Source organism: Lissotriton vulgaris, chromosome 4_1, assembly GCF_964263255.1.
Source record: "Lissotriton vulgaris chromosome 4_1, aLisVul1.2, whole genome shotgun sequence".
NCBI lineage: Eukaryota > Metazoa > Chordata > Amphibia > Caudata > Salamandridae > Lissotriton > Lissotriton vulgaris.
Window position 1 is genome coordinate 515,229,073 of NC_141691.1, and position 72,089 is coordinate 515,301,161.

Below are 72,089 nucleotides of genomic sequence, written 5' to 3' on the forward strand. Positions count from 1 at the left end.
GTCCGTCCATCACTTTATTGTATACGTCAGTGCAATGCCCTTAGTGGAACTGGTAGGCCCAGCATGGGTCACGTGCATACTGTGCCACTGGAAATAAGCTATACTTGACTGATGACTGAAACAAGTCTTGGTGTGCTTGTGTTCCGGATCAGGGAGGATCTGCACTGGCAGTTCAGGCTCAACTGTTCCTACTGGAGCAGGGTCAAGGCTGATTTATATATGGCTGGATCTAAACTGAGGTGGTAATGTGTGCAAAATAAGAGTGGAATGATATGTGGCCGTGAACAATTATCAGTAGCTGAAATTAATTCAAGTAATCCATCCATCACTTTTTTGTTTACTTCAGTGTCTTTTTGTGGCATTAGTTGACCTCAACTTCCTCAACTTCCACCTGGAGAACAACAACGACCGCAACACCACCACCCTGCTCGACAACCTCGCCAACCTCGGACTCAAGCAACTGGTGACCACCCCCACCCACCTCGCCGGACACACACTCGACGCCATCTTTTCATCCAGCAAAGACATCGCCTTCAGCCACGCCACAAGACTCCACTGGACGGACCACAGCTGCGTCCACTTCACCTTCAGAAGAACGACGACCCACCACCACCAGCAACAGGTCGCCCGCAGAAGCTGGAGCAAGATCACAGCCGACCAGCTCGCCGCTTCCCTGAGCCAGCACCCTCCCGCCAGCTCAGCGAACCCCAGCCAGGCCACCGACAACCTCACGAGTTGGATCAGCAACTGCGCGGACCAACTCGCCCCACTGAGGACCCCGCCCAGCAGATCCGGCAGCAAGAAGGCCCCGTGGTTCACCGACGAACTCAAGAGCTCCAAGAAGAACTGCCGAGCCCTCGAGAAAGCCTGGAGAAGGGAGCCAACACCGGACAACATGACCACCCTCAAGCTTGCCACCCGGAAGCATCACCAACTGATCTGCGACACCAAGAAAACTGCATTCAAGGACCGGCTGGATAACAACGCACACAACAGCAAGGAACTCTTCAACATCGTGAAAGAGCTCTCCAACCCCAACGCCGGAAACAACGACATCACCCCATCGCAAGAACTCTGCAACTCCCTCGCCTCCTACTTCCACAACAAGATCGCGGACATACACAACAGCTTCAACACCCAACCGACGAACGCCACGTCCAACTCGACCGAACCACCGCCCCCCACCACCACCCTCCGCGCCTGGACTCCGATCTGCACCGAAGAAACCGTCCGCATGATGAACTCCATCCACTCCGGATCTCCGACCGACCCCTGCCCTCACCACGTCTTCAACAAGGCCGACGCCGTCATCGCACCCCACCTGCGGGACATCATCAACACCTCCTTCACCACCGCCACCTTCCCTGAGAGCTGGAAGCATGCCGAACTCAGCGCTCTACTCAAGAAACCAACAGCGGACCCCACCGAACTCAAGAATTACCGCCCCATCTCGCTGCTCCCGTTCCCAGCCAAAGTCATCGAGAAGACCGTCAACAAGCAGCTGGCCGCCTTCCTCGAGACGAACGGATCCCTCGACCCCTCACAGTCTGGCTTCCGAGCCAACCACAGCACCGAGACCGCCCTCATCGCTGCCACCGATGACATCCGAACCCTGATGGACAACGGAGAAACAGCGGCCCTCATCCTACTAGACCTCTCCGCGGCCTTCGACACCGTCTGCCACCGCACCCTAGTGCAGCGCCTCAGCAACGTCGGAATCTAGGAGAAGGCGCTGGAATGGATCATCTCCTTCCTCGACGGAAGAACACAGAGAGTCTGTCTACCACCGTACAAGTCAGAGCCCCCTCGCGGCCATCGCACGCCAACACAACCTCAACATCATCTCCTACGCCGACGATACCCAGCTCATCCTCTCCCTGACCAACAACCCCGCCGCCGCCAGAGCCAACCTTCACGAAGGAATGAAAGAGGTAGCCGAGTGGATGTCGACCAGCCGCCTGAAGCTGAACTCGGACAAGACGGAAGTCCTCATCCTGGGATCCTCGCCCTCTGCCTGGGACGACTCCTGGTGGCCCCCCGCCCTGGGCACCGCACCCAAACCGACAGACCACGCACGCAACCTGGGCTTCATCCTGGACTCCTCCCTCTCCATGACCAAGCAAGTCAACGCCGTCTCCTCGTCATGCTTCAACACCCTGCGCATGCTACGGAAGATCTTCCGGTGGATCCCCACCGAGACCAGGAAGACTGTCACCCAGGCACTCGTCACCAGCCGACTGGACTACGGCAACGCCCTCTACGCCGGAACCACCGCCAAGCTCCAGAAGAGACTCCAACGGATCCAGAACGCCTCAGCCAGACTCATCCTCGACATCCCACGACACAGCCACATCTCCGGACACCTAAAAGACCTGCACTGGCTCCCGGTCAACAAGAGAATCACCTTCCGTCTCCTTACCCACGCACACAAAGCTCTTCACGACCAAGGCCCGAGCTACCTCAACAACCGCATCAACTTCTACGCTCCCAAACGACACCTCCGATCAGCCAGTCACGCCCTCGCCGCCGTCCCCCGCATCCGAAGAACGACAACAGGAGGAAGGTCCTTCTCCTACCTGGCCGCCAAGACCTGGAACTCCCTCCCTCCCGACCTGCGCCTGACCCAAGACCACCTCGCCTTCAGGAAGAAGCTCAAGACCTGGCTGTTCGGGTAGCAGCAGCACCCCCCCCCCCAGCGCCTTGAGACCCTCCGGGTAAGTAGAGCGCTCTATAAATGCCTATGATTGATTGATGATTGATAGTTAAGGTGGATCACAGACCTCCAGTGTCATCCTATCTTCTTGTTTGATTATACTGGGGGGGGTTTACATCTTTTCTCACAGGCTGTATCCAATATGTCTAAATGACCATTGACAGTTTTTCCCTCCAGCAGTACTATGTGTAACAGGCCGGAGTGTTTTTTCCTCTTAAACCCGTTGTGCCCCCAGGGCACTTTCTGTAATACGGTCCATGGTTGACCAATATGGTGTGTCCATTGTTGAGTATGCTGATGACTCACCACTCTATCTTACTGTGTCATCTCCGAATGATGCAACCTAACAGCAGAACTCAATGTCTACAGTTGAGGCCTAGAAGGCTAAAGTCTGTTTTAAATGTAATCCTGGTAAGAGCTATGCTCTATGATTTCTCTAATGCTGGGGATAACTCCAAATTCAATCCGGTCCCTTCCTGCTCACCAAAAACATCACCCCTTCAATCTTTGATTCTGCCAATTCCTTGTGGACAGACAACACAAAAGCAAACCAAGACTTCCGAAAATCAGATCTTTACTCTGGTGTATTGAACCATATATCACAGTGCTTGCTTCCACACAGAAGTTCAATTGCTGCTGCTAGCCAATATCAATAATGGATGTGATCTGCAGGTCAGACTTCCAAAATGGTATCTCCATCTGCTGGGAATTGTGCTGGATTTAGATGGTAAATCATTCAAATACATCAGTATGGACAGCAATATTATGTCTGGGCTCAGATAATTTCTATGCTTGCACATTAGTTAGGTATCCAATTTAATCTTTCCAGATTAAGTCTAAGGTGCAAAGTTTAAATCTTACAGGAGCCCTATTACCTTGCAAAAAATCTGTAAACTTCAGTGGGACTTTGCAATGTTGCAGGAAATTTAGATAAACTATGGATATCACTTTAATACAGTCTTTAATTAGGAAGGCAGGCATCTCCAATAAGGCTTTCTTTACTGTGGCCCATGGTCCCAGAATCCCATGCAAACCTAAACTTTTAGCTAAAAAATCAGGTTTTCCTCCGATTTCTGTTTTGGATCACTGTGCTGGCACAAATGCCCTACCACGTAGCATTCCCCTCATTCTCACAATAAAAATGATACCTCACTTTGTTTGGGTGTCCAATGCAGAATCACTTAAAAACGTATTTTTAAACAAATGTAGCGCTAAGAGTGCGCTGTGCTAGCCACTCAATCCCTATGTTTTTGGCCCTTCTTAGTCACAGGCCCTTGGCCCACCCACACAAGTGAGGTATAATTTTACTGGGGAGACTGAGGGGAATGCTGACTGGTAGGACATCTGTTCCAGCAATGTGATGCCAGCCAGAAATATGAGGAACATTTTATTTTTTTCAGCTAAATTTGAGATTTGCCAGGCACTCTGGGTAAGAAATTATTGGGGATCCACACAAGCCATACCACCCTGGACTCCCCTATGTGTCTAGTTTTCAGAAATGTCGTGGTTTGGTAGCTTTCCCTAGATGGCCGCCGACCTCGGGGTCAAAAACCCGGGTGACCCCCCTTGCAAAACCTGGTCTTTATGTGATAGATAATTTTGATGTCTCCACAATATGTTTTGGGTCCGTCCCTGCCAGGGGCACGTAGTCCACCCACACAAGTGAGGTACCCTTTATATTGGGAGACTTTGAGGAATGCTGGGTGGGTAGAAGTTTGCGCATCCATGCAGATTCCAGCATTTTCTATCACTTTCCATCACAGAAATGTGAGCTTTGCAGGGGATTCTGGGTAGGAAAATGTTCGGATATTCACACAAGCCATGCCTTCCTGGACTCCCCTGGATGTTTAGTTTTCAGAAATGTCTGGTTGTGGTAGGTTTGCCTAGATGGCCTCTGAGCCCTGGGCCAAAAACGCAGGCGACCACCTGGAAAAACCAGGTTGAAAACATCAACCCTGGTAGACCAAAATATGTCTAAAATGTTGATGATCCCTGTAGCTAAAATCCCATGCATCACTGTTTTTCCACAAATAGTAAGTGAAACGTTGGTTTAAGAAAAAAAAAGGTAAGAATTTAGTAGTTTGAAAGGCAGTTTTGGTTTGAATATAAGGTTGATGTCATTGCATAATGTCCATCCAGTTTCACTCTTTATAGTGCATAGTATACATTGTCATTCATGAAAGATGATGGCAATAGTAGTATATGTTTTTCCAGAAATAGATATTTGACCTGCTTTTAAGTTTGTTATTTCAGTTTCCAATTTATTGCCATCTGCTCTCCATCATTGAAGCATTCATCTAAAGCATTTTCCACTTTCTTTGTATATGCAATGTAGACATAACATTCGATCTACATTTTGGGCAGGTCATATTTTGGTTAGTCATTTTAATTAATCTGTTAAAAGGTATCGGTTTGGAATCTGGTAATGTTGAGTACAGAACTCTCTCAGAATTTATTTCAGTGGTAGATGTAAAAGAGCAAGCTTCATAATAATGGTTCCATGTGTATCTCAATCCAAATAAGTCATAATTGAACATAACCTGTGCTGCTGTGTTCTAGAGGAGAAACATTTGTTGATAATTCTACTTTCTAAGGTACTTTTGCCCTCTTTTGTCGGAACTCCTACTCTAATGTCCTTGAGAATATTTTCATATTCCATGTCAGATGCTTGACTCAGATTCCTCAGGAGTTCCTTGTATGCAAAGTTTAGCCAAATGTTTACATTGCCAATAGTTCCTAAAGAAGTCTTAATTTCATCATAAAGAAGAGTCTTGAAAACAGATGGGGGTAAGATGCAGTAGGTCATTGAAAACAGTGAAATGCTTTCCTCCAAGCAGCATGTCATACAACATTTTTTATATCTGTCACATTCTTAAGTGTATGAAGGCAAGCATTACGTTTGAGACCATGCTTTCCTCATCAATGATTAAAAGCTTCAGTTTCTTCAATACTCTTGACACCTCATGACAAGCTTCATCGGATGGCTTCTTGTATTCCAGTTTATTGTTATGTTCAACCGTTAGCATTAGTAGTCAATGCAGAGTCATTTCTTTAATGTTGTGTGCACCTAATCCAGTTGGTGTTGTTCCCACTCTCAGAATTTTATTCTGTAGGTAAGCGATGAGAACGTTAATAAAAAGCTTAAAGAGTTGTAGTAGTGCCAAATAGAAATACTCTTTTCTGTCTGGAGTTTGACCACTAGGCTTTCTGTGGTTAATTAGGTTTCCTTTTCTGTGTCTCACCAAACAACTGTCACATCTAACTACTGCATGCTTCCCATCTTCTATGTTTTCAGTTACATTGTTTTTGTATCTGTAATATTGAAGTACTTCATGAAGGCACATATTTTCCATTTGTGGACTCCGTATTGAATAGTACTTCTCCAACATATTTGATTTCACAATATCTATGCTTTCCAGATAAATCTCTGCTAGATACTGAATTTACGAAAAAGACTAAGGGTGTGTGATAAACTCCACTCTGCTGGTGGAGTTTGTAGAGCTTTTGCCACTCTGCGCTCTGCTTGTAGCGTGAAAATTGACAAAAGTGAAAGAATAGAGTTTACCAGAGCGCTCACCATCACCATCAAATCCACTGATTTCACAACCAGTACACCTACGTTTTTTAATGCCCTAAAGCATTATTTGACCTTCTGCGAGATCGATAACAGTCCTTGGCTGCATGCATGGTTGTGCAGTTTCTCTTTCAGTCATCACAGTGGCCTGCAAATAGCTGCCCATGCTTGACAGGAACTAACAGCTTCGTTCAAGCAGCCATGGAGATAAATACGTCTCTGCTGGCAGTGGAGAGCTTCTCTCGGGATACTGACTACATTGATCATGGTTAGACAACATAGAAGGGGCACAACACACCCTAATGCTGGCCAGATCACAGTAACCAGATTCCTTTTAATAGTGGAGGGGCTGGGTTGGCTGATCACCTCTGCATATTATTGATTAACAGAGCCTCACCTGGCTCAGGCTGTGGAGCAGAGGAGGAGGCAGTGGGCACCAGGACACAAAGTGACCCGGGGGCTGCTGTCCTCACCTTTGCACCTGGAGGCTCAAGAGTCCTCATTGCCTCAGCATTGGTGCCCTAGGAGTACCGAGCACCAACGTGGTACTGACTGATGCAGTACTTAACAACAGCAACTGCTTCTTGAGGCGGAGCCCTGCTCATCAACTTGGCACTGGATTTCTGCTTCCCCCCTCCCGGTACTGGACCAGTAGTGTACACTTGCGAGTGAAGCAGATTACCCCAGTACTGGTTCTCTGGTGAACCCTGGCGCCCTCAGGTCCAGTATATCTCTGTGGTACTAAAGTACCACTAAACACCTGGTGTTGGAGCCCTCTGAGTGCTGATGACTCCCCCTGCAGATGCAGCTCCAGGCAGCAGAATGCCAGGTCCAGACCCTAAGTGTCCACACTGAAGAACCCGCCATGCCCATGAAGCCGGGGCAACTAGTCTGGGCCCAACCGCACCTGCTCAGCCTGACCACTCCAGCCTTGGGTGTGTCAAGGATCTCTGCCTCCTGAGGGGCGAGTTCAAGCAGCTCCATTGGGGCCAGGTGTCCAGGATCACCAAGAAAATTTACTCCTTCAACTACTCCACCTGAGCAGGCCTGGTATAGCGCCCCCTACAGAGCAGTGGAGCTGCAGATAAAGGAAGTTGATTACATCACATTTATTGAATGGCATGCAGGACATGTCTCTTTGCTTTGAGATATTTTTTTGCTTGAAGAACCTAATAGAATGGGTTGCTGTGAGTAGTGTCAGGTTTCCATAGCAATGCAGCACTCAAAATGATTAGAGGTCCTGGATGTCTGTGTGGAGAATGGAGTGCTATATGGAAGAAATTCTGCACTTGTTGGCATTATTAAAACTAGGGTAGAGGGGAACTTTGCGGAGTTCAATTGAGTTGTTATGCTCCTCTCACCCCTAGTTAAGACTTCAGTACTCTAGTTCATGTGCTTGCAAGGCCTAGACTTATCCAAACAAATTTCCTTGAATTTGAGACAAACTAGACTAGCTCCACCAATCCAAGCATTTACAGGATCATATCTCACTGTGGGAAAGCATTTTAAAGCTGAAGCTATACAATTTCTTGGTAAGATTTGTTTCTGCAGAAATATCCTCCCACAACCTCTTCATCTCTGTCTTTTCTGATTTTATAATATATGAAATGAAAGAATGAGCAATGAAGTTGTCTGAAACAAACTGTTATGGGCCGGGATGCCCACCACCCCTTCCACCACCAATCCCAATGGGAGGAGACAGACACAGTTTGACCTTTTTGGAAGGCAGGGGGGAATCACGACCCCCAGGGCCGTATTTATTAAAATATGAAACAAAATTTAAAACTTTAAATTAAAAACGTTTCATGTATCATGTACAAATTCAACTTCCATTACATTTGATGAAGACAGGTATTCAGGCAAACCTTAACAAATCTCTAATACAAAGATTTCCTAACCGAGTCTAACATCATGACATAATGCATTGCATACAAATTTGTACATCCTAACGTTAGGGGCCAACGGCAAGGTCTTAACCGGTGTCAGGTCCCTATCACCAAATTCCCGTCCTCACGTGTGAGTGGCGCATGCACAGAGGACTTTACCCTCGTAGCCAACTGTACCTTCCCTTGTCGTGGGGGCCCCCTTTCACTCGACGCCATCTTAAGGTCGTCCGAGTTCCCGTGCGGGGTATCCGTAAGAAGGACAGCATGGACTCCCCCCCTTTCCCCGCACTCTCTTCCGTCGGAGCGGATATCCGGCCCCCGGGAAATTCTGGGGAGGGGCATATAGCCGTCTCCCCCTGGGAGGGGCCTATGGCCGTCTCCCCCTGGGCGACCCATCCGTAATGGGTGATGCCCCCCAGTGGGAGGGGCCAATGGCCGCCTCCCCCGGGCGCTCCCATCCATAATGGGTGGCGCCCCCCCTAGAGACCTTGAAATCACTGCTCACCGATCATGACCTTACCGCCCGACCGAAGACTAAATAAATACGACAGTTAGTTACCTACTAGGGAGAAAAACCTATGATTACTCTTAAATTACAGCTCGATATATCCAATGACTTTAACATTGCTACAAAGGAAAAAAGTTCCTATAGCACAGAACGTTCTTTATTGCATACATTCCTTAACATTTCTACAAAGGAAAAAAGGCCTATAAGCAAGTATTCAGTTACATGCATACTCTTGGCATCGACTTAAGATGAAGGCAACGATTTCCACAAGACATGTTTTATTACAATCAAATTGCAACTTCGAACTTTGTTTACTCCCTAGAATTAGGAATAGGGAAAAAAAAGAATATGAAATAAAAATAGCTGCTTTAGCTAAGGCCGAGGAAGAACACATCTTTAAAATTAGGCAAAGACAAGATACGAGTCATGTGATGATGCAGGTAGCAATACTGAAATCAGAATTGAACTCCAAATTAAGCCAGAAAGCTGCCGAGACATATCAGTCGCATAGAAAACAAGTATATGAAAGCGGAGAGAAAGTGGGCAGACAACTGGCACTTAGTACACGCCAAAAAACTACAAGGAGAGACATCGTTACTATAGTAGAAAATGGGCAGACTTTTACTCATGCAACTGAAATCAATTCTCAGTTTCAGAGGTATTATCAGAAGCTATATACAGAGGATACTATAAGGTCTGAGGCGGATACAAGAATTTACTTAAATAACTTTCTCAGTAACCCCGAGGCCACGAAATTAATAGACGATGATACAAGGGAGGATCTTGAAAAAGAAATCACACTTACAGAAGTTAGTGCCGCATTATCATTATTAGCATCTGGCAAAGCAGCAGGTCCCGATAAGATACCGATTGAGTTATTTAAGCTACTTAGTCATCAACTATTACCGATCTTACATGATTTGTTTCTTGGAATAAAATTTAATGGTATACCTCCAATTTCTTGGGAGGAAGCTAATATAATCGTCTTTCCGAAAAAGGGAAAATCTCCTGAACATCTTACTTCATATCGCCCCATATCTCTTATCAATTCGGACTCTAAATTATATGCAAAAATTCTAGCGCTCAGACTCATGGGGTCATTGAACAGCTCGCTTCCCCATTGCAGCATGGCTTCATTCCTGGGAAGGGAACTACAGATCATATCCGCAGGGCAATTGCCTTATTTGATGCCATGACTGCCAGAGGGGTGCGAATGTCGATGATCCTACTTGATGCTGAGAAAGCTTTTGATCGTGTTACCTGGAAATTTCTTTGGGAAGTTATGACGTGTAATAATTTTGGCCCCAAATTTATTAACTCAATTAAATCAATGTATCACCGCCCCAAAGCCAAAGTTTTAGCGGCCGGACTTTTCTCTGAATATATCAACATAACAAGAGGTACTAGGCAAGGCTGCCCATGCTCGCCTCTTTTATTTGCATTATATATCAATCCTCTTATTTTGAAACTATTGGAAAGCACTGATATTAAACCTGTTGTTAGCCATCATCTCGAAACAAAAATATTGGCCTACGCTGACGACATTGCGATCGTCACATCTGAACCGACAGAGGCTATTCGCGAAATAGAGGCAATTACTTCTGAATTTGGGCCTTACTCCGGATACTCTCTCAATAAAGGAAAGACGATTATAATAAGCACAGCAAACACAGTATGTATGGATCCACGAAGAACCGAAAAAGCTACATACTTGGGCATTGAACTTTGTGCAAATACTAAGCTAATCCCACAAATCAATTTTGATCCATTAATGAAAAAAATTAAGAATGATTTTGAAAGGGTTAATAGTCTTCATCTATCCATTATAGGAAGAGTCAACTATGTTAAAATGAATACGCTACCTAGATGCCTCTATTTATTTCAAGCAATACCATTGGCTATTAAACAAGAAACATTAATGTTGATCAATTCATTTATATCTAAGTTTGTGTGGCAGAATGGGAAGATTAGGAGATCTATTGAGTTATTGTCTCTTCCTGTTGATAAAGGTGGCCTTGCCATACCCAATATGGTATTATATTACTGGGCAGCACAGTTAAAACAGCTTACACCTATGATTAAAGGATATAGCGAAGAGAATTTAGAGGACCCTGTTGAAATGCCTTCAATATACGAACTTTTGGTTGGTCTGGAGGCAAAAGGCTTACTACTGCGAAAAACCGAGACAAGGAACTACAAAGACTTTAAAGGAGAAATTATGATCAATGCTTGGAAAACTTGGAATAAAATTGTTAAATATACTCAAATTGAGAAAATTAATCGATATACACCACTCTTACATTCTAATGCTATTCAGGGACAGGATCTAGTTGGTTTTCTAAAACAATGGGCCAAGCTGGGAATTAGGACAATAGGCGACTTTTTAATAAATGGCTATGATACAACTTTCCTAGCTTTAAAAGTGAAATATAAATTACCAAACGGAGATTTTCTGAAGTTTGCACAGATATTTGCTACACTAAAAGCCAAAGAATCGCTAACTTGTTTACATAAATATGAAATTATTGATGCAATATTTAGATCAAACACCAGAATTGGAACCTTATATAATATTCTTTTAAGCACGAAGAATGATGATCTTGACAAAACAGAAAGAAAGTGGTCACTAAAATTGAATAATCCGAATGTAGACCTAAACCAGGTATTAAACATGAGTCAAAAGTTACTGATGGCGAGTAATCTTAAGGCACAACTATATAAAACTGTTTTTGACCTATATTTTACCCCTGCTAAATTATTTACATGGGGTAAACGGGAGAATGATTTATGTCCAAGATGCACTCAAGGGCCGGCAACCCTCATCCATATGTTCTATACTTGTCCTGATCTGACCTTAGTTAAAAGCATGATAAACTCCTTTTGGGAAGAAATTTTCAGACACAAAATACCTGAATCGGAAACTCTATTCTTACTTGGCCATGACCATACCTTAAATTTGAAAAAATCTGAAGAAAGATTAGTTTTTATTGGCATGGCTGTATTCAGGATACTTCTATCTGCAAGATGGAAAGACGTAGATCCTCCAAGCTTTCAGATGTGGTTAGCACGCTTTTTGGCAGTCTATAGATATGAAATCGCAATATTTAAAACAAGAGGGATGCAATCTAAGTTACGAGGAGATATACTTTGGCGACCAATAACTGAATGGAAAAATTGTATTATCCCTGGTGGTATTGGCTGATTGTTGAAAATACCTATAATCGATCTTTGAGTTTATTTACATTGCATTATAACTTTATTTCCCGATGGTATCTATGTTGCTTTCTGTAACCATTCTTTGAATTTCAAAACCTGCGATTTTATTAGTACTGCTGTATTATTTGAGTTGATCTGTTTTTTTATATTTTTGTAACATTATTGTATTATTGTAATGGTATCCTACTTATTATGCCTGAATACATTTTTTTTTTTTTTTTAAAAAGAACTTTGTTTACTCCCAAATTTTTGCAACAGGGGCTGGTGGGTGGGTCAAAAAACTGCAGCTTGTTCCCTTGAGGGCTCACGAGCGATGAGTGGTGCAGCCTTCAGAGCGCAGGAACAAGAGGACGCTTCCCTGGATTCCCGCGCCTTTTATCCAGCAGCGGGAAGGCGGGGCCGCGACCCCATCCCGCCCATAGGTGCACGGACTTCCGGGCGGGTGTTTAAGACAACCCTTTTAGGCGGCGGGGGCGTGCTCCGACCACGCCGCTATGGGCATACCGGCCGGGACGCACCCCCCGCCCGCAACGGTTTCCCGGGGGATCGGGCACCCAACCATACGTTCGGGGTGACCGAGTGGTCTCCCCTTCCCATATGGTCCGGGATGCCCGCCACCCCTTCCACCACCAATCCCAGTGGGAGGAGACAGACACAGTTTGAACATTTTGGAAGGCAGGGGGGCCTCACTACCCCCCCGGCCGTATTTATTAAAATATGAAACAAAAATTAAAACTTTAAATTAAAAACGTTTCATGTATCATGTACAAATTCAACTTCCATTACATTTGATGAAGACAGGTATTCAGGCTAACCTTAACAAATCTCTAATACAAAGATTTCCTAACCGAGTCTAACATCATGACATAATGCATTGCATACGAATTTGTACATCCTAACGTTAGGGGCCAACAGCAAGGTCTTAACCGGTGTCAGGTCCCTATCACCAAATTCCCGCCCTCACGTGTGAGTGGCGCATGCGCAGAGGACTTTACCCTCGTAGCCAACTGTAACTTCCCTTGTCGTGGGGGCCCCCTTTCACTCGACACCATCTTAAGGTCATCCGAGTTCCCGTGCGGGGTATCCGTAAGAAGGACAGCGTGGACTCCCCCCCTTTACCCGCACTCTCTTCCGCCGGAGCGGATATCCGGCCCCCGGGAAATTCTGGGGAGGGGCATATAGCCGTCTCCCCCTGGGAGGGGCCTATGGCCATCTCCCCCTGGGCGACCCATCCGTAATGGGTGCCGCCCCCCCGTGGGAGGGGCCAATGGCCGCCTCCCCCCCGGGCGCTCCCATCCATAATGGGTGGCGCCCCCCCTAGGGACCTTGAAATCACTGCTCACCGATCATGACCTTACCGCCACAGGCCAGATAGTTGACCGACTATCTGCCCCCCCCCACACCTCCTATAGGTAGGAACCTCAGGAGCTCCAGCACTCTACTACTCATCCCAATGAAAACACACAAACAAAAAACAGCTGCACGGTCCTTCGCCGGAAACGCGCCCAAAATTTGTAACGCTAGCTCAGTCGAGATCAGGACTATCTCATCCTTCACAAAATTCAAAAAACACCTAAAACTCCTTTTCCTTAACCGCTCTCTCCAGAATGGATAGCCGCCACCCAAAAACGCAAATCCCTGCTTGTCGTCTCTCCCAGACATTGCTGCTATAAGACTTACCTCCTCCCTGCTATTGGACCCCTTTCTACGCACCTCCCCACCTGAAGGGTTCAACCACAAGTTAACGTGCTCTCTATGAGTTTATCTCAGTACTCACGGTTACCTCAATGCTGCTCAGCACACTTGGACTTCTGACCCTATATGCAGAATACTCCTTTACTGTATCCACCCCAATACAACGTGCACTCTATGAGGCTATCTCAGGACTCACGTACTACCTCAATACTGCTCAGCTCACGAGGATTTTCCAAACCTAGAATAGGGCCTTATTGTATGAATCTTACTCAAATACTGCTATAAAGCGCTCCGATACCCTCGGGCCAGGCTAGCGCTATATAAAAATCCTTAAATAAATAAATATATATACATGCACACACACACATATATATATATATATATTTTAGGTGAATAAACACCCTTGGAGTTGCAGTGGAGTCGCGTTTGTTTTGTGATCTGAGAGCACTACTACTTTGGGACTTTTGGAATTGTGATTACCGGCGTGCTCGGCCGGCATTGGTGCCACCTCTCTCGGGGCCGCAGGCAGCACGTCAGAGCGGACTTTGTAAAACATATATATATATATATACCTACCTACATACACATATATGAATATATATATTGGTAAAAACGATAGTATATAAAAAACAATATACTTTCCTTCTATGTTCTCTTCCACAACTCCACAACTATTTTGTAGTGACAATATTTTTGGCAAGGAATTAGTGTCACCCGATATTTTTTAATCAATGTAATTTACCAACGTCACTGCCCGGAGTACCAAAAGCTGGGGTAGCTACTGACACACCTCTTCATCTAAAAAAAAAAAAAATACTTTATCTCATATTTCAGCTGACTTGTATGAATGTGAACCTTGAAAATCGAGCCATAGCGAATCCAAACAACCGATAATCTCATTATCCTTACCTAATATTCTAGCTATTAAATCCGTACATTTTCACTGGCATAAATTGACTTTGGTGCCACCAGCACGGTACAGGGAACAAAATCAGGAACTGGAAGCAATGCAGCATTTTCACTTTTCTTTCCATTTTGAGTACAAATGTAGATGTGTATTAAATCCACATACAGTAAAAGAAAATGCTGCTAGAAGCATTTTTAAAAGCTACCATTATGCAAGCATTATGCAAACAGCTTTTCAGAAAATCTTTTGAAAGAAATCCATCGGTAGGAAATGGTGTGAGAAAGGTTTGCAGATAAACGGTGTGCGATAATTTCCTCAAGTTCGTTTCTTCTACTCAGACGAGCATTTCTGCTCGCCCTCTTGTGCTCCTCCCAAAGACATCCAGTCCCCGGGAAAAGAAAGTATAAGCTCAGGGACAATGCGCGGCTGGCTCTGCCGCGCTCAGATAAGGGGCGGTTGCTACATTGCATTTAGAGATGATCAGAAAATTAGCCTGTGTCATCTCGGCAGAAGTTCTGGTTTGTTGAAAAAGAGAACATTTTTCACGAAAACAACTTAAATGCAACTTGAAAAGGAACTACAATCGAAGCAAAGGTATTTGGGATGATGTAAGTCCTTACACACATGGTCTGCTGAAGTAGCGGAACAACATAGCACAGGGGACTTATGCGACTGAGGCACCCCCATTACATTCAGTACCGAATTTACAGCCTGATTCATCAAGCCGAAATGGGCTCGCAAAGGGCCAGATTCTGAGAATCTGGCCCTTTGCGAGCTCTATTTTTGCATTTGGGATTCATCATCCCAAATGCAAAAATCGGTAATAGCGATTTCGCTATTTTGCGATGGATTACATTTAAGGAATCTCAATTTGAGATTCCTTAAATGCAATTCATCATCCATTTTAAAATTGCGAATTCGCAATTTCGGCCCGCTATTTACCGCAAGGTCAAACCTCGTGGTAAATAGCGAAACTTAGAAAAATGCTGTTAAAAGCATTTTTCTAAGATGCATGTTGCACACACACATGTCCTTTGGACATGTGTGTGCGCAACACCTGTTCGTATTTACTTTTAAGGGGTGCCACAGGGTGTCCTTTGGACACCCCTAGCACCCTTTAAATCGCTATCTTATTTGCGATTAGCAAATTGCTAATCGCAAATAAGGAATACTCCCCATTCATTCCTATGGGCCTTTTGGCCCATAGGAATGAATGGGGAGTTATTCCTTATTTGCGATTAGCAATTTGCTAATCGCAAATAAGGAATATGTAGGAATCGCTTTTGTTTTTGTGATTCCTACATGAATGCCGTTTTGCGAGTCTGGAATAGCGATTCCTTATGATTCGCTATTTCAAACTCGCAAAACGGCACTATGATGAATCAGGCTGATAGAAGTTGGCATTTGAGTGACTGGACGCCATTTGCTCTAACGGCATCGTATGCAAAGGTTCTTGAACTTTCCGTTAGATTAACAATTTCAAATTAGTTCGCTGATCCAACCTTTGAACGTTCATTGATTCTTCAGGACATTTTCTTTATTCCAAAGACGCATAATTTAAATATTCATGCTTCCTTATACTAACGGAGACCAATGACCATACATTAACACATTCCTAAATGAACCGAGAAAATAAACACAGGACATTGTGAAAAATGAATTGATATGTAAAAAGAGAAATGAACGCTCCGGGCTACTTCTGATTTCAAGGGAGCAGTTGTTCACCATGCATTGGATTCGTACTCATATGCAATTGCTTTTATGCATGAAAAAAGAAGGTAATTAAAAATATAGTTAGGTGTGTTTGCCTGGGAAAAGAGCCGCAAATCGGGTAATGGACAAAGAGGATCGATACTCCTAACGAGACATTAGTATTAGGTTTATTAGTAATTGAAAAAGTTTCGGAATTTATAACTGCACCAAATATCTACAAGCAATAATTGTGGTATTTGTACTCTGCCACCTAGAAAGTGAAAAGAGATTTGAGAACAAACTTTCAGCAGAGTAATAGCACTAAGAAAATCCAAGTTAAAGTTAAAGTTCAGTTCAGTTCAAAAGCTTTATTCGATCATTTAAAAAACAATCATAAAAGCACACAGAAAATTACATCAAAATTACATAACAACTATAAAAGAAATTATTTTTAAAAGGGAATTCAGTGTAATCACAAGGAAGGGAGAGGTAACAAGTCGACAATAGCAGCTAAATTTAGGGGAAACAGTACATTCACAGTTGGGCTATAAATTCCATACTTTTCCTGGCGGACACGGATTTCAGAATAAAAGTCGCTGTAAAAAAACACACGTCCGGTACATCAAGTGCAAATAAAAACCTCATGGCAGTTTTAACAGTAGACACAGAATATTTTTTAAAAAGGGGTTTAAGGTAAGCAATACGGAGATACAAATACAAAGGGCAAATAAGCATAAAGTGCACAGTGCTCTGCTTAGAAGTTGAGTCGCATGGACAGGGGGTTGACGTATGCTTTTTTATCAGGGGGAAGGCCACCAGATTATGAACAATGCCTAATCTTAATCTTGTAAGGACATACTGGTGAGATTGCTTAGTGACCACTTTTAAATACTTCGAAAAGCCATAGCCTGCCAAGTTATTAGAATGGTAAAATTCATGTGTTACAAACTGGCGGCTCACTTCACTACGCAATTTTGCTTTAACCCCCAGATAGACATGTTTGAGCTCCTGTTTGGAAATATTAACGGCGCTAGCTGGATCGACTCTGTATGATGTTAAAACGTATTTAAGCCATGGGATCAGACTATATTTATCCAAACGGAGGCAGTCATTAATGATTCTCTTAGTGAAACCAGTTTCATCCTTGGCCCAGATAGATCTCCAGGCCATTAAAGGTCTCAATCCTATTAGATCAGTCAAGAATTCCAACCCAACTTCTTGATGGACCAGCTCGTTAGAAGCTGAGGTTGGGAGGCAAAGAAGCCTCTTTAAAAAGTCATTTTCCGCCACTTGCAGATCTCCATGAAGACAGTGTCCCCAAACACCCGAACCATAGAGTGCCACCGGAGAACATCTATGTCGGTATACATTTAACATGTCATATATACGACGACTTCCTATTTTAGAAGCAAATTTAAAAACCCCAAAAGCACCCCTACCCATCTTAGCCTTAATATTAAGTATCTCCGGTGCCCATGTGCCAGTACTACTAAAAGTAATCCCTAGGTAGCAGAATTTATCTACCACTTCAATTTTTTGATCCTTGAACTGGAATGATCTTAACTTCTTTACCTTCTTCCCACAAGCCATAATAAAAGTTTTCGAGTTATTAATTTTAAGTTTCCTCCCCTTTATAAAATCAAAAAAACTGTCCATTAATCTCTGCAGGCCGACAGGTGTTCTGGATAATAGAACTGTGTCGTCTGCGTAGAGCAGTACGGGGATCGCTTGGCCCTCAACAAGCGGTGCATCAGCATTAAACAGTTTCAGCTCGGAGTCCATGGCGTTAATAAAAAGGGAGAAAAGGAGTGGGGCAAGGACACAGCCTTGCCTAATACCTGATTTGACCTTAATATTATTGGTACATTCCCCCGCTTGGCCAAATCGAATCTGGGCCGACAACTTATTGTATAATCTGGCCAAAAAATAGCAGGGGCGCCCAGATCAAGTAGCGTGGACCACAATAAAGAATGATCCACCAGGTCAAATGCGCTAGTAAGGTCCGCGAAACAGAGGAATAACGAGCCCTGCTTGGCTCGGGTGTATTTACCAATAATTAAATCTAAGTTAATACACTGCTCGATGGTACCAAGGCCCTTGCGGAACCCAAATTGGGAATCCTCAAGGATACCATTAGCCTCTGCCTACTCTTCCAATCGCAGCAAGAGCACCCTGCTCATAATTTTCAGGGATGAACCTAGAAGGGAGATAGGGCGATAGTTCTTAGCCTCGCCTCAATCTCCCTTCTTATAGATTGGTATGATTATGGACTCACCCCATGTAGATGGAGTGCTTTCCTTAACTGTCGCATTAAAAACCTGGGTCAAAAGAGGGCCCCATAACAATAAATCCGCTTTATACAGGTCGACCGGCACCCCGTCGGGTCCTGGGGCCTTCCCTCCCTTACTATTCCGAATGGCGTTATCAACCTCTAGCGTTGTAATATTGAGGGGTAAATTTGGGCCGAGGACTGCAGCCCTAGAGCATGTAGGATCTTCCCCGACCGGGTCAAAGACACCAGTGAAGTACAAAACCCAGCTTTCCTCACTGACCTGGGCAGATAATACAGAGAATTCCTCTTTCTGGAGGAAAGGACTATTTACAGTATTCCAAAAAAGCTTACTGTCCCGGAGCTCTGCCACTTTTGAAAGATTGTCCCAAGCCTCCTCCCTTAACTCCTGCTTCCTACGGTTCAGATGGTGTTTGTAGGTTGCCCTAAGAGATTTAACAACTTCCCTATCCCTCGGAAAGTTTGAGAGAGCTTTCTTTAATTCTTTTAGGGACTTCGTACAAGCCCTATCAAACTATCCTACGGTCACCCTCTTACTATTGGCATTGGTGATAGTTAAAGTCCTTTTAATAATGTCATTTCATTTCTCAAATTCGGCAACTATACATAATGCACCTGTATTAACGTCTAGACAGCATTGCATCTCTTGGAAGCTAGCTACCACAATTTTGCTCAGTAACTTTTCTGAGTTATCCCCGCACCATTTTATTCTGATGCCATTCTGTCTACAGGGAATTATTTCAGCAACGGTCTCTCGGGTGGCTAGAACCTTCCTCCCCCAAATTGACGTCAACATAGTAATGCCATTATGGTCACTAAAGCCCAAATCGACTATTTCCGGCATGGTACAGAGAGCACTAATATTAGCTGAGATCAATAGATAGTCAATGACAGAAGCTGAGTTCCTCCCTACAAAGGTAGGAACAATATTGCCCTCACTATCATCTCCTGGCTGGTAGATTAACAGATCTAATTTGAGCATAAGTGTATTGAGAGACTATCCATATGGGGTGTGGGCAAAGGGAGCCCGGTCCTCTCCACTTACCCCATCAAAACCGCAGGCATTCGTAAACGAGAAGGGACATGTACGGATATTAAAATCCCCCCCCCAAATAATATCAAAGGGGGCATGAATAGCCCTACCGATTTTCTCAACTGCAGTCTCCAGATCGTTAACTAGAGTGGAGCAAGAGGAGTCAAACACATTATTATAATGGTTAATTTACAGAGTATTTCGACCCCCACTTTGGTGCAACCAGAGCACTTGTGAATGGAATCCAATGGTGGTGTGGGATCTTACTCGAACCGGGAAATTTACAGACAATAAAATCACCAGCCCGCCTTTGGCCCTGCCCATAGTTGATTCTTGAGCTCAACAATTATAGGACACATATCTGTCAAAATGTATCTCTACCGTGGACCATGTCTCTTGGAGGCAGAGTATGTCATAATTAATAACAGACTCCCTCCAACCAAGAGCCTCTTCCTTTTTTCGCCAACCGGCGATATTCCAGCTCATTAGTTTATACCCAGTATCACAAAGGACATCCTCCGTACCTAGAGCCTCTCCTAAGTGCACTGGAGGGGGTGCCCTTTGTGATACTATGGTCGTTGGCGAGTGCTCCACAAGGTTATCACCAAGGAGGTGGTGGGGACCAACTGGTAATTTATCCCCGGTTGGACTATAGTCACTGGCAAATGCTCCATAGGGTCATACTCTGAAAGGTCGACACTTCCCACCAATGGTTCTTTACTCAAATCTCGGATTCCCCCCTTTAGTGACAACTGGGCAGCAGGAGGAAGTCAGTCTACTGCATCAAGACAGCTAAAGCGATTATAATCGCAAAAGGAAGTGAGGGGTGGCATAGGGGCTGCTCTACCATCAAATCTTCTATTTCTTCCCCTCCGCTCAACCCTTCTCCAATCATCCCTTCCTCTTCCATAAGCCATACAGTTAGGTGGAAAAAAAGAGGGACACTGGCAATGTCTGGATGGTGGAGTCAAATGATCTATTAAAACCAGCACAAATATGGGAGACAGTTCTGGGGTCTCTAAAATTAACTGTTAAACAGTCCCCATTTACAGTCTTAGCTGTCTTACCCAACCAGGGCAATCTTCTTACCATGATAATTTCATTATGTAAATGGACCGGCAAGGGTCTATTCCAATTTAGCCATCTGACTACCTTATTTTTTAGCGAGCTAAAAGATTCTTCTTCCCCCTCTTCTAGAACAGGGGCTCCCGCCAAAACCACCATAAAGTGGTTTGCTTTGGGTGGGAAGTCTGGTAAGCGTGGTCTATTAACTCTACACTCTTTAACTGATGCCGGCGGTGCAAGATAACAGTCGTCAGCATTCCCCTGGTTATCACTACCACTAGGCAGAGGGACAGGAGTCTGCTTAGGGGGTGCCTGGTATACAGAGTTAGAGCCTGGTGGACCAGGCGGTCTACTATTAAGGATAGGTGCTCCACCATCTACTGAAGAGGGTATCCCCCAGTCTGGCATGCAGGGGTTAGTGCTACATTCGGCTTGTTGGTCTTACTTGAGTTTGCTAATAGGGCAGATGTGACTTTCTCAATATTTGCCAATCTAAGTCAATTTGCTCCATCTTGGGTTCTAGGGGGAATAAAATAGATTTAAATAGCGCTCCCAAACTTTCAATGGACAAGTCTTTGCCGGGCTGGATAGCAGGGGGGGGTATAGTTAAAACAACTGACCCTTTTGTGGAAACTTTTTGCCCCACCGTTGGCCTAGCTGGCGAATTGCTATCATGCTGTAACTTTGCTAATTTAGCTTTGCTCCCATCTTTCTTGTTATAAGCCCGTTTCCTTTTAGGGATAGCCCCTTCTTTGGTCCCTTGAGACATCATACTATTAATGGTGACCCCAGAGTCAGAGGGTGTAATTACATGATTATCAAGAATTACATTTATTTCTGGCAAAATTTCATTAACTAAAATGTCCAAGTCCTGCAAAACATGCTCCTCCCCTTCATAAATAGTGTCTTGCTCAGTTATATTAGGCACTGCAGTGATGATATCCAGATTCCTATCTGGCGTTTTAGCGTTAGCAATAGTTCCCAAGGAGGATCTTTTATTTACTGCGATTTCCAGTGACAAACGTTTTTACAAAACGGATATTTCAGTGTCCATTAGGGTGTTAGCTCTGATTACGAATTTTTCCATACCTCCCACAATTGACCCTCCAGCTGTCGAAGACTTACTCCTCAAATTGAGTCCAGACATAGTTCATGGAGTTAATAATGAGAATCCAAAGACTAAATCAAGAGGGGGGGCCCGGTCCGGTCTTGACCGGTCAGGAACGGGCAGAAACGGGGCCCGCCCTTGGCCCGGGCTTAGCCCCGGGCTGAGTCCCGCGCGCGTCCAGCGATGCACGATGGGAACTCGATGAAATACACAAAAGAAGGCGGGGCACGCCCGGGAAGAGGCACCAGCTGTGGATGGTAGGTGGAATTCTGATCCTCGCAGCCCCGGGCTCCCGCTCAGGATCCTCGTAGTCAGGGAACTCCTCGTAGTCATGGAACTCCACAGTCTCACAGCCTCCCAGCGACCATAATACGGGAAACAGCAGCGGATTTTAAACTGCACCAAGCAAGGAAGGAAACGCCAATGTTCACGGTTCTGCTGCAAGTTAAAAGACTTATAAAGCGCTCGTAGACCAATCGGTTTCTTGGAGCTGAGGACGGAAGTAAGTGGAGAGTAGAGAGCAACCTACTCTGCAAAAGCTTGCAAGAAAAGCAAGGTTTTCAGAGCCCTGCGGAAGTCTATGTAAGAAGCTGTGATCCTGATACTGAGGGGTAGAGAATTCCAAAAAGAGGGGGCCAAGAAGGAGAAACTCATGCCACCATGTTTCTTCCTTCTGCAAAGGGGGATACAAAAAAGGTGTTTGGAGGAAGACCGAAGGTCACGGGTGGGCACGTAAGGCTTGAGTTTAGCGGCTGTAAATGCAGGGGCTGTGCCAGCTAAAGCCATAAAGATCAAAAGGTCGAGTTTAAAAAAGGAACGTTCAGTTAGTGGTAACCAATGTAAAGCTTTTAGGAGCGGGGTGACTTGGTAGTGTTTGGGAAATTTATAAACCAGCCTGGTTCTGGATTAGCTGGAGACGGCGAAGCTCGTCCGCCGGAATTCCAACGTACAGAGCATTACCGTAATCCAGACGAGATATAACCATGGCTAGCAAGATTAGTTTGAGTGCCTCATTAGAAAAAAAACAGGAAATTTTACGTATGATGCGTAGGTTAAGAAAACAAGATGAGACCACCGCACAGACTTGGGAGTGCATGGAGAGGTCGCTGCTAACTCTAATACCAAGACTTTTGACAGAAGCTGAGGGAGAGGGAGGGGGACCAAGAGAAAGGGGCCAGAATGAGGGGGACCAGGGACTGGAGGCACCACCAGTAAGTACAAGCTCAGTCTTGTCAAGATTGATCTTAAGCTGGTTGGAATTCATCCAGTCGCTGATGAAGGTCATAACTGATTGAAAGTTAGAGACAGAAGAAGGAGAAGAGGAGATCTTGAAAATAAGTTGGAGGTCATCAGCGTAATTAAACACTGTTACGTCCAATTTTTGAAGAGCAGAGATCAGAGGGAAAATATTCAAATTGAAAAGAAGGGGAGAAAGAGAAGAGCCTTTGGGGACACCACAGGTGATGTGGCAGGCAGCAGCAGAAAAGCCGGCCAACTGGACGGCCTGCTGGCGGTTCTCCAAGAATGAGGAGATCCAAGCCAGGGAGGATCCCGGGAGACCAGCGCCTTTGACACGGTCGATCAAGATGCTATGGCTCCACATCTGAGTTCATCCAGCACAGAGAGAATGACAGACTCTGTGGAATGTGCGGTACGAAAGCCCGCCTGATGGGGGTCTAGGAATTGCGTGTTCTCGATAAAGGAACTAAGGCAAGCTGTAACATGGCTCTCCAAGATTTTCCCCAGAAAGGGAAGCAAAGAAATAGGGCAAAAATTACAAGGAAAGGACGGGTCGGCCTCTACCTTCTTCAAGATGGGAATAATTTTTGCAGATTTGAAAAGGTCAAGAACCGTCCCCAATGAAAGGGAATTGTTAAAGAGTAATAGAGGGGGATCAGAACAGACGGAGAAGACCTCTTTTGATAGGTGAACAGGACAACTGTCGGAGGGAGAACCAGATTTGACTTTGGTAAGTAGAGAGATGAAGTTTTCCCTAGATATGTGAGGGGACTGTTCAAGAAAGTAAGAGTTAGGAGAAGGGTCAGGGCAGGAGAAATTAGGTGGGGAAAGAGGGATATTTGCTTTAATTGTGCTAATGTTATCAATGAAATAATCATTGAGAGAGTTGCAGAGGGCTTGTGAAGGGGAAGGCTTAAGGGTGGCTCTAGCAGAAGTGGACAGGTCATGGACAATGGAAAAAATGGCCAGAAGTTAAAATCGCCCAGCACCAGTAAGCGAGAGTTGTTTACAACAAGCCTAGCCAACAATTCCTCGACTGCCTGTGAAAAAAGGAACATGGACTGCGGTGGACGATAAAAAAAAAACGCAAGTTAAAGGGCCAGTAGCGGAGGTGGAACGAACAACGAGGAAATCAACCACTGCAATAGTGGGGAAGGGCATAGGCAGAAGCTGAAAATTAGAATGAATAATTATCGCGACTCCAGCTCCGGCTTTCCCAACTGGACGGTCTGAGCGTAGAATATAGTAAGGGTTGGCGATTGCAGCTAATATGTCTGGTGAAGAATCAGAGGAAAGCCATGTTTCAGTGAGAAACAGCATGTCAGGCTTTACATTATCCAAAAATTTAAAAAGTTCAAGCTGATGCTTGAATAAAGAGCGAGTATTATGGAGATAGGCTCACAATATTGTGGGGGCGGGCTGAGCCAGGGGTGGCTGGGAAGGCACGGATGCCATAGCATAGGACAGGGGATGTGCCGACTGACCTATCAGAAGTGGGAGGGATGCAGTGGGGCTGGGGTTTAGGATACCAGTATCTTTAATGCGTGAAAGAGTATGGCCAGGAATAACCCATATGCCCTGAATTGCAACTAGTTTTTAGGAGGAATAGGCATAAAAATAGGCATAGTGCCTGGCCCCTAGCCCCGGCCGCGGACGGGCGCAGACGGGCTTGCCTTTGGCGCGCTGCCGGCGCGTCCGCTGCGAGCCTCCGCTGCGCGTGCGCATGAGCAAGGAATTAAATAGATCTGGGTGCGCAGAGGCTAGAGCGCCGACCCAACAGGAAGTGAGGCTGAGCTCCTCGGAAGCCCTCCGAACATTCGGCACTCAGCCGCGTCGGACCGGGGTTAGGGGAAAGAGAAGGTAAGCACAAATAAAAGAATGTACATTAAAATAACAATTCCTCAAAAGTAAAATCGTAAAACAAACATAATCAGCCGCACGAGCAGCTTGCGTGAGCCCTCTGCCACTGGAAACTGATCGCGTCCGCTGCGCGTGCGCATGAGCAAGGAATTAAATAGATCTGGGTGCGCAGAGGCTAGAGTGCCGACCCTACAGGAAGTGAGTCTGAGCTCCCGGAAGCCATCCGTACAATCAGCACTCAGCCGCGTCGGACCAGGGCTACAGGATAGAGAAGTTAAGCACAAATAAAACAATGTGAATTAAAGTAACAATTCCGCACAAGTAAAATCGTAAAACAAACATAAGCAGCCGCACGAGCAGCTTGCGTCAGCCCTCTGCCACTGGAAACTGATTGCGTCCCGATAAACGCAGAGCACTCTCATGAAACTAAGAACTTGTGAGTATAAACGAGTCCAGACACGGCCATAAAATTGAAAAGGCTCCAATTCACATTAACATTTTCCATGTAATAGACATCCAGGGCTTTGAGTGGGATGAAAAAATTGGGGGAGGGTCTCTTAAAGGGGCGTGGCCAATGTAATTAAGGGCGTGGCTTAAAACACGTTACCTAAAAATCTATGCTTAGCATAGTGTGCCCCTGACTGGTATTTGCTGTTTTCTGTCATTGCATCCAGATATATGATCCAACAAGTAACCTCATACTACAAGTCAGGACTGTTGACTTTGTCAATCGTTTTTAGTTACATAAGAGAAATAAGCAACAACCATGGCTTGTATATAATATTATAAAAGCTTCGACTTAAAGCACTGGTGACACCACAACCATGTTGCTGCTCCCGAGTTTTAAAAAGTGAAGGGAAACCCGGAGAGAAAATGACTCTCTTTAAAGGATTTCCCTTCCCGTACAACGATCACCTGCCATGACGTCATGCACTAACTTCTCCACTAGTGAGAAGAGAGCAGTGTGAGCACACACACATCAATGTGCCTGCTGTCACTTCGGTCCGGAAAAAAATTCACTTCCTGTGCCAGGGCACAAAAAAGAACCTGATAGAGACCAGTTTCGAGGCCCTCTTTAAAAAATTACTTGTGCTCATTACCGGTGAGACCCAGCCCACTTAAAGCCCTGTAGATATCACAAATATAAATGGGCAGTCTTGAGGCCTACTGATTTGCTGAAACTTTTGCAGCCTTAAATTATTGCTCACTGATTGAGTAGATAAATGAGGATTTGGATGATGGGGAGATCCTCTTGTGACTTCACTAATTCTACAACATCATATTCCAGTAAGTCAAATATTCGCATGTGTTTCCACTTTTCTCCTGAGTGGATATGTCACAATTGGCCAGTACTCTTTAATATTGTTGGACCTGACGTCCTTGACGTGGTTTTACTACAACCTTTTGCCTTCAATCCTCCTGTGCACTTTGCCACTGCTAACCAGTGCTAAAGAGTTTGTGCTTTCTCCCTAAAACATGGTAATACTGGATTACACCAAACTGGTACATTTAATTCAATTGTAAGTCCCTAAAAAAGTGATACTGCATGTGCCCGGGCCTGTAAGTTAAATAATACTAGTGGACCTGCAGTACTTATTGTGTCACCCATTTAAGTAGTCTTCCATTTTGACCTTCCAAAATCAACCTTTTGCTAGGCCCAACTTTTCTTTTTTAATCAATATACATCAGCCCTATGGTAGGCCCTAAACCGCCCATAGGGCAGGATGCCTTGTATTTAAAAAGTTGGACATGTACCTTTAACTTTAGAATGTCTGAGTAGTGAAAAACTCTAAAAATTCATTTATCACTACTGCAAGACTTACCTCAGTGAGACAAAGGGAGAATAGGTGTTGGCAAGATGGGACATCTCTAATTGCTATGGGGGCCTAGCTGTCACCTACCACAATTGCACATCTCAAAGGATCTGCCTAAGCACAGTCACAAAAGGTTTGACTATACTTATGTGTGCCCCCATACAAGCTGGGGTCAGGGCAGGAATGCAGAAAATCTCAAACAGCTCTTGGGGCCAAACCTCCAGAAGCTTCTCCTACTTCAAAAATGGCACCAGGTATATATATATGGGGCCCTCAGATTCAACTAAGCAGCACACCTCTGGACCTGTGAAAGACTCAAACGGCATGCTGTGCTGCTCTGCTGTAAGAAGGACTGATGCCCTGTTGCCTTGCTGTATGAGTAAAAAGGACTGAACCTGCATCTTTAACTCAGGACCACCAGAATGACTCCAAAGGCCAGATGGCTGACATCCTGATCAGAGCCTCAGGAACAGAAAACTCTCCAACCATCTTGTACTCCCTTGGAGGTGGGCTTGAAGATGCTCTGCCAGCCCAGCTGTGGGTCAAGCAGAACTGATGCAGAGCGAATCATTGCCTCACAGCTCCACATCAGAACCACCTCTGAGCAATGCATCCATGGACCAGGACCCGGCAGCTCTTCGGAACCGCCACTGAGCCACAGCTCCTTGACGCATTACCTTGCACTACAGTTCAACAACTCCTTGGAACTGCCTCTTTCTGATGAATCCTAGACACAGATCTTGCATTGCAGCCCGCAGCTCTCCAAAAATGCTGCTGTGCAGCACATCCTCAATGAAGGACCTCGCATAGCAGCCCGAAGCCAATCAGAACTACCGCTGTGCAACGCAGAATCTTGCAACATTCCGCAAACCGGAATTAAGGCACTTTGTTCTGCCGGCCTTAGTCCCGGTATTCAGTCCACACTCCGTCCCAGTCAGCCTGAAGTTGCAACTTTGTGTCAGTCTGGCACGACTAGATAACCACAGGTGGCTATTTATGCTTTCCTGCACTATGGTTAACTAAATGTTTAAAACTGTATATCTCCGGTTCTACTAATGAGATTTTTGTCATTTTGGTGGCAAAGAATGTACTAAAACATGCTCTATTTTTCTAAGTTGGTGGGGCAATTTTAATGTGTTGTGTTTTCACTGAATTACTGTTGGAAGTGCTGCATAAATACTTAACACATTGCCGTCTGAATTAGGCCCGACTGGTTTGTGATAAGCTATAAGAGGGCTAAGCACAGGTTAATTCAGATTGGTTTGTGATTCGCTCTGACTAGAATTGAGGTTGCTGCTTGAATAGGGCTTCTCACAACCCTCAAACAGTAACTGAATTTCCTACAAATATTTTTTTACCACTCAGCATATCGATCAGACAAAATGTTTGCTACTTCCACTTGCACCTAATCGATACCTAACAGATCTTAATACTAGAAAAGAAGTCACACATTCCCTCCAAAGATAAATAGAATGTATTTCCACTCCCTCAACAATTCAAAAAGCAAAATCCTTGTTTTCAGGACGTTGATACCACACCAACCCATTCTCCTCACTTTGTGGTGTAGGCCCTCCTTCTGGTCCTGCTCCAAAAGTATTCACTGTATCACATAATGTTCTACAACAATAGTACTTTAGAACCTCTAATGAGCTATGTTTTCAAACAAGTCAACTAAGATCTGCCATATTCATCATCCTATCATGAACTCCAGGTGCAATTGGACATCAATAAGGATGTTTGCTTCCGCCCAGGTTAACCACAGCACCTGGGGCTATAGTCAACTCTCATACAAAAAAAGGAAAATAACTTTATCAATCTCAAAATAATGCTATATGTCCATCGTAAGATTACATTCAAAGTATTCCATTTATAAGGGCTTCAAGGAGCTAGCTACGTGTTTGCTGGCCAAAGAACACTTTACAAATTATCTCCACTAATAGGACCATAATTGGCAACAATCTGAATATTTACACCCCATGTGATTGCTCAGATCCCTGAACCTCATTACGTTTGCTGTTCCTCCAATTTCTGTCACAGTGGAAGATTGTTCAATGCACAAGGTCCTCTGTTGTGGAACACACTGCTGTGGAACATAACTCAGAGCAGAAAAGGAGTTGAAGGCAAAAGTCCAAGCATTTTAACTTGAATCTCCTCTTTCGCCTGTCTGGACCTCACGTTGACAGCTTGTCGTGCTCTTCTGCAGTGTGGGTGCACAGCCTCCACAATCCATCTACAGGGCTTGCAGCGCTGTACAAATACCCAAGTGTCAGACAATAATGCAGGATAGCACCAACTATTTGAATACTCCATCAAGGTTCAAAGAACGGAGGAATGTGCCCTGTCAAGAAGTTTCACTGGATAATTTTAGCATCAAAGTAGAATTGGTAATAGCAATTAGAGGAACCATTATAATATAATTTTTAAATAGCAGCTGAAAGATTAAACATCTCATGTACAACAGCAAAATAAAGTTATATTAGAAATAGAGTAACAAATTTGAATAAAACACAGCTGTCAGGGGGCATGGCCAACCATCATGGCGACGCGTGAAACCACTCGGCTCCGCTCTGAGACATGAGAACCTGAACCCCTTAGCGCACAAAATGCAGTAAAATCCACATGCACAGATGTGATAAGGTACCCTGCATCCAGAGGATGCTGTGACAATCTGCAGGCCACCAAGAAACCATCTTTCGATGCCTACATCGGGCAAGCCCACACAGCAGACAGAGTACCAAGATGGCGCTGAGTGAAAAGCCAATGCTGTCTCCCCCAGCACGCAGGTGCAGCCAAACTCACACTGCAGGGCCCCATATAGGGCTCCCCACAACCCTGGGCCGGGAGCAGCTGATGCAACAGCGGAAAGGAGGTGAGGTCCAGACCAGGCGGAGAGTGTAGGTGCAGTCCTGCCCACAAGACAGCGAGTACAGGGAGCCCCGCCGCACCACCCAAACCCCAGGTGGGAGCACTCTGAGTTAATGATGGAAGGAAGGATGCTCCCTGTGTCTTCAGTACAGCGCGAAGCCACATTTTGAAGCTGACTATGTGGGGGAAGAAACTTGGGCAGTGTACGAAGAGCCATATGGAGGTGCAATGGATACTGGTGCTTCGTATACACAATGGGGTGAATCGGCGGTTGGCTGAGGGCTTCTGACCCTTCAGTGCCTACGTGAATTGGGACCTCGGGAGCCCTTGGTTGTCGCGTGGAGGCCCGCTGCGCCCCACAGGGTTTTGCCTTGGAAGCAGGCCTGATCGGGTGGAGGGCGTGTCATGCAATGTAAGGGGTCTTAACTCCATTAATAAGTGGTAACGCTTGTAGAACTATTTGGGGATCATCATGTTAAGATAGTGACATTAAAGGAGACCCACTCAAAGAAGAGTGAAGACCTTAGCCTAAAACAGAAAGCCTATCCCTTAATATTCCATTCTTCGTCCCCCACTAAACCGAATAGGGTTGCCCTCCTGTTCCACTCCTCTATTCACTTCCACCCCTATGACACTAAAACCGACATAGCAGGGAGGTTTCTTATGGTCAAATAGGTCTTACAGGGACGACCATGCACCATAGTCATGGTATACGTGCCCAACGCGGAGCAATCAGATTTTCTCCTCACATTCTTACTGGCACTGGAGGGCTTTGCCATGGGAAACATATTCTTATTGAGCGATTTCAATCTTATCTGGGACCCAACTGTAGTAATGACCCACACATAGGTCAGTAGGAGGAGTCTTTAGCAAGACTCTTGAAGCCTCTTTGTGCCGCTTGGGTCTGAAAGACACATGGTGGGCTCTTGATTCCTCAACACAAGACTACTCGTTCTTCCCCCACACTCATAGATCATACTCTAGGGTTGATCATATTTTTACTAGTCAAACACTCCTCCAGATGCACTCCAGGGTTCATTTGCATCTGATTTGCCTTTCAGATCATGCCCCACTGGAAATAGTGATTGACTGGCAGGCCCCACACTCTAAACTCGCTAGATTGTACTTTCCCAATTTTCTTAGCAGAGATAGGCTACTTCGTGATGACCTGAGGAAGTTGATTAAAGACTTCCTTACCACTAATGTCGCCGCCCATGTGAACAATTGGGACGGCTTCAAGGCAGTCATAAGGGGTAATTATATTGCTTGGCTACTACCTTAAAAAAACAACAGACAGGGGAAGGGCTTTTGCTAGAAAGTGAGCTCCGAGTGGTAGAAATGGCACACAAAGATGCCTTGTCTGTACAGACCCTAAGGAAGGTAACAGCAGTAAAAGGGAAACTTCAGGCCATATATACCAACAGAACAAAAAAGAATATTTTAAGCCTTCAAGCCCGAGGATATGATCGGGGCGATAAAATAGGCCCACTGCTGGCTCAACAGCTCAGAGCAAAACAGGAAAAGGAGTAGGTTAAACACACAGTCGATGACACAGGGTTTGCAACACTCCAGCGAGGTGGGGAAAGGGAACGCTTTCCGGGATTTCTATTGCTCACTTTATACAGCAGAACCCTTAACAGAGCAGGACCAGTCTCACTTCTTAGATTCACTAGAGCTACCACATGTTTCCCCAACACACTAATACTGAACTTAGCAAACCTGTCACAACAGAGGAGGTCCAGAAGGCAATAGACGCCCTTAAACTTCAGAAAGCCACTTGTCCCGAGAAGCTGAATACCCAGTTTTACAGAACATTTGCTCGGAGTTAACCCACCACCTGACAAGCCTCTTCAATGAAATAGCGGCCACACAACAGGTATTTCCGACAATGGGAGAAGTTTTAATCACCATAATCCCCAAGACAGAGAAGGATCCACAACAGCCGCGACCGGTAGTGGGAGTACCGGCCGGACGGTGACGTGGGGAGGGGGAGGGGCAGGGTGGGGGTAGTAAGGTTTGGATTATGGAGTTTAACAGGTAAGTAGACATAAAAATAAATAAAACAAATTTTTTTGCGTCCAGTGCATCATCAAATGCGATGCAGTGCACGCAACGAAATTTGTTTTATTTATTTTTATGTTTACTTACCTGTTAAACTCCGTAATCCATACATTACTACCCCCCACCCTGCCCCTCCCACTCCCCAAGTCACAGCCAGGCCGGTACTCCCACTACCGGCCGCGGCTGATCCACAATTGTGTGCTTCCTATCGGCCAATTGCCCTCCTAAACTTTGATGCTAAACTCTACTCTTAAATAGTGGCCAGCCATTTGGAAAATATACTACCTACGCAAATACACCCCGATCAATCGGGCTTTATTAAGGGTCAGCAGACCCACGATGATTAAAGCAGGATAATACACTTGATTGATAAAGTGCAGAACAAACATATCCAGGCATCCCTTCTCTCACTAGATACAGAGAAGGCCTTTGACCGCTTCGATTGGGCCTTCTTACATGACACCCTACGCTGCTTCGGGTTGAGTGAGTTTTTTATTGGAATGGTGCAGGCTAACTACCACTCCCCCAAAGCCCGAGGTCAAGTAAATGGAGAAGCATCAGATTCCTTTCAGCTTTCACGAGGTACAAGGCAGGGCTGCCCCCTTTCTCCCATGCTTTTCGCCCTCTGCATCTAGCCATTTGCAGCGCGGATAAGGGCTAACCCAGATATTTGAGGGGACTAATTCTGTGCAGATGAGCACAAAATCTCGCATTTTGTGGGAAATATCCTACTACCCATCACCGACCTTTTGACATTGCTGCCAGCAATACAAACCAAACTCAATCAATTCGAAAGGGCAGCAGGATTCAAAGTCATTCTATCTGAATCTTTTCTACTGAACCTAACACTGCCTCAAGCAATTATGCAAATGATCGAGGGGATGTCCCCGTTTTGTCGCGTATGCAAAGAAATCACCTACCTGGGCATCAAAATCACCCCCAAACTAACAGACCTCTATAAGGCTAACTTCCCCCTTACTGCAGCAGCTGAAATCTGACTCCAAAAAAAGTGGGTCTAGAATCAACTCTTGGATATGCAGAATAAATATGATGAATGTCCTACTCTGCCTCCTCTACTTTTTTCAGGGTCTCCCGATCACAGTAGACAAAGAATTGTTCCCAGAACTGAAGAAAATTACCACCAAATGTATCTGGCAGAGGCAGAGGGCTCGCCTATCCCAACAGCTATTGACCAGACCACAACGGGAGGGTGGGTTTACTCTTACTGTTTTCTGCTTGTACTTTCAAACCAATCAGCTCTGGGTAATGGCTGAGTGGTCCCATCAAGCCTCCAATAAACACTGGCTCCATATGGATAGGCAGATAGCGGGTAGAACAATATGGGACCTTCCATGGAAACAGAAGCGCAAAAGGCCACCTAATGTATACCTCAGCATCCCCACAGCCACTACACTCCAAAAATGGACAACGTTACAAAGACACAGCCTTTAGTGACCTTTCCTTCTCCCTACACCCCCATTCACTTCAATCCAGCCTTTTCCCTGCGCTACTAGATGGCCCCTTTGATAAATGACGGGAGGGTGGATGCCTCATGCTTTCCGACCTCTGTAAGCGAGGTGAACTGCTTTTCTTTGCGTAATGCGCAGCCCTCTTTAAGCTGCAAACCACAGAAGAATATCATTACTTCCAGTTAAAACATTGGGTGCAACAACCCCAGGTGTGTCTGGCTGTGAACAGGGATTTGCTCCCAATTGAGAGATTTGTGCAATCTGGCACTACTACTAAAGGCTGCATATTATTTCTATATTCTTTTCTTTTAAGAGTGAGGCCCCAGTCGGTTCCACAACACAGAAGGCTTTGGGATGCCTTGTTACCCGCCCCCATAGGGGAGAAACAGTGGGGCTCCCTATACAAAGATATTCTCAAATAAAATCGCTCTATATTTTTAAGAGAAGCCCTCTACAAAATTATGTACGAATGGTATTTACATCGTTAGAAATTACACATGATAATCCTAAATATCTGGCAAATGTTGGTGGGGCTGTGGGCTTCTGGGAAACTTCTGTCATATTTGGTGGGACTGCCCCTTCATCCAACCTTTCTGGACAGAAATCCTCTATTAAATGAAAGAGATTCTGGGATACCCCATCCCAAACACCGTAAAACATACCCTCCTGGGAGTGCGGACACTAGTCTGAAATATCAGACCCAAGGTGACCGCTCCATTATGTGGTTATGTTTAGGAGCAGCCAAGATGGCAATAGCCACAGCATGGAAGAATCAGAAGGCCTCCTCCATTACCCAATGGCATGCCCAGCTGTGGCAGGCTCTGGCCCTTGAATGGATGACAGACATAGTGATGACACACGTAAGGATTTTGACTACTTTTGGAGTCTTTTGGTGGCTTACCTGTCGGAGGGGTTGCCTCTATTCACCTGCGTACCCAGATTGTGGGCCCTACATCTCTTTCAGATCTAACGGGCCTGGCATCGCCCTGTGCCACCCCCGTCCCTCTTGGATCATTAACATGAAACACCACGTAAATGTGTTTACTGTGTTTTTCTCTTTATTTATTTTTTCTGCAAAGTTATGTTTTCTTTGTTGGCTCTCGAGCACAGACTGTGATGGAACCTGCAACCTTTAAGTTACATTTTTGAGGTGCTGGAACAATGGGCCCACCATATCTGGGAATTGTTCAAAAGCAAGCTATGCTGAGACCTTGTAGAAAAGCTGTGTTTTACTCTCAGATATCTGTAACTCTTGCCATATGAACTGTGCTCAGTTGAGATACATATGTTCTATATCTTTGTAAAAACCAATAAAAAAGATTTTGACAAAACACAGCTGTCAATACTAACAAGCATTGGGAGCGACAATCGTTTTGCCTTTTGTATGGTTTTCGGAAAGCATCACTAACACTCAATATACAGCTAAAGCATGCGAAGATGTAGTTTTAGATGATTGGGCCTACATTCCTGAGCTTTGCTCCTCTGAAAGAAGTGCCTCGCAGTCACTATGCAAGAGCAGGAACTAGTGATTCTCCGAAAATATGTCTCAGAGCTGTTCTGCCAAGTCAAGTGTTCATGAGCTACAATCGAAGCAAAGGTATTTGGAATGATGTAAGTCCTTGCACACATGGTCTGCTGAAGTAGCGGAACAACATAGCACAGGGGACGTTTGCGACTGAAACAACCCCATTACATTCAGTACCGAATATAGAAGTTGGCATTTGAGTGACTGGACGCCATTTGCTCTAACGGCATCGTATGCAAAGGTTCTTGAACTTTCCGTTAGATTAAGAATTTCCAATTAGTTCGCTGCTCCAACCTCTGAGCGTTCATTGATTCTTCAGGACATTTTCTTTATTCCAAAGACGCATAATTTAAAATATTCATGCTTCCTTATACTAACGGAGACCAATGACCATACATTAACACATTCCTAAATGCACCGAGAAAATAAACACAGGACATTGTGAAAAATGAATTGATATGTAAAGAGAGAAATGAACGCTCCGGGCTACTTCTGATTTCAAGGGAGCAGTTGTTCACCATGCATTGGATTCGTACTCATATGCAATTGCTTTTATGCATGAAAAAAGAAGGTAATTAAAAATATAGCTAGGTGTGTTTGCCTGGGAAGAGAGCCATAAATCGGGTAATGGACAAAAAGGATCGATACTCCTAACGAGACATTAGTATTAGGTTTATTAGTAATTGAAAACGTTTCGGAATTTATAACTGCACCAAATATCTACAAGCAATAATTGTGGTATTTGTACTATCTAGAAAGAGAAAAGAGATTTGAGAACAAACTTTCAGCAGACTAGCTTGCACTAAGCAAATCCAAGTTAAAGTTAAAGTTAAAGTTAAAGTTAAAAGACTTATATAGCGCTCGTAGACCAATCGGTTTCTTGGAGCTGAGGACGGAAGTAAGTGGAGAGTAGAGAGCAACCTACTCTGCAAAAGCTTGCAAGAAAAGCCAGGTCTTTAGAGCCCTGCGGAAGTCCATGTAAGAAGCTGTGATCCTGATACTGAGGGGTAGAGAATTCCAAAAAGAGGGGGCCAAGAAGGAGAAACTCATGCCACCATGTTTCTTCCTTCTGCAACGGGGGATACACAAAAGGTGTTTGGAGGAAGACCGAAGGTCACGGGTGGGCACGTAAGGCTTGAGTTTAGCGGCTGTAAAGGCAGGGGCTGTGCCGGCTAAAGCCTTAAAGATCAAAAGGTCTAGTTTAAAAAAGGAACGTTCAGTTAGTGGTAACCAATGTACAGCTTTTAGGAGCGGGGTGACTTGGTAGTGTTTGGGAAATTTATAAACCAGCCTTGCAGCCTGGTTCTGGATTAGCTGCAGACGGCGAAGCTCGTCCGCCGGATTTCCAACGTACAGAGCATTACCGTTATCCAGACGAGATATAACCATGGCTAGCAAGATTAGTTTGAGTGCCTCATTAGAAAAAAAAACGGGAAATGTTATGTATGATGCGTAGGTTAAGAAAATAAGATGAGACCACTGCACAGACTTGGGAGAGCATGGAGAGATTGCTGCTAACTCTAATACCAAGACTTTTGACAGAAGCTGAGGGAGAGGGGGGGGACCAAGAGAAAGGGGCCAGAATGAGGGGCACCAGGGACTGGAGGCACCACCAGTAAGTACAAGCTCAGTCTTGTCAAGATTGAGCTTAAGGTGGTTGGAATTCATCCAGTCGCTGATGAAAGTCATAACTGATTGAAAGTTAGAGACAGAAGAAGGAGAAGAGGAGATCTTGAAAATAAGTTGGAGGTCATCAGCGTAATTAAACACTGTGACGTCCTATTTCTGAAGAGCAGAGATGAGAGGGAAAATATACAAATTGAAAAGAAGGGGAGAAAGAGAAGAGCCTTGGGGGACACCACAGGTGATGTGGCAGGCAGCAGCAGAAAAGCCGGCTAACTGGACGGCCTGCTGGCGGTTCTCCAAGAATGAGGAGATCCAAGCCAAGGAGGATCCCCGGAAACCAGCGCCTTTGACACGGTCGATCAAGATGGTATGATCGCCCGTGTCAAAGACTGCCGTCAGATCCAGGAGGACCAAGGCCTGAGAAGAGCTGGCGTCGGATCCACATCTGAGTTCTTCCAGCACAGAGAGAATGACAGACTCTGTGGAATGCGCGGGTCGAAAGCCCGCCTAATGGAGGTCTAGGAATTGCGTGTTCTGGATAAAGGAACTAAGGCAATCTGTAACATGGCTCTCCAAGATTTTCCCCAGACAGGGAAGCAAAGAAATAGGGCAAAAGTTACAAGGAAAGGACGGGTCGGCCTCTACCTTCTTCAAGATGGGAATACTTTTAGCAGATTTGAAAAGGTCAAGGGCCGTCCCCAATGAAAGGGAATTGTTAAAGAGTAATAGAGGGGGATCAGAACAGACAGAGAAGACCTCTTTTGATAGGTGAACAGGACAACTGTCGGAGGGAGAACCAGATTTGACTTTGGTAAGTAGAGAGATGAAGTTTTCCCTAGATATGTGAGGGGACTGTTCAAGAAAGTAAGAGTTAGGAGAAGGGTCAGGGCAGGAGAAAGTAGGTAGGGGAAGAGGGATATTTGCTTAAATTGTGCTAATGTTATCAATGAAATATTTATTGAGAGAGTTGCAGAGGGCTTGTGAAGGGGAAAGCTTAAGGGTGGCTCTAGTAGAAGTGGACAGGTCATTGACAATGGATAAAATGTCTTTGGGCTTGTTAGCTGAGAGAAGATTTTTGAGGTAAAATAATCTGATTTAGCCTGAAGAATAGATTTTTTATAATCATATAACAAAGTGAGGTAAAACGATTTTAGAGTAGGGCAGTACCTGAGCCTCCAATGGCGTTCAGCGTGCCTGAGGGCCAACTTTTTAGATTTTAACTCAGGAGTAAACCATCTATTGGAGTCATGGAGGCGGCGAGTCTTGAGGCTATTTTAGAGGGGCAGCTGATCGCAGGCTAAAGAGAGCCAGTTGTTGATTGAGATGGTCTGGGAGTGAGGGGAAGTTCAAGTAGGTTAGGGCCTGAGGATGAAAGGGAGGAGCAAAGGAGGGATGTGTCCACTCGTCCTCAATTTCGGGCCCAGGTGTTAGAAAGGAGCAGGGGTTTACTAACCTCCACAAGGTCGAAGGAGAATGAGATGAAAGAGTGGTCGGACCAAGGGCATGGGCTGATGGTCGGAGTAGGTATATTCAAATTAATTTACCAAACCTGGTCGAGGATGTGACCATGAATATGAGTCAGGGAATGTAAGTGCTGGGAAAAATTCAAGTTGCAGAGCAGATCAGTGATTTCTTTAGAGTGGGGGTCCTCCCGTGGGTCAGAGGCCAGAAGTTAAAATCGCCCAGCACCAGTAAGCGAGAGTTGTTTACAACAAGCGTAGCCAACAATTCCTCAACTGCCTGTGAAAAAAGGGGCATGGACGACGGTGGACGATAAAAAAGAACGTAAGTTAAAGGGGCAGTGGCGGAGGTGGAATGAACAAAGAGGATATCAACCACTGCAATAGTGGGGAAGGGCATAGGCAAAAGCTGAAAATTAGAATGAATAATTATCGCGACTCCAGCTCCGGCTTTCCCAACCGGACTGTCTGAGCGTAGAATATAGTAAGGGTTGGGGATTGCAGCTAATATGTCTGGTGAAGAATCAGAGGAAAGCCATGTTTCAGTGAGAAACAGCATGTTGGGCTTTACAGTATCCAAAAATGTAAAAAGTTCAAGCTGATGCTTGAATAAAGAGCGAGTATTAAGGAGATAGGCTCACACTATCGTGGGGGCGGGCTGAGCCAGGGGTGGCTGGGAAGGCACAGATGCCGTAGCATAGGACAGGGGATGTGCCGACTGACCTATCAGAAGTGGGAGGGATGCAGTGGGGCTGGGGTTTAGGATACCAGTATCTTTAATGCGTAAAAGAGTATGGCCAGGAATAACCCAGACGCCCTGAATTGCAACTAGTTTTTGGGAGGAATAGGCATAAAAATAGGCATAGTGCCTGGCCCCTAGGCTCGGCCGTGGACGGGCGCAGATGGGCTTGCCTTTGGTGCGCTGCTGGCGCGCCCGCTGCGAGCCTCCGCTGCATGTGCGCATGAGCAAGGAATTAAATAGATCTGGGTGAGCAGAGGCTAGAGCGCTGACCCAACAGGAAGTGAGGCTGAGCTCCCCGGAAGCCCTCCGAACAATCGGCATTCAGCCGCGTCGGACCGGGGCTAGGGGATATAGAAGGTAAGCACAAATAAAAGAATGTGAATTAAAATAACAATTCCTCACAAGTAAAATCGTAAAACAAACATAAGCAGCTGCACGAACAGCTTGCGTGAGCCCTCTGCCACTGGAAAATGATCGCGTCCGCTGCGCGTGCGCATGAGAAAGGAATTAAATAGATCTGGGTGCGCAGAGGCTAGAGCACCAACCCTACAGGAAGTGAGGCTGAGCTCCCGGAAGCCATCCGTACAATCGGCACTCAGCCCCGTCGGACCAGGGCTACAGGATAGAGAAGGTAAGCAGGAATAAAATAATGTGAATTAAGGTAACAATTCCGCACAAGTAAAATCGTAAAATAAACATAAGCAGCCGCACGAGCAGCATGCGTCAGCCCTCTGCCACTGGAAACTGATTGCGTCCCGATAAACGCAGAGCACTCTCATGAAACTAAGAACTTGTGAGTATAAACGAGTCCAGACACAGCCATAAAGTTGAAAAGGCTCCAATTCACATTAACATTTTTCATGTAATAGACATCCAGGGCTTTGAGTGGGATGAAAAAAATGGGGGAGGGTCTCTTAAAGGGGCGTGGCCAATGTAATTAAGGGCGTGGCTTAAAACACGTTAGCTAAAAATCTATGCTTAACATAGTGTGCCCCTGACTGGTATTTGCTGTTTCTGTCATTGCATCCAGATATATGATCCAACAAGTAGCCACATACTACAAGTCAGGACTGTTGACTTTCTCAATCGTTTTTAGTTACATAAGAGAAATAAGCAACAACTATGGCTTGTATATAATATTATAAAAGCTTCGACTTAAAGCACTGGTGACACCACAACAATGTTGCTGCTCCTGAGTTACAAAAAGTGAAGGGAAACCCGGAGAGAAAATTACTCTCTTTAAAAGATTTCCCTTCCCGTACAACGATCACCTGCCATGACGTCATGCACTAACTTCTCCACTAGTGAGAAGAGAGCAGTGTGAGCACACACACATCAATGTGCCTGCTGTCACTGCAGTCCGGAAAAAAACTTCCTGTGCCAGGGCACAAAAAAGAACCTGATAGAGACCCGTTTCGAGGCCCTCTTTAAAAAAGTGCTTGTGCTCATTACTGGTGAGACCCATCCCACTTAAAGCCCTGTAGATATCACAAATATAAATGGGGAGTCTTGAGGCCTATTGATTTGCTGAAACTTTTGCTGCCTTAAATTATTGCTCACTGATGGAGTAGATAAATGAAGATTTGGATGATGGGGAGATCCTCTTGTGACTTCACTAATTCTACAACATCATATTCTGTTAAGTCAAATATTCGCTTGTGTTTCCACTTTTCTCCTGAGTGGATATGTCACAATTGGCCAGTACTCTTTAATATTGTTGGACCTGATGTCCTCGACGTGGTTTTACTACAACCTTTTGCCTTCAATCCTCCTGTTTTTGCTGACTTCGTTTTTGCTGGCGTCAGGACTCTGTGCACTTTGCCACTGCTAACCAGTGCTAAAGAGTTTGTGCTTTCTCCCTAAAACATGGTAATACTGGATTACACCAAACTGGTACATTTAATTCACTTGTAAGACCCTAAAAAAGTGGTAATGCATGTGGCCGGGGCCTGTAAGTTAAATAATACTAGTAGACCTGCAGTACTTATTGTGTCACCCATTTAAGTAGTCTTCCATTTTGACCTTCCAAAATTAACCTTTTGCTAGGCCCAACTTTTCTTTTTTAAACAATATACATCAGCCCTATGGTAGGCCCTAAACCGCCCATAGGGCAGGATGCCTTGTATTTAAAAAGTTGGACATGTACCTTTAACTTTAGAATGTCTGAGTGGTGAAAAACTCTTTAATTCATTTATTACTACTGCAAGACTTACCTCAGTGAGACAAAGGGAGAATAGGTGTTGGCAAGGTGGGACATCTCTGACTGGTTATGGGGGCCGAGCTGTCTCCTACCACACTTGCACATCTCAAAGGATCTGCCTAAGCACAGTCACAAAAGGTTTGACTCTACTTATGTGTGCCCCCATACAAGCTGGGGTCAGGGCAGGGATGCAGAAAATCTCAAACAGCTCTTGGGACCAAAACCTCCAGAAGCTTCTCCTACTTCAAAAATGGCACCAGGTATATATATATGGGGCCCTCAGATTCAACTCAGCAGCACACCTCTGGACCAGTGAAAGACTCAAAAGGCATGCTGTGCTGCTCTGCTGTAAGAAGGACTGATCCCCTGTTGCCTTGCTGTATGAGTAAAAAGGACTGAACCTGCATCTTGAACTCAGGACCACCAGAATGACTCCAAAGGCCAGATGTCTGACATCCTGATCAGAGCCTCAGGAACAGAAAACTCTCCAACCATCGTGTACTCACTTGGAGGTGGGCTTGAAGATGCTCTGCCAGCCCAGCTGTGGGTCAAGCAGAACTGATGCAGAGCGAATCATTGCCTTACAGCTCCACATCAGAACCACCTCTGAGCAATGCATCCATGGACCAAGACCCAGCAGCTCTTCGGAACCGCCACTGAGCCACAGCTCCTTGACGCATTACCTTGCACTACAGTTCAACAACTCCTTGGAACTGCCTATTTGTGATGAATCCTAGACACAGGGTCTTGCATTGCAGCCCGCAGCTCTCCAAAAATGCTGCTGTGCAGCACATCCTCAATGCAGGACCTCGCATAGCAGCCCGCATCCCATCAGAACTAACGCTGTTCAACGCAGGATCTTGCAACATTCCGCAAACCGGAATTAAGGCACTTTGTTCTGCCGGCCTTACTCCCGGTATTCAGTCCACACTCCGTCCCAGTCAGCCTGAAGTTGCAACTTTGTGTCAGTCTGGCACGACTAGATAACCACAGCTGGCTCTTTATGCTTTCCTGCATTATGGTTAACTAAATGTTTAAAACTGTATATCTCCGGTTCTACTAATGAGATTTTTGTCATTTAGGTGGCAAAGAATGTACTAAAACATGCTCTATTTTTCTAAGTTGGTGGGGCAATTTTAATGTGTTGTGTTTTCACTGAATTACTGTTGGAAGTGCTGCATAAATACTTAACACATTGCCTTCAGAATTAGGCCCGACTGGTTTGTGATAAGCTATAAGAGGGCTAAGCACAGGTTAATTCAGATTGGTTTGTGATTCGCTCTGACTAGAATTGAGGTTGCTGCTTGAATAGGGCTTCTCAATACCCTCAAACAGTAACTCAATTTCCTACAAATATTTTTTTACCACTCAGCATATCGATCAGACAAAATGTTTGCTACTTCCACTTGCACCTAATCGATACCTAACAGATCTTAATACTAGAAAATAAGTCACACATTCCCTCCAAAGATAAATAGAATGTATTTCCACTCCCTCAACAGTTCAAAAAGCAAAATCCTTGTTTTCAGGACGTTGATACCACACCAATCCCATTCTCCTCACCTTGTGGTGTAGGCCCTCTTTCTGGTCCTGCTCCAAAATTATTCACTGTATCACATAATGTTCTACAACAATAGTACTTTAGAACCTCTAATGAGCTATGTTTTCAAACAAGGCAACTAAGATCTGCCATAATCATCATCCTATCATGAACTCCAGGTGCAATTGGACATCAATAAGGATGTTTGCTTCCGCCCAGGTTAACCACAGCACCTGGGGCTATAGTCAACTCTCATACAAAAAAGGAAAATAACTTTATCAATCTCAAAATAATGCTATATGTTCCATCGTAAGATTACATTCAAATTATTTCATTTATAAGGGCTTCAAGTAGCTAGCTACGTGTTTGCTGGCCAAAGAACACTTTACAAATTATCTCCACTAATAGGGCCATAATTGGCAACCATCTGAAAATTTACACCCCATGTGATTGCTCAGATCCCTGAACCTCATTACGTTTGCTGTTCCTCCAATTTCTGTCACAGTGGAAGATTGTTCAATGCACAAGGCTCTCTGTTGTGGAACACACTGCTGTGGAACATAACTCAGAGCAGAAAAGGAGTTGAAGGCAAAAGTCCAAGCATTTTAACTTGAATCTCCTCTTTCGCCTGTCTGGACCTCACGTTGACAGCTTGTCGTGCTCTTCTGCAGTGTAGGTGCACAGCCTCCACAATCCATCTACAGGGCTTGCAGCGCTCTGCAAATACCCAAGTGTCAGACAATAATGCAGGATAGCACCAACTATTTGAATACTCCATCTAGGTTCAAAGAACGGAGGAATGTGCCCTGTCAAGAAGTTTCACTGGATAATTTTAGCATCAAAGTAGAATTGGTAATAGCAATTAGAGGAACCATTATAATATAATTTTTAAATAGCAGCTGCAAGATTAAACATCTCATGTACAACAGCCAAATAAAGTTATAATAGAAATAGAGTAACAAATTTGAATAAAAGACAACTGTCAGGGGGCATGGCCAACCATCATGGCGAAGCGTGAAACCACTCGGCTCCGCTCTGAGACATGAGAACCTGAACCCCTTAGTGTACGAAACGCAGTAAAATGCACATGCACAGATGTGATAAGGTACGCTGCATCCAGAGGATGCTGTGTCAATCTGCAGGCCACCAAGAAACCATCTTTTGATGCCTACATCGGGCAAGCCCACACAGCAGACAGAGTACCAAGATGGCGCTGAGTGAAAAGCCAATGCTGTCTCCCCCAGCACGCAGGTGCAGCCGAACTCACACTGCAGGGCCCCATATAGGGCTCCCCACAACCCTGGGCCGGGAGCAGCTGATGCAACAGCGGAAAGGAGGTGAGGTCCAGACCAGGCGGAGAGTGTAGGTGCCGTCCTGCCCGCCAGACAGCGAGTACAGGGAGCCCCGCCGCACCACCCAACCCCCAGGTGGGAGCACTCTGAGTTTATGATGGAGGGAAGGATGCTCCCTGTGTCTTCAGGACAGCGCAAAGCCACATTTTGAAGCTGACTATGTGTGGGAAGAAACTTGGGCAGTACGAAGAGCCATATGGAGGTGCAATGGATACTGGTGCTGCGTATGCACAATGGGGTGAATCGGCGGTTGGCTGAGGGCTTCTGCCCCTCGGTGCCTACGTGAATTGGGACCTCGGGAGCCCTTGGCTGTCTCGTGGAGGCCCGCTGTGCCCCACAGGGTTTTGCCTTGGAAGCAGGCCTGATAGGGTGGAGGGTGACTCTCCGCTGTCCGAGACCCCCAGCACTATGCCACCAAAAAAGGCTCAATCCAACGGAGTCTCCAACTAGTTCACCTCCACTGAGGCCAGGGTGAACAAGGAGGGGGACATGCAAGCAGGGGGCACAATGGCACTCACCAGAGAAGATCTGCTGACATCCCTGAGCGACTTTAAGAAAGAGCTGGGCGAAGATATTAAGGCTGGCATCAGCGCTTCATTTGACGTGTTCCGAGAAGAGATTGTAACAAAGCTGGTGGCGCTTCAAGCAGTCTTGGACTCAGTGGGTACCTGCACCTTAGACCTAGAAACAAAATGTCAAGAGTTATGAGGTCAAATGATGCCCTTGGAATATGGATCAACCAATTTGTACACTTAACTACGAGCCACCATGCCCAAATGCGAAGACATTGAAAACCGTTGCAAAGTACCAGACCTGGAATCATTTATGGTAGGTCTTATCTCCACTGTCCTGAGGGAGCGTTGCCTAGAGGTCCAGCTGGAATGAGTACACAGGGTGGGCCCACGGTTACAAGGAGAAAACAGGCTACCAAGGAACATTCTGGCCAAGTTCAGCTCATTTATAACTAAAGAACTGGTCCTCCAGAAAGATAGAAGCAGCGACAATATCGCATTTCAAGGCACAACATGCTCCCTCTTTCAAGACGTGGCCCAAGCCACATTAGTATGCGGACAGCAATTCTGCCCGATTACAGATGTTCTAAAGGAACGTCAAATAAAGTACAGGTGGACTTACCCTTTTGGTATAGCAATCCTGCTTGACAATAAACAAAACCACTTTACAGAATTGGAAGAGGTGGCAGGCCTGCTCAGTCTTAAGGACAACCCACCGCAACCAGCAACAACCTCAGAAGAAGACTGATTAGGGCAGTCGACGGAACAGCGCTCGCCCGGCCCATGGCAGACACCCAAGAGACGTGGCAAGAAGACAAAACTATGGAAGCTCTTGTCCCCTGACCCAAGTCACAACTATTTTGCCTTGTGGGATAGGCACTAACATCGATCAAAATAAGGGGAGAAAGTGTGGCGGAGTCTCCTTTTATCAGGGGGCCTTTGGCTTAGAACTATGTTAGCGTGGAGCATATCTCTTTCACTGGCCAATGATAAATTTGTTCTCTCCAACTCAAAGATGGTGACTGCTAGACGTCCAGTGTCCCAATACTTATGCAAATGTGGCCCTGCGAGCGGAAGTGGACTTACCCCCGGAGCACCTTAGGGTGATGATCTTAAAACACTTTGGGGCTTTCCAACTCAAAGATACTGTTCATATTTGTTATTAATGTCTTCTACTGTGGTATCTAAAGATGTGTTTTTTCTGACTGATCTATGGGGGGAGGACTGGGTCTGAAACGTGGGTGGATTTGCACCTGGGGCAGGCCACTGGTTGGGTTGCCCGAGCAGAGGCGCCATATACCCTGTGTTGAATGGCAGTTAATTGCGTGTCATGCAATGTAAGGGGTCTTAACTCCCCTAATAAGCGGTAACGTTTGTGGAACTATTTGGGGATCATCATGTTAAGATAGTGACATTAAAGGAGACCCACTCAAAGAAGGGTGAAGACCTTAGCCTAAAACAGAAAGCTTATCCCTTAATATTCCATTCTTCGTCCCCCACTAAACAGAATAGGGTCGCCCTCCTGTTCCACTCCTCTATTCACTTCCACCCCTATGACACTAAAACCGACAGCAGGGAGGTTTCTTATGGTCAAATAGGTCTTACAGGGATGACCATGCACCATAGTCATGGTATACGTGCCCAACGCGGAGCAATCAGATTTTCTCCTCACATTCTTACTGGCACTGGAGGGCTTTGCCATGGGAGACATAATCTTATTGAGAGATTTCAATCTTATCTGGGACCCAACTGTAGAAACGACCCACCCACATAGGTCAGTAGGAGGAGTCTTTAGCAAGACTCTTGAAGCCTCTTTGTGCCGCTTGGGTCTGAAAGACACATGGTGGGCTCTTGATCCCTCAACACAAGACTACTCGTTCTTCCCCCACACTCATAGATCATACTCTAGGATTGATCATATTTTTACTAGTCAAACACTCCTCCAGTTGCTCTCTAGGGTTCATTTGCATCTGATTTGCCTTTCAGATCATGCCCCACTGGAAATAGTGATCGACTGGCAGGCCCCATACTCTAAACTTGCTAGATTGTACTTTCCCAATTTTCTTAGCAGAGATATGCTACTTTGTGATGACCTGAGGAAGTCGATTAAAGACTTCCTTACCACTAATGTCCCCGCAGACACCTGCCACGTGAACAATTGGGACGGCTTCAAGGCAGTCAAAAGGGGTAAATATATTGCTTGGCTACTACCTTAAAAAAAAACAACAGACAGGGGAAGAGCTTTTGCTAGAAAGTGAGCTCAGAGTGACAGAAATGGCACACAAAGATGCCTTGTCTATACAGACCCTAACGAAGGTAACAGCAGTAAAAGGGAAACTTCTGGCCATATATAACAACAAAACAAAAAAGAATATTTTAAGCCTTCAAGCCCAAGGATATGATCGGGGCGATAAAATAGGCCCACTGCTGGCACAACAGCTCAGAGCAAAACAGGAAAAGGAGTAGGTTAAAAACACAGTCGATGACACAGAGTTTTCAACACTCCAGCGATGTTGGGAAAGTGAGCGCTTTCTGGGATTTCTATTGCTCACTTTATACAGCAGAACCCTTAGCAGAGCAGGACTAGTCTCACTTCTGAGATTCACTAGAGCTACCACATGTTTCCCCAACACACTAATACTGAACTTAGCAAACCTGTTGCAACAGAGGAGGTCCAGAAGGCAATAGACAACCTTAATCTTCAGAAAGCCACTGGTCCCGACAAGCTGAATACCCAGTTTTACGGAACATTTGCTCGGAGTTAACCCACCACCTGACAAGCCTCTTCAATGAAATAGCGGCCACACAACAGGTATTTCTGACTATGGGAGAAGTTTTAATCACCATAATCCCCAAGACAGAGAAGGATCCACAACAGCTGCGACCGGTAGTGGGAGTACCGGCCGGGCGGTGACGTGGGGAGGGGGAGGGGCAGGGTGGAAGATAGTAAGGTTTGGATTATCGAGTTTAACAGGTAAGTAGACAGAAAAATAAATAAAACAAATTTCTTTGCGTGCAGTGCATCATCAAATGCGATGCAGTGCGCGCAACGAAATTTGTTTTATTTATTTTTATGTTTACTTACCTGTTAAACTCCGTAATCCATACATTACTACCCCCCACCCTGACCCTCCCACTCCCCACGTCACAGCCAGGCCGGTACTCCCACTACCGGCCGCGGCTGATCCACAATTGTGTGCTTCCTATCGGCCAATTGCCCTCCTAAACCTTGATGCTAAACTCTACTCTTAAATAGTGGCCAGCCGATTGGAAAATATACTACCTACGCAAATACACCCCGATCAATCAGGCTTTATTAAGGGTCAGCAGACCCACGATGAAGTGCGCAGGATAATTCACTTGATTGATAAAGTGCAGAACAAACATGTCCAGGCAGCCCTTCTCTCACTAGATACTCGAGAAGGCCTTTGACCGCGTCGATTGGGTCTTCTACCCTACGCTGCTTCGGGTTGAGTGAGTTTTTTATTGGAATGGTGCAGGTTAACTACCACTTCCCCAAAGCCCGAGGTCAAGTAAATGGAGAAGCATCAGATTCCTTTCAGCTTTCATGAGGTACAAGGCAGGGCTGCCCCCTTTCTCCCATGCTTTCGCCCTCTGCATCTAGCCATTTGCAGCGCGGATAAGGGCTAACCCAGATATTCGAGGGGTCTAATTCTGTGCAGATGAGCACAAAATCTCGCATTTTGCGGGCAATATCCTACTGCCCATCACCAACCTTTTGACATTGCTGCCAGCAATACAAACCAAACTGAATCAATTTGAAAGGGCAGCAGGATTCAAAGTCATTTTATCTAAATCTTTTCTACTGAACCTAACACTGCCTCAAGCAATTATGCAAATGATCGAGGGGATGTCCCCCTTTTGTCGTGTATGCAAAGAAATCACCTACCTGGGCATCAAAATCACCCCCAAACTAAAAGACCTCTATAAGGCTAACTTCCCCCTTACTGCAGCAGCTGAAATCTGACTCCAAAAAAAGTGGGTCTAGAATCAACTCTTGGATATGCAGAATAAATATGATGAATGTCCTACTCTGCCTCCTCTACTTTTTTCAGGGTCTCCCGATCACAGTAGACAAAGAATTGTTCCCAGAACTGAAGAAAATGACCACCAAATTTATCTGGCAGAGGCAGAGGGCTCGCCTATCCCAACAGCTATTGACCAGACCACAACGGGAGGGTGGGTTTACTCTTACTGTTTTCTGCTTGTACTTTCAAACCAATCAGCTCTGGGTAATGGCTGAGTGGTCCCATCAAACCTCCAATAAACACTGGCTCCATATGGATAGGCAGATAGCGGGTAGAACAATATGGGACCTTCCATGGAAACAGAAGCGCAACAGGCCACCTAATGTATACCCCAGCATCCCCACAGCCACTACACTCCAAATATGGACAACGTTACAAAGACACAGCCTTTAGTGACCTTTCCTTCTCCCTACACCCCCATTCACTTCAATTCAGCCTTTTCCCGGCGCTACTAGATGGCCCCTTTGATAAATGGCGGGAGGGTGGATGCCTTATGCTTTTCGACCTCTGTAAGCGAGGTGAACTGCTTTTCTTTGCGTAATGCGCAGCCCTCTTTAAGCTGCAAACCACAGAAGAATATCATTACTTCGAGTTAAAACATTGGGTGCAACAACCCCAAGGTGTGTCTGGCTGTGACCAGGGATTTGCTCCCAATTGAGAGATTTGGTCAATCTGGCACTACTACTAAAGGCTACATATTATTTCTATATTCTTTTCTTTTAAGAGTGAGGCCCCAGTCGGTTCCACAACACATAAGGTTTTGGGATGCCTTGTTACCCACCCCCATAGGGGAGAAACAAAGGGGCTCCCTATACAAAGACATTCTCAATTAAAATCGCTCTATATTTTTAAGAGAAGCTCTCTACAAAATTATGTACGAATGGTATTTACATCCTTAGAAATTACACATGATAATCCTAAATATCTGGCAAATGTTGGTGGGGCTGTGGGCTTCTGGGAAACTTCTGTCATATTTGTTGGGACTGCCCCTTCATCCAACCTTTCTGGACAGAAATCCTCTCTTAAATTAAACAGATTCTGGGATACCCCATCCCAAACACCGTAGAACATACCCTCCTGGAAGTGCTGGGCACTAGTCTGAAATATCAGACCCAAGGTGACCGCTCCATTATGTGGTTATGTTTAGGAGCAGCCAAGATGGCAATAGCCACAGCATGGAAGAAGCAGACGGCCTTCTCCATTACCCAATGGCATGCCCAGCTGTGGCAGGCTCTGGCCCTTGAATGGATGACAGACATAGTGATGACGCATGTAAGGGTTTTGACTACTTCTGGAGTCTTTTGGTGGCTTACCTGTCGGAGGGGTTGCCTCTTTTCACCTGCGTACCCAGATGTGGGCCCTACATCTCTTTCAGATCTAACGGGCCTGGCATCGCCCTGTGCCACCCCCGGTCCCTCTTGGATCATTAACATGAGACACCACGTAAATGTGTTTACTGTGTTTTTCTCTTTATTTATTTTTTTCTGCAAAGTTATGTTTTCTTTGTTGGCTCTCGAGCACAGACTGTGATGGAACCTGCAACCTTTAAGTTACATTTTTGAGGTGCTGGAACAATGGGCCCACCATATCTGGGAATTGTTCAAAAGCAAGCTATGCTGAGACCTTGTAGAAAAGCTGTGTTTTACTCTCAGATATCTGTAACTCTTGCCATATGAACTGTGCTCAGTTGAGATACATATGTTCTATATCTTTGTAAAAACCATAAAAAAATATTTTGACAAAACACAGCTGTCAATACTAACAAGCATTGGGAACGACAATCGTTTTGCCTTTTGTATGGTTTTCAGAAAGCATCACTAACACTCAATATACAGCTAAAGCATGCGAAGATGTAGTTTTAGATGATTGGGCCTACATTCCTGAGCTTTGCTCCTCTGAAAGAAGTGCCTCGCAGTCACTATGCAAGAGCAGGAACTAGTGATTCTCTGAAAATATGTCTCAGAGCTGTTCAAGTGTTCATGAGTCACCGTGGGCATGCACGCTCCTAAAGTAGGAGTGGAAGCTGGCAGGTGCTAGAGATTAGAGACTATCCTGCTTTTAACCAGACCAGTGCAATTCCCTGAAGCATTTAAAATGGTAATACCTGAGTCAATTCAACCAACCCTATCTGTCGCCCTACTTGATCTTTGTACAGCAGAGAGAGGGAGAAAGATGGAAAAGAAAGAGAGAGATGGAGAGACAGTTGGAGAATGGGAGGTCGGGCCAGAGATAGCAAGGCAGTAAAGAATGAGGAGGTGACATAGACAGAAGAACAGAAAGTGTGTTGGAGAACAAGAAGGATAGGGAGCAAAGACAAAAAGAATGGTGAGAGAAAAGACCAGAATATGGGGAAACAGACGAAGAAAGGAGAGAATGGGAACAGGGAGAGGGAGAGATTACATGAAGATTCTGCATTTTAGAGCTTTAGATCTCAAAAGCGCTCTGTCGCTGAGATCTGCTGTACAGAATCCTGGACCCTAAAAATAAAAAGTAGGGTGTGTGGCAACTATGTCAAGTAGTTGCTTAGAAGCAGAAAGAACTGCTTGGATCCCCATCCAACCCCCTTGACAACAGGCAGTTAGGAAGAGGGGTGTGTCAAGTTACCTTTGGGGCAAAGATGCAACTCACCTGGTGATGGGATGGGAGGTATGATGATGAAGAGGAGAGGAGTAGGGAGAGAAGCAGAGGCTAGTCTAATACACTTATAGTAGAGTCCAGTACTTTGTAAATATAGTATTATCATAAAAAGTTATAACAAAAGGATTTACAGTGAACCACACTTTTTAAACATCAAGTACAGATTGCCATTTACCACTGCCGCAGAACATGATGCCTTTACAGACATTTTCCTAAAATAAATTATTACAAAAGTCAGTTGTTGCATTCAAGCAACTGAAAAATAATTTCTTGAGGCTAATACTGGTTTCATGCACTTAACCGTATGTTCCCACATACTCAGAAGGCTCTTTAATTATGAAACCAGTGTCTTTATTTCCTGATCAATTTGTCAGATGTCTTCAATAAATGTCTCCTGGTATTTCTTCCAGCTTAAAAGGGCTTTGAAGAATAGATTTACTCAGGTTTTCTGTGGCAGATGGGCACTTATCTTGACATCAGTTACAAAACCATGATGCATGTCAGCCAAATATCTCCTTTACAGCTCAGATCAAACAGACATTTCTATGGCAGCAAGGTGTCTGTCTCTTGCTAAAAATAGCTTCACTATATTAAAAAAAGATTGAGAAGCAAATTTCTATTAAAGATGCTATAAATATTCCTTCTTGGCTTCTGCTACGTAATTCTTATGTATTTTATTCTTCAGTTTACAATTTTGTTAACCATAAAATGGCAGAAAATAAAAATGCAGCTCAAGGTCACTGTTATATATATTTTTTCTCTAGTTTGTGCTCACTTTCTATCTATTTATCTATCTATCTATCTATCTATCTATTTTCTATCTGTCTGTCTACCTATCAATACACACACACACACACACACACACACACACACACACACACACACATATATATATATATGTCAGTGTAAAATTGTAAATTGAGCAGCCAAGCACATTGAAGTCTCTGTCTTTGTGGGGTCGTGGGAGCCCTGACAAATATTAAATAAGCCCTATACCTACACGCCTCGAGTACGTGCCTCTTCTTTGTGGAGTAGGAGTTTTTCTTGGATATATATATATATTCACTGAAAAAACCATAGGTTATAGACCATATATAGTTAGGAATTAGCATTTACAAAACCTTGAAAATTCACTGAAAAAACCATAGGTTATAGACCATATATAGTTAGGAATTCGCATTTACAAAACCTTATTTTACTCACACAAAACCATTGAAATTCCATATATAGTTAGTTGCACTAACTATATATCGCGCACCCGCAATCCACTGCTGATGATGTCACATATTACATCATTCATGACATGGTCAGTGACATCACTGATGACATCACTGATGACATCTCAAATGACATCACTGATGACATCTCAAATGACATCACTGATGACATCACTGATGACATCTCATTTGACATTACTGATCACATCACTGATGATATCATTCATGTGATAATACGATGAACCTCTTCAGACTCTAATATAACCTTAGATACAATCAGTGTAAACAGACACTCACAGACTGTCACTCATCCATGGAGTTACTCACACACCTAGTCAGTCATGCAAAGAATCAATCACACCTCCATTTCCTCAACTATACAGTTATACAAACTTTACTTATTCAAACATATACTAACACATATTTACTCTCTTATACAATCCCTGATACAAGTTCACAATGATCCATACAGCCACTCACACATTCACTGGCTCTTATGCACAGTTATTTATATATGTCAACTCTCACATGTACTGTGTTTTACATATGTACTTACTTTGACATGTAGCACTGAGATATCCATTCACTCACCAATACACTCATGCACACAGTCAACCGCCCATACAGCTGTTTCCACATGCACTTTGAAACCATACATCTAGTGAATCAACTGCTCACACATCTATGCACAGAGTCATACACCTCCCAGCCACCCACACACACACTCAGTCTCCCATACAAATACTTGGGCAACCAATCAATAACCCATATAGTTACTCATATAGCTACTTATCAACACATGCAACAGTTTACAGAACAACAGACATAATGATGCACAAATTAAGACAGTTTAGTCACTAACCCATGCACTCAGTGAGACACATTTAATCACTCACTCATACAGTCAGTCATGCACCTACTAAATCCTTCATCCAGACACTTATACATCCACTCATTCTTCAATATGTAAGACATATTTTAACTTTACAGAAACATACAGTCACTGGATGTTGTCATCAGTGATGTCATCAGTGATGTCATTTGAGATGTCATCAGTGATGTCATCAGTGATGTCACTGACCATGTCATGAATGATGTAATATGTGACATCATCAGCAGTGGATTGCGGGTGCGCGATATATAGTTAGTGCAACTAACTATATATGGAATTTCAATGGTTTTGTGTGAGTAAAATAAGGTTTTGTAAATGCGAATTCCTAACTATATATGGTCTATAACCTATGGTTTTTTCAGTGAATTTTCAAGGTTTTGTAAATGCTAATTCCTAACTATATATGGTCTATAACCTATGGTTTTTTCAGTGAATTTTCAAGGTTTTGTAAATGCTAATTCATAACTATATATGGTCTATAGCCTATGGTTTTTTCAGTGAATATATATATATACATACATATATAAACATATATCATCTGTATATCTATATAAATACAAACATAAATGCATGCATACATATACTTATATGCATTTTAGGGTTGTTAGGGCGTTTTCGTGTGTATTATGTTGCTTTTTTAGGGCTTTTGGGTCAATTAAGTAGGGTTCCCGGAGCCTAGGGCTGAGGGGCCGGTTCAGTTTCGTGCGTATTGGTGTTGGCAAGGTTTTGAGGGATTTTGGCGGTTTTTGGTCGAGATTTGGCCGTTTTATGGCTTTTTTTTGTGTTTGCGGGTGGGCGCGTATTCGGGTTGAAATTCGTCCCCGTTCCAGTGGATGGATTGGGCTGCTTTTTGGTGGGATGTTAGGGAATCGCTGGAACTAGTGTCCAGCCAAGTTTGAAGCGGATCGGAGCAGTGGAAGTGCTTTAAAGAGCAATTTCTGTGCGGAGTAGCGAATTGCCATGTTATTCAATGGGAGTTTTTGGTGCGCATGGAGAAGGTGAATTTGGGGTGTTCCAGTTGCGCTTGAGGGACGGGGCTTGGGTGAGCTGTAGGGAGAGTGGATCGGCAGGTGTGCCGAATTTTGGGGATTTTTTGGCCGAAGGGAAGGGTGTGCTTGGGCAAAGTCGATTTGGTGAAAACGGTGCGTTATTTACATGAAAGTTGAAAAAACACTAATAAAAGCAAAGCTAAAAAGCCACCTCATTACAAACAGAATGGCTTTAACTTAAACGAGGGCGAGATCTATTGCATTTTCAATGCTTGTTTACTTTGGTTCCATCAAGAAGGCATTCAGATGTGTCACACATTTGCCATAAATTCTGAATGTTAGCACTCTAGTTGCACATTAGATCACTGTAGTAAAGCCACTGCTCACCAGGGACGTCTGCTGCTGGTATTCAAAGTGCATGTTTCAGTCTGCATGTCAGAATTTTTTTAATGAAATAGAAGAGGATTTGAGAAGTCACTCAAAATGATCCCTAATTTTTCTTTCTGAAGCACTAATCATACTTTCTATGGCAAAATTAACCCCCTCATGTTGTTCCTTTTTAAATTGAGTGTTTTCAGACTTACCACTTCATTCCAATCAAGATGGCTTCTGGTGTGCCATACTTTTGTCATAAGTAAGACTGTTAGCACTCTAGTTGTTCTTTAGAACACTCTGGGACATTCTGTCATTGGGCTATACTTGGGGTACATCTGGGTGATATTTGGGCTACATTTAGGCTCTTTTGTCTCTGGTGGCCATCTTGGGAGACTATGTCAGAATTTTTTAATGAAATTAAAGAGGGTTTGAGAAGTCACTCAAAATGTGCCCTAATTTTTCTTTCTGCAGCACTAATCATAATTCATATGGCAAAATATACCCCCTCATTTTGTTCCTTTTTAAATTAAATGTTTTAAGAGTTACCACTTTATTCCAATCAAGATGGCTTCAGGTGTGCCATACCTTTGTAATAAGTAGGACTGTTAGCGCTCTAGTTGTTCTTTAGAACACTCTGGGACATTCTGTCATTGGGCTATACTTGGGCTACATCTGGGTGATATTTGGGCTACATTTGGGCTCTTTTGTCTTTGGTGGCCATTTTGGGAGACTGCATGTCAGAATTTTTTAATGAAATAGAAGAGGATTTGAAAAGTCACTCAAAATGTGCCCTAATTTTTCTTTCTGCAGCACTAATAATACCTTCTATTGCATAATATACCCCCTCATTTTGTTCCTTTTTAAATTAAATGTCTTAAGAGTTACCACTTTATTCCCATCACGATGGCTCCAGGTGTGCTATACCTTTGTAATAAGTAGGACTGTTAGCGCTCTAGTTGTTCTTTAGAACACTCTGGGACATTCTGTCATTGGGCTATACTTGGGCTACATCTGGGTGATATTTGGGCTACATTTGGGCTCTTTTGTCTCTGGTGGCCATTTTGGGAGACTGCATGTCAGAATGTTTTAATGAAATAGAAAAGGATTTGAGAAGTCACTCAAAATGTGCCCTAATTTTTCATTCTGCAGCACTAATCATACTTTCTATGGCAAAATATACCCCCTCATGTTGTTTCTTTTTAAATTAAATGTTTTAAGAGTTACCACTTTATTCCAATCAAGATGGCTTCAGGTGTGCCATACCTTTGTAATAAGTAGGACTGTTAGCGCTCTAGTTGTTCTTTATAACACTCTGGGACATTCTGTCATTGGGCTATACTTGGGCTACTTCTGGGTGATATTTGGGCTACATTTGGGCTCTTTTGTCTCTGGTGGCCATTTTGGGAGACTGCATGTCAGAATGTTTTAATGAAATAGAAAAGGATTTGAGAAGTCACTCAAAATGTGCCCTAATTTTTCATTCTGCAGCACTAATCATACTTTCTATGGCAAAATATACCCCCTCATGTTGTTTCTTTTTAAATTAAATGTTTTAAGAGTTACCACTTTATTCCAATCAAGATGGCTTCAGGTGTGCCATACCTTTGTAATAAGTAGGACTGTTAGCTCTCTAGTTGTTCTTTAGAACACTCTAGGAGGCTGCAGTAGAACACAAAGGAATCAACTGACAGTCTCTGTCCTTGTTGGATGTACATGTTTTACTGAGAATGTCAGACTTCATTTTCACATGACTGAGAAAGATAATGTGAATTTACAGAAAATATCCTTTCAGTTTAGCTTAAAGATCCCCTTCCAAACCACTGTGGGAAAATCATGAAATATTAGTTTTCTTTCAAACAATATTCATGATATCACAGCAGAAGGTTTTTCACATGGTAAAATCACCTTAGAACCCACCACAATTCCTAAAACGAGTATGGTACCATCAACAAATGATTTATAATGTAACTAAAGTCCTAAAACCCTCTATTAACTACAATGCTTTTTAATGAGGTGCTATCATGTATATTGGTCCCAAGATGGCTGCCAACACTTCTTGGATGAAGTGCTGACAGCCAATCAGATCAGATGTGTGGTTAGGCTCCGCCCAGATATATATCTTGTTTTGAACCTAAATTACTCAAAATCCACTGGAGCACATATATTGAGACCTAGCAAAGGCACATCGGGCTAACAGTCCCTACAATTTTGCCAAGTTTCGTGCAAATCCATTCAGCCGTTCGAGCTAAAAGTGAGGCCAACCGCCCTATGGAAATTAACATGGGAAAAAAGCGTTTTGGGACCCCCCTTTTTTCTCGGCCCCCCCTTGATGAAACCCCCCCAAATTGTCAGGGGCTGCTCAGAAACAAAATGTTCCATTTTCCTGAAAATTTCAGCCAATTCCGTGCACAAACGCCAAAGGTATTAGACATAGAATTTTCAAAAATCCCATAGAGAAAAAATCCTAACTATATATACCTACTGGCGACCGCCAGTAGGTAATATATATATATATATATTCCGTGCACAAACGCCAAAGGTATTAGACATAGAATTTTCAAAAATCCCATAGAGAAAAAATCCTAACTATATATACCTACTGGCGACCGCCAGTAGGTAATATATATATATATATATATATATATATATATTACCTACTGGCGGTCGCCAGTAGGTATATATAGTTAGGATTTTTTCTCTATGGGATTTTTGAAAATTCTATGTCTAATAACTTTGGCGTTTGTGGACGGAATTGGCTGAAATTTTCAGGAAAATGGAACATTTTCTTTCTGAGCAGCCCCTGATAATTTGGAGGGGGTTTCATCAAGGGGGGGCCGAGATAAAAGGGGGGTCCCAAAACGCGTTTTTCCCATGTTAATTTCCATAGGGCGGTTGGCCTCACTTTTAGCTCGAACGGCTGAATGGATTTGCACGAAACTTGGCAAAATTGTAGGGACTGTTAGCCCGATGTGCCTTTGCTAGGTCTCAATATATGTGCTCCAGTGGATTTTGAGTAATTTAGGTTCAAAAAAAGATATATATCTGGGCGGAGCCTAACCACACATCTGATCTGATTGGCTGTCAGCACTTCATCCAAGAAGTGTTGGCAGCCATCTTGGGACCAATATACATGATAGCACCTCATTAAAAAGCATTGTAGTTAATAGAGGGTTTTAGGACTTTAGTTACATTATAAATCATTTGTTGATGGTACCATACTCGTTTTAGGAATTGTGGTGGGTTCTAAGGTAATTTTACCATGTGAAAAAACCTTCTGCTGTGATATCATGAATATTGTTTAAAAGAAAACTAATATCTCATGATTTTCCCACAGTGGTTTGGAAGGGGATCTATAAGCTAAACTGAAAGCATATTTTCTGTAAATTCACATTATCTTTCTCAGTCATGTGAAAATGAAGTCTGACATTCTCAGTAAAACATGTACATCCAACAAGGACAGAGACTGTCAGTTGATTCCTTTGTGTTCTACTGCAGCCTCCTAGAGTGTTCTAAAGAACAACTAGAGCGCTAACAGTCCTACTTATTACAAAGGTATGGCACACCTGAAGCCATCTTGATTGGAATAAAGTGGTAACTCTTAAAACATTTAATTTAAAAAGAAACAACATGAGGGGGTATATTTTGCCATAGAAAGTATGATTAGTGCTGCAGAATGAAAAATTAGGGCACATTTTGAGTGACTTCTCAAATCCTTTTCTATTTCATTAAAACATTCTGACATGCAGTCTCCCAAAATGGCCACCAGAGACAAAAGAGCCCAAATGTAGCCCAAATATCACCCAGATGTAGCCCAAGTATAGCCCAATGACAGAATGTCCCAGAGTGTTCTAAAGAACAACTAGAGCGCTAACAGTCCTACTTATTACAAAGGTATGGCACACCTGAAGCCATCTTGATTGGAATAAAGTGGTAACTCTTAAAACATTTAATTTAAAAAGAAACAACATGAGGGGGTATATTTTGCCATAGAAAGTATGATTAGTGCTGCAGAATGAAAAATTAGGGCACATTTTGAGTGACTTCTCAAATCCTTTTCTATTTCATTAAAACATTCTGACATGCAGTCTCCCAAAATGGCCACCAGAGACAAAAGAGCCCAAATGTAGCCCAAATATCACCCAGATGTAGCCCAAGTATAGCCCAATGACAGAATGTCCCAGAGTGTTCTAAAGAACAACTAGAGCGCTAACAGTCCTACTTATTACAAAGGTATAGCACACCTGGAGCCATCGTGATGGGAATAAAGTGGTAACTCTTAAAACATTTAATTTAAAAAGGAACAAAATGAGGGGGTATATTATGCAATAGAAGGTATTATTAGTGCTGCATAAAGAAAAATTAGGGCACATTTTGAGTGACTTTTCAAATCCTCTTCTATTTCATAAAAAAATTCTGACATGCAGTCTCCCAAAATGGCCACCAGAGACAAAAGAGCCCAAATGTAGCCCAAATATCACCCAGATGTAGCCCAAGTATAGCCCAATGACAGAATGTCCCAGAGTGTTCTAAAGAACAACTAGAGCGCTAACAGTCCTACTTATTACAAAGGTATGGCACACCTGAAGCCATCTTGATTGGAATAAAGTGGTAACTCTTAAAACATTTAATTTAAAAAGGAACAAAATGAGGGGGTATATTTTGCCATATGAATTATGATTAGTGCTGCAGAAAGAAAACTTAGGGCACATTTTGAGTGACTTCTCAAACCCTCTTCAATTTCATTAAAAAATTCTGACATACAGTCTCCCAAGATGGCCACCAGAGACAAAAGAGCCTAAATGTAGCCCAAATATCACCCAGATGTACCCCAAGTATAGCCCAATGACAGAATGTCCCAGAGTGTTCTAAAGAACAACTAGAGCGCTAACAGTCTTACTTATGACAAAAGTATGGCACACCAGAAGCCATCTTGATTGGAATGAAGTGGTAAGTCTGAAAACACTCAATTTAAAAAGGAACAACATGAGGGGGTTAATTTTGCCATAGAAAGTATGATTAGTGCTTCAGAAAGAAAAATTAGGGATCATTTTGAGTGACTTCTCAAATCCTCTTCTATTTCATTAAAAAAATTCTGACATGCAGACTGAAACATGCACTTTGAATACCAGCAGCAGACGTCCCTGGTGAGCAGTAGCTTTACTACAGTGATCTAATGTGCAACTAGAGTGCTAACATTCAGAATTTATGGCAAATGTGTGACACATCTGAATGCCTTCTTGATGGAACCAAAGTAAACAAGCATTGAAAATGCAATAGATCTCACCCTCGTTTAAGTTAAAGCCATTCTGTTTGTAATGAGGTGGCTTTTTAGCTTAGCTTTTATTAGTGTTTTTTCAACTTTCATGTAAATAACATGCATCTGTATGCATATAAGTATATGTATGCGTGCATTTATGTTTGTATTTATATAGATATACAGATGATATATGTTTATATATGTATGTATATATATATATTCACTGAAAAAACCATAGGTTATAGACCATATATAGTTAGGAATTAGCATTTACAAAGCCTTGAAAATTCACTGAAAAAAACCATAGGTTATAGACCATATATAGTTAGGAATTAGCATTTACAAAACCTTGAAAATTCACTGAAAAAACCATAGGTTATAGACCATATATAGTTAGGAATTCGCATTTACAAAACCTTATTTTACTCACACAAAACCATTGAAATTCCATATATAGTTAGTTGCACTAACTATATATCGCGCACCCGCAATCCACTGCTGATGATGTAACATATTACATCATTCATGACATGGTCAGTGACATCACTGATGACATCACTGATGACATCTCAAATGACATCACTGATGACAACATCCAGTGACTGTATGTTTCTGTAAAGTTAAAATATGTCTTACATATTGAAGAATGAGTGGATGTATAAGTGTCTGGATGAAGGATTTAGTAGGTGCATGACTGACTGTATGAGTGAGTGAGTAAATGTGTCTCACTGAGTGCATGGGTTAGTGACTAAACTGTCTTAATTTGTGCATCATTATGTCTGTTGTTCTGTAAACTGTTGCATGTGTTGATAAGTAGCTATATGAGTAACTATATGGGTTATTGATTGGTTGCCCAAGTATTTGTATGGGAGACTGAGTGTGTGTGTGGGTGGCTGGGAGGTGTATGACTCTGTGCATAGATGTGTGAGCAGTTGATTCACTAGATGTATGGTTTCAAAAGTGCATGTGGAAACAGCTGTATGGGCGGTTGACTGTGTGCATGAGTGTATTGGTGAGTGAATGGATATCTCAGTGCTACATGTCAAAGTAAGTACATATGTAAAACACAGTACATGTGAGAGTTGACATATATAAATAACTGTGCATAAGAGCCAGTGAATGTGTGAGTGGCTGTATGGATCATTGTGAACTTGTATCAGGGATTGTATAAGAGAGTAAATATATGTTAGTATATGTTTGAATAAGTAAAGTTTGTATAACTGTATAGTTGAGGAAATGGAGGTGTGATTGATTCTTTGCATGACTGACTAGGTGTGTGAGTAACTCCATGGATGAGTGACAGTCTGTGAGTGTCTGTTTACACTGATTGTATCTAAGGTTATATTAGAGTCTGAAGAGGTTCATCGTATTATCACATGAATGATATCATCAGTGATGTGATCAGTAATGTCAAATGAGATGTCATCAGTGATGTCATCAGTGATGTCATTTGAGATGTCATCAGTGATGTCATTTGAGATGTCATCAGTGATGTCATCAGTGATGTCACTGACCATGTCATGAATGATGTAATATGTGACATCATCAGCAGTGGATTGCGGGTGCGCGATATATAGTTAGTGCAACTAACTATATATGGAATTTCAATGGTTTTGTGTGAGTAAAATAAGGTTTTGTAAATGCGAATTCCTAACTATATATGGTCTATAACCTATGGTTTTTTCAGTGAATATATATATATTCAACAAAGCAGGTTACCCAGAAGAGCTGCACAAGTAAGCATGTAACTCCACAATCGATGATGACAAAGCTGCAACATGTGCAAGGTGAGTTCAAGCATCTTTATTGTCTGCCAAACGCGTTTCAGGATAAACAATCCCTTCGTCAGTGGCTCACTCGCTGCTTGGAAGCAAACGGTAATATCGGCACCATTTAAATTCATAAAGGGTCCTGCCCCGGTGGGCGTGGCTGAGCAAACAGCCTTCTGGATACCGTAGTGCCAAATCCTTAAGCTACTGTGAGCCCGCTCCTTCCAGCCCAATAGTGAAATAATAAAACCCCAGTGGGAAGACGCTTTTCTCGCATCAAAGCCTGTTGCAAAGTTCGTGCTTTACATCTCTGGAACTTACTCCCATTTTTCTTGGAGGCACTAGTAGGTGACTCCACGGGCCCGCTCCTGCGGTGGCAGCTCTTTTGAGATATATTTATTATTTGAGATGTCATCAGTGATGTCACTGACCATGTCATGAGTGATGTAATATGTGACATCATCAGTAGTGCATTGCAGGGGCGCAAGTTATAGTTAGCTCTACTAACTATAACGTTCGAATTTCTCTGGGTTTGTTTGAGTGAAATGTTCAACTAACTATAATGTTCCTGCAACCTATGGTTTTTTCAGTGAATTTCTAAGGATTTTTAAATGCTAATTTCTAACTATAACGTCCCTGAAACCTATGGTTTTTTCAGGTAATTTCAAAGGTTTTTTAAATGCGAATTTCTAATTATAATGTTCATTAAACCTATAGTTTTTTCAGTGATTTAAAATTATCATTTAATTCTCAACTTGGTGATAACAGCCGATATTGCCAGTTTTCCAGCAATAGCTTCTGCAAAAACAAATCGCCACAAATGGGAGCAACAACTAACGCCAATAATATGCAGAGTAGGCATTCCTATGCAAAAACAACACGAGAACACCACTTCCCGATATTTTCAACGAACAGCCAAAAACTGGTGATAAGCTGCGTTAGCAGTAGGAATGTATCATCTGCCTTTTACTGGTGTAAAGTAGGACGACCACCTACAGTGTGAAAGGGAGCCCAGCCCAGAATCATCACATCTGAACACATGTCATAGAGCTACTGATCATGCACCTCCGATCCCCAAGAAGGCCACAAAATCCAATGCCACCACTCTCAGGACCTTCCCTCCGGACCACCCCCCCTAATACCACTGAGGCAGCGTAGAACAGGACAGCGGACCTTCGAAAAATGGCATGGCCCCTCAGCCAAACAATAGAGGAATGTTGTGAAATGTGGTAACCAAACATGTGTGAAGGACACAAGTCACCCACAAATATTAATGCACACTATACCAAGTGTAGCGGTGATGTGCTGGACAGACCTCACTATGCAGAGCACACACCTCTCCATGTGTACATATACTGCTGGTGCTTGTAGTGTTGTGGACGCAAACTTGTTACCTCAGGCAGTGTGGAAGATCTTGGACATGTACCTGTGTCATCGTTCTGTGTAAGCGGAAGCGCAGTGGACTGGTCCAACATACGCCATTCCAGCGTAGAAGTTATGTTATGTTATCACTCACTTATAAAGCGCACAGTCACCCCAAGGTTTCATGGCGCTACTCCTGCTTAAGTTGTTACATCAGACCTGATTAGGAGGCTAGCCCAAACAGCCAACTTTTGAGTGCCTTGTGAAAGCCAAGAAGGTTGTCGCAGCTTCTTATTGTTACCGCAAGGTAATTCCAGAAGGTAGGTGCCAGATAAGAAAATCTGTGGCCTCAAGCCCGTTTGAGTTTTATAGGTGGGACAGATAGAAGATGCAAATAGGATGAGCGCAGGTTGCGCCGGGAGACATGTTTTTTGATCATGGCTGTGATGAATTTTGGACTGTTGCCTTGCAGTGCTTTAAAGGCCAGGCACCCAGTCTTAAATGCAGCACGTTGCTCCACAGGAAGCCAGTGGAGCTTGATCAACAAGGACCTGGCAGAGTGCCATTTTGGCTGTTTGTATATTAGTCTGGCCGCCTGGTTCTGAACCATTTGCAGATGTGTGCATAAATAGGCCAGGGCTCTTGGAGTGGTTCACTTGTGTGAAGGTCAAATTGTCTGCCAGAGCGGTGGCCCTCACCCTGTCATGTGGCTGTTGCCATGACTGTGGGCCTCCTCAACACAGGCCCCCTATGAACCCAGCAGCATAGCACCGCAGAGTTATATCTGTACAGACTATTGCATTTGATCTACACTACGGACAGCAGGGCTCACAATTCAGATGGAGTCGCAATTGCAGATGACACAGTCCAGTAGGCAAGACACATTGCTCCCAGTGCCACCCACGGACCACGCATCATCGCATGCTGTATACCATAGTGCCAAAAGTACCACTAACTCAGTGCACTCAAGTCAACGCCACGTGGCCTTATTAAGGCAGAGTTCATTAGACAAAAGACATTGCTACCAGTGCGGCCCGACCGGACCACCCATCGTCGCAGGCTCCGCACACACTGAATGCTTCTGATGCCACTAACTGTGCAGCTCAACTCAATGCCACGTGGCTGTGAGCCCTTGCTGTCCGCTGCCTCCTACTTACACTGCGGTCATCAGGGCTCACAACAAAAATTGAGTCTTGATTCCCTAATTGCATAGTCCAGTAGGCAACTAAGTATAACGTCCCTCAAACCTACATAATATCCTTTGAGTATCCTTGCTTCAAGAACTTGTTTTACATAAGTTATAGCTTTACTACAATGACCAAATTTATCTTGCAAGTCCAAAGGAACACTGAATGACAGTCTACACTGCGGAAAGCAGAGCTCACAATTTGAATTTAGTCTTGATTTATTACTTGCAGACAGAATTGTACTCTATGTCCTCAAATTTTGTCAAGAGGACGTCACATAAAGCATTCCTTGATGTCTGTACTGACTACTGCCTTCAATCTACACTGCGGACAGCAGGGCTCACTATTCCGATGGTGTCGCGATTGCAGATGACGCAGTCCTGTAGGCAAGACACATTGCTCCCAGTGCAGCGCGCCCGGACCACGCATCATCGCAGGCTGCGTACACGCTGAGCGCCAGAGGTACCACTAACTCAGTGCACCACAAGTCAACACCACATGGCCTTATAAGGACAGAATTCATTAGACAAAAGACATTGCTACCAGTGCGGCCCGCCCAGACCACGCCTCATCGCAGGGTGCACACACGCTGAGTGCCTCAGGTGCCACTAATTCAGTGCACCATAAATCATCGCCACGTACCCTTATTAAGGCTGAATTCATTTTATAAAAGACATTGCTGCCAGTGCAGCCCGCCCGGACTACGCATCATCGCAGGCTCCGCACACGCTGAATGCTACTAATGCCACATAACTGTGCAGCTCAACTCAATGCCATGTGGCTCTGGGCCCTTGCTGACTGCTGCCTCCTGCCTACACTGCGGTCATCAGGGCTCACAATTAAAATTGAGTCTTGATTCATTAATTGCAGAGTCCAGTAGGCAACTAAGTATAACGTCCCTCAAACCTACATAATATCCTTTTAGTATCCTTGCTTCAAGAACTTGTATTATATTAGTTATATCTTTACTGCAATGACCAAATTCATCTTGCAAGTCTAAAGGAACACTGAATGACAGTCTACACTGTGACAGTAGAGCTCATAATTTGAATTCAGTCTTGATTTATTACTTGCAGACAGAATTGTATTCTATTTCCTCTGATTTTGTCAAGAGGAAGTCACAAAAAGCATTCCTTGAAGTCTGTACTGACTACTTCCTTCGATCTACACTGCGGACAGCAGGGCTCACAATTCAGATCGAGTCACAATTGCAGATGACGCAGTCCAGTAGTCAAGAGACATTGCACCATCATTGGCTGCGCACACGCTGAGCGCCACACCAACCACTAACTCTATGCAGCTCAAGTCAACACCACATGGCTGTGGGCCCTTCCTGACCTCTGCCTCTGGCCTACACTGTGCTCAGCAGAGCAAACAATTCAAATTCATTCTTCATTCATTAATTTCAGATTGCAGTAGGCAACTAACTACAACGTCCCTGAAACCTACATATTTCAACAGTGTATTCCATAAATGTTTCAACTTTTGTTCCATACACCTACACTGCAGTCAGCAGAGCTCACAATTTAAATTGAAACATGGTTTATTTATTGGAGAGAAAATTGTACTCTATGTCCTCGAATTTTGTCAAGAGGAAGTGAATAAAAGCATTCCTGGATGTCTGTGCTGACTACTGCCTTCAATCTACACTGCGGATACCAGGGCTCACAATTCACATCGAGTCGCGATTGTAGATGGCAACAGACATTGCTCCCAGTGTGGCTCGCCCGCACCACGCATCATCGCTGGCTCCGCAAACGATAAATGTTTCTGATGCCCCTATCTCAGTGCAGCAAAACTCATGGACCCTTTATGATACAATGTTGTGTGTATAATTACACATCTGCTGCCCCTACCTCAGTGTACCACAAGTCAGGGGCCCTTTACGATAGAATCTTTGTGTATTAGTTCACATCTGCTGCCCCTACCTTAGTGCAGCACAAATCATTGACCCTTTATGATTGAATCTCTGTGTCTGATCCAATGATTACTGTTGTACTTGTTGTCAGCACCAACCATTCCCGGAGTGATGGCTTACACTCACCCCACACACATCCAGCACAGACGTCACTGGACATGTGACCCTGGTAATCAAAAGGAGTCGCGCACATGTGCCCGTACCCACTTCCACTATCTATCTTTGTCCGTGTGTTTATTATTTATGCAAGATGCTGCCCCTGGGACCTACCTCATTACATTGTGCTATAGACAGCGTATGCAACCATGTTACCTCTGGCAGTGGGGAAAACTTTGGTTATGTAACTTTGTCTCGGTCATTGTACCAGTACGTATTTAGAGACTGGATCATTAGAGTACTGCAAGGAGAGTGTATGTTGAATTTATAATTGTTTGGGGATTGGCGGAGTGATTGTATAAGTACATATGTTGGAGCAGCCTAACCCCGAACACAAGCTTGGCTCTAATTGGCTGCCCTTCATCTGCTAAAAACTGAAACTTGAATTTTGCTATTGCGACAGCTGCAACACTCCACGGAATGTACAAAAACATTCCTATCCACAGAGATGTGTCATGTCCATCTTTCATGTGTGGAACCCTGCATGAATGTAGGGTCAGTGATTCCCCGAACCTTCCATGTTGGCCATGTTGTGGGACTTGGCTCACAGAGTGACACATTGGCGCTTGCAACCCGGGTGACGGCAGCACTACAACAGGGACAGCCGCATCAGTTGATTCCTCATACAGCCCAGGATGGAGCCACGCCCATAGCTCCAGAGTCATTCTTCCCAGCCTCACGCAGGACTGGCATACGCCGGGCCAGCCCACTCCGCTTACACTTACAGGGAAGGACAACAATGCTTCTTGACCGAGGTTTTCATTGCAGTGATCTGCTGCTCACAGGTCTAGTTGTCAGTATGCCACAGCCATTCCCTGGTGGCTGGTTTACACCCACACTACACACAATCAGCACAGGCGTCACAGGACATGTGACCCTTCCAATAAAAAAGACCAGGCGCAAGTGCTCTACGCCATTTCAGAGTTGCTTGCACCGGATGCACTGCCACCGGCACAGGCATACCGGCACGGGACAGTGACTTTTGGTTCACTGAGGTACGGGTACCATAACTGCTGAACGGGTGTGCAGCCTGCGGGGATGGCCCGTCCCAGCGCTCTGGACAGCTCAGGTTTTGTGTGCCCTGCTGGACCGCAGTGTAAGCCTGAGCCATCATATAGCGCAGGCCTACCACCATGTGGCGTCGCCTCGCTGGTCACAGAGTTAGTGGCACCGCAAGGACTGAGCGGGTATGCAGCCTGCGTTAAAAAGCCGGGTGCACTGGTATGTCCTCTACCATGGTGAAATCAAGACTGAGCACCAAATGTGAGACCTGGTGGCCTGCGGTGCAGGGCTGCATGACATACAGGGTGCCCTGTCCGCGGTCTTGCAACGCCATGTGGTAGACCCTCTTTTCTACACAAAGATTGCGAAAGGTGAGCAGAGAAGCTTGTTAGTACAGTGGCAGGAAGTCACCTCCGGGCAGTGGGAGTGGATGGGGTGTAGCAGCCTGGATGAGCAGCGGTGGGCAGACACCTCTGGGCAGTGGGAGTGGATGGGGTGCAGCAGCCTGGTTGTACAGCAGCAGACAGACACCTCTGGGCAGTGGGAGTGGATGGGTTGCAGCAGACTGGGAGCACAGCAGCGGGCAGTCACCTCCGGGCAGTGGGAGTGGATGGAGTGCAGCAGCCTGGGTGCACAGCGGTGGGCAGACACTTCTCAGAAGTGGGAGTGGATGGGGTGCCGCAGCCTGGATGCACAGCAGCAGGCAGGTACCTCTGGGCAGAGGGAGTGGATGGGGTACAGCAGCCTGGGTGAGCAGAGGCAGGCAGACACATCTGGGTGGCAGGAGTTGATGGGGTACGGCAGCTTGGGTGCACATGGCCAAAACAGAGAATTAGTCATGTGCAGTTCACAAGCCAGTGAAACCAGCCACCCGCCCCCCCGCCCCCACCCCCCCCCCCCCCCCAGCAACAGGGATTTTTTTACATCAGAGGGTAATTCTGTGAGCTGTGTAAACTGTGTTTTACTAGGGCCTGTGCACTTCCTTTTTTTTCCAGCAGGGGGAGTAAAGTTGTATTCACACAGTATTGTTAGATTTCAAGTTAGTGAGGCCCTTACCTTCTGAAGTTCAAAGTGTGGATTGAGCCAGTCTGTCTCCTAGGAGATTCTGAACAGGAGAAGCAGCTTCCAACTCCCTGGCCAGCAAACCTTGTCTGAGGTCGCTGGGACCTTAGATGGTCTTTTAGTGGTTGGTACATGTCTACACTGATTGGTGGTTGTATCTGGTGTTTCTATTGGATTAGGGTTAATGTCCTCATTGGTTGGGTATTTGAGGGTTCTGATTGGTTTTTGGGTCTGTGATTCAATCATTGTAGGGTTGGGACTAGGGCTAGGGTGAGGATTTCTATTGGAAGTAGGGACTAGGGCTTCATATGTTATTGGTTGTTGGGAGTAGGGTGGGACTAGGGCTAGGGTTAGACCTTTAATTGGAAGTAGCGATTAGGGCTTCTGGTGTTATTGGTTGCTGGACTAGGAGTGGGATTTAGAGTAGGGTTAGGCTTTCTACTGGAAGCAGGGACTAGAGCTACCTGTGCCATTGGTTGCATGGACTTGTTTTGGGACTACTGGTAGGGCTAGGGTCTTTATTGGACATAGAGATCAGGGTTTTTGAACTGATTGGGTGCTTGGACTAGGGCTAAGATTGGCTGTAAGGTCCTGGTCTCCTTTTGGTTCTAGAGTTTAGGGCTAGTGTTGTGATTGGATAATGTTAGGGCTAGGGTTCCCATTGGCTGAAGGGGTCACCTGATTACTAGGGCTATGAAAAAAGCCAGGCATAGGGCGTCTCAGCTTGGGCGTCAAGGCTAAGGGCAGAGAGGACAAGGGCAGTTGCCTGTTTGAGCCTGTTAAGGGCAGAGAGGACAAGGGCAGTTTCCTGTTTGAGACTGCTCGAGACTGGTTGGGACTAGGGCCAGAAATGCTGCCCTTTTTCTCATTTAGCAATACCCAGCCCACACCATCCACTTCCACAAACAGAGCAACACACTCACACCAAATGTACACTACGCACAACACTATGCACAGATTATTGTACCAGCCTGCACTACAAACCCAACCAAACCACATCTACACACCCTACTATCCCAACTACCACACATTTCTACCATCACCTACAAACAGTACACAACTCTATCTTATACCACTAACTAAAACACTCATCACTAACACAACACCAATCAACACCATACATAACTACATCCCATTCAGACACACTGTACCTGCTGTAATTACACCGAACAACCACCTTTTATCACTAACAAACATATAATTATCCTTCCATCAGTTGTCCAACAAACATCCTCCTCTCCCTTCTACCATAATAACACTAACACACAACACACACTGCACACCACCACACTTTGTAACTCTTGCAACAAACCAGTCTAAGATAAACACTCTCACGTCTACTTCATTCCTCCTATACACAACATACACTCAACTCATAAACACATCACCACCCCCTCTACATCACATCCTCCTCTCACAAACAATACTACACAACCAAATCCATTGCATGAAACATATACATCTGCACCATTTTTCACTACTCCTCAAAAGCAAAACATATCACACACACCAGCACAACAAGATCTTCAAAGCGCAACACCTCATAATACTTACCATCACAAAATACAAACATATACCCACCTTTCAAACCACACTAAGGAACAAACTCCAATGCCAAGCTTTCACTCTTCCACCACACCTAACACAGTTACAGCAATACAGCACCTCTCTTCTAACCGCCTCTCATCCATTGGACAATTTAGAACATTACTACATGACCCACATGTTGTACCCCCTCCCCTGACTCATACACCTTCCGCCTTAAGCACACACAAAAAATATAAGCAACATGCCACACGTCACAACTTTGCTTCCCCATGTCTACTTCACAACAATGTTACACCACAAGAGCAACACAGCACTCCAACTCACTCTCAAACACCATCTCTAACACATACACATGAAGACCCATTAAAATGCCTTCTTAGCATGCTGGATGAGGAACACGATACAGAATAGCTACATGATTCGTTTTAAGTTCCTCGTTTTAAGAAAAAACGACAAGGCGGCAGCAGCTTCCACTTCCTAGCAGCCACCCTATGGAACTCTTTGCCACTAGCCCTCAGACAGAGTAAAGACCTCCTTGCCTTCAGAAAGGCTTTTAAGACTCACCTCTTCACAAAAGCTTACCTGAAATAACTCTTCCGGCAGACTCACCTCTTGTTATGTTTTTTATCTTACCAGCGCCAAGAAGCCCTCGGGCGTACGTGCGCTTTATAAATTTTTAATAACATAACATAACATAACATGATTGCTATCCTAATACAGCTAATACCAGCAGTAAAAAAACACCTGCAAAAAACCCACCCAATACTGATCATTCTTCTACCAAACAAAGTCCCACTATCACCAAAGGCCACTCACTAAACTGTCTACTAATAAATGCTCGATCCCTCTCTAAAAACAAGCATCACATCTACGACCTTCTCACTGATGCAAAACCAGACATACTATTCATAACCAAATCATGGTTGGGAGAAGATATGGCTCCAGTCCTGCATGAAGCCATTCCTCTAGGCTATCAAATAATCTCCCAAAATCGCTTAGCCAAAAAAGGAGGTGGTCTAGCTGTTGTATTCAGGCAAACAATACATATCACTAAAATTGACAACATATCCATAAGAATTGTGAGGCTTTCATAACAAGATGCAATCCGTCTTCCTCCTGTAACTTCCTGCTCCTTTACAGACCTCCACCTAGCAAGGCAATATTCCCAGACGCACTTCTAGACACAGTTTCAAACCTGATAACAATACACTCCAACCTATGCATTCTGGGTGACCTTAACATTTGGTTTGATAAACCAAATATGACCCAGCCAAAAACTATAATCACTGGCCTAGACGCATTCAACCTGCATCAGATTGGCCACAATCCGACACACACCGCTGGATATATCCTAGATGTCATTTTTGCTAATACTGCAGTAGTTACCTTTCAAACTATAACTCCAGTCACATGGTCAGACCACCACTTGCTTGCCTTCCAACATAAAGCAATGCTAAACGACTCACCTCAAACTTCCTTACATCCATCCACCTATTAGCGGTGGAACAAACTCAATTTGGAACACTTGGAAACACAACTACCATCCAGTACAAGTCTGGAAAGCATAAGTTCTGTTCAAAATCTATGTGAGTGGCTACAGGAAGCGTTTGACATCCTGATAGCACTCAAAACCACACAACAGAACAAAAGAAAAAAAGCACCTTGGAGAAACATAGAAATAAAAGACATAAAATAACAAATAAGAAAGCTGCAACCTACCGGGCTCAAACAAACGTCAAACAAGACAAACTTCACCTACAGAAAATTAACAGATTATACAAGTCTGCTATCAAAAAATCTAAGAAAAGATACTATTCAGACAGAATTCAAAATGCTAAATGGGCAAATAAAGAATTCTATCAAATACTCAATGAATTTCGCAAACCAAATGGCCTAGAACGAACTCATCCTGTTACTCAAGATTTCACAGACAAACTGGCAAATCCTTACACGGACAAAGCAGACACATTGGAATAATACTTAAAACAGAAACAAAGCACCAGCACTAACCCTTGTACAAAATAACAATCCAAAAATGCTCTAATCAAGCCTCTCCGTTCCTTCCAACACATCTCACAAAATAAATTTATGGACCTGGTCAAAGCAAGCAGGCCTGCCGGCAGCCCTTCTGACCCCTGTCTGCCACAAAGTTTCAAGACAATTCTTTTAACGACTTCTGCTGCCACTCCAGTAAGAAGAATCATCAACGATTCCTTAACTACTGGAATATTTCCAGAAGAACTCAAAAAGTCATACATACGCCCTTTACTGAACCCTGACAACTACAGACCCATTACAAATGGACCGTTCCTGGGCAAACTGAAAGAAAGAGCAGCGTTCGCCCAGATGTCACAATTCATTGAAGAGAATGACATACTTTCAGACTTCCAAACAGGAATCTGTCCGGGAAGAGGCACTGAATCTGCCCTCCGTGCCATCTGGGATGACCTAAAGAATACAGTTGACTGCAACGGACTCTATGAAGCCGGCATAGAGGGAACTGCTTTAGACTTGATAGCGTCCTACCTTCAAAACAGAACTAATGTCATCCATACCCCACCTTTTTCGTCTAAACCATACTCCACAAAAGCAGGGGTCCCTCAAGGTTCTATCATCTCACCCACGCTTTTCAACATCCACATGAAGTCAATGCCAGTACTGATCAATAAATTTCACCTCACGTGCTATAACTATGCAGATGACACGCAAATACTCCT